At 43.3% G+C, this 72,089-nt stretch overlaps 3 protein-coding genes across 7 annotated transcripts; all 3 read right to left on the bottom strand.

Annotated features, from left to right (window-relative positions):
* Positions 1–21,993: 21,993 nt before the first annotated feature.
* Positions 21,994–56,496, bottom strand: LOC120030062 (nuclear protein localization protein 4 homolog). Of its 3 annotated transcripts, XM_038975380.1 has the most exons (16): positions 56,332–56,496; positions 55,172–55,252; positions 52,511–52,620; positions 52,093–52,323; positions 46,898–46,946; positions 46,697–46,791; positions 46,393–46,516; positions 45,482–45,661; positions 43,760–43,846; positions 40,929–41,127; positions 38,523–38,683; positions 31,432–31,503; positions 30,482–30,574; positions 30,069–30,185; positions 24,912–25,014; positions 21,994–24,464 (listed from the first exon to the last, which is right to left on the bottom strand). In XM_038975380.1, exons 1-16 carry the CDS (start codon positions 56,344–56,346, stop codon positions 24,301–24,303), a joined length of 1,881 nt encoding a protein of 626 aa, XP_038831308.1. In that variant the 5' UTR covers positions 56,347–56,496; the 3' UTR covers positions 21,994–24,300. The 3 variants fall into 3 exon arrangements, with proteins under 3 accessions (XP_038831308.1, XP_038831309.1, XP_038831310.1); XM_038975381.1 differs by lacking the exon at positions 43,760–43,846; XM_038975382.1 differs by lacking the exons at positions 21,994–24,464; positions 24,912–25,014; positions 30,069–30,185; ... (2 more) ...; positions 38,523–38,683; positions 40,929–41,127 and adding an exon at positions 43,046–43,599.
* Positions 56,497–60,074: 3,578 nt separating this feature from the next.
* On the bottom strand, positions 60,075–64,580 carry LOC120029482 (retinal rod rhodopsin-sensitive cGMP 3',5'-cyclic phosphodiesterase subunit gamma). Of its 3 annotated transcripts, XM_038974722.1 has the most exons (5): positions 64,512–64,580; positions 62,405–62,657; positions 60,604–60,831; positions 60,452–60,492; positions 60,075–60,327 (listed from the first exon to the last, which is right to left on the bottom strand). In XM_038974722.1, the coding sequence occupies exons 3-5, from the start codon at positions 60,747–60,749 to the stop codon at positions 60,251–60,253; spliced, it is 264 nt and encodes an 87-aa protein (XP_038830650.1). In that variant the 5' UTR covers positions 60,750–60,831; positions 62,405–62,657; positions 64,512–64,580; the 3' UTR covers positions 60,075–60,250. The 3 variants fall into 3 exon arrangements, with proteins under 3 accessions (XP_038830650.1, XP_038830649.1, XP_038830651.1); XM_038974721.1 differs by lacking the exon at positions 64,512–64,580 and having other exon boundaries at positions 62,405–64,327; XM_038974723.1 differs by lacking the exons at positions 62,405–62,657; positions 64,512–64,580 and having other exon boundaries at positions 60,604–61,077.
* Positions 64,581–66,070: 1,490 nt separating this feature from the next.
* Positions 66,071–69,629, bottom strand: LOC120029859 (oxidoreductase-like domain-containing protein 1). The gene is made up of 2 exons (XM_038975167.1): positions 69,436–69,629; positions 66,071–67,311 (listed from the first exon to the last, which is right to left on the bottom strand). The coding sequence occupies exons 1-2, from the start codon at positions 69,484–69,486 to the stop codon at positions 66,898–66,900; spliced, it is 465 nt and encodes a 154-aa protein (XP_038831095.1). The 5' UTR covers positions 69,487–69,629; the 3' UTR covers positions 66,071–66,897.
* Positions 69,630–72,089: the final 2,460 nt, after the last annotated feature.

The raw sequence follows: 72,089 nt of genomic DNA, 5'->3' as shown, positions 1-72,089 counted from the left end.
GCCATTTTTTAGCTGTTCAGGAGTCGTCTCCTTTCGGATTGCACTCAATTAGTATTTGGTAGCATTGCCTTTAAATTGTTTAACTTGGGTCAAACGTTTCAGGTAGCCTTCCACAAGCTTCCCATCGTTATGTTTGGAGGAAAAGGGGGATGCTTGCAAGCCGAAGAACACCATCCCAACCGTGAAGGACGGGGGTGGCAGCATCATGTTGCGGGGGTGCTTTGCTGCAGGAGGGAGTGGTGCACTTCACAAAATAGATGGCATCATGAGGAAAGAGAAGTGTGGCTATATTGAAGCAACATCTCAAGACATCAGTCAGGAAGTTAAAGCTTGCTCGCAAATGGGTCTTCCAAATGGACAATAACCCCAAGCATACTTCCAAAGTTGTGGCAAAATGGCTTAAGGACAACAAAGTCAATGTATTGGAGTGGCCATCACAATCCTATCGAAAACAATTTAAAGGCAATGCTTCTAAATACTAATTGAGTGTATGTAAACTTCTGACCAACTGAGAATGTGATGAAAGAAATGAAAGCTGAAATAAATAAATCATTCTCTCTACTATTATTCTGACATTTTACATTCTTAAAATAAAGTGGTGATCCTAACTGACCTAAGACAGGGATTTTTTACTAGGATCAAATGTCAGGAATTGTTAAAAACTGAGTTTAAATGTATTTGGCTAAGGTGTATGTAAACTTCCGACTTCAACTGTACATACAGTTTAGCCACTCCAGTCTCCCTGCACATTGTAGCTATGGTACTGGCACTGACCCTGTACTACATGGAAGGGAAATAGCTAAGGTTTTACACTGGCTGTATCCTTTGCATGTCACAAATAATCTTTGAAACAGTATGTACAGTACTACAGCCAGGTAAATAAGGTGGAAATGTAGCTACGATGACTAACAATACATTGTTTGTTCGTGTTAAGAATCTTGATCTTCTTGGATGACAGCTTTGACAAAAGAAAGAACGATGGATTAGACGGTACATGATGCGTGACCAATGCTGATAAATACATATTTTAAATTCCTCTGAGAAATTAAACCAGAAGATTATCATGAGGCTGTAGCCTACCTTGCTACTAACTTAACAACCCCTCCCTCTCTGGAGCATATTTAAGATTTAGCTATGCTATCAAAAGAAAATGGACAGTAAAGCTCCAACGTTGTCAAAACAAAGTTTATTTGTCACGTGCGCCGAATACAACAGGTACATAATACTTACTTACAGGCTCTAACCAATAGTGTGAGAAAAAAAAAGGTGTGTGTGTGTGTGTGTGTGTGTGTGTGTAAGTAAAGAAATAAAACAACAGTAAAAAGACTTTGTCGCTACAAGGACACATCAAAATTGTGCACACCTGATTAATCGTCTAGCAACTAATATAAAAATATATCAAATTGTATGTGCATTGCACCTTTAACAAATGCTTTTTTCCCTTCTAAATACAGCATGCTTAAGACTCTGCCCTAATTTCACAATAGCCCTCCATGGGTGATAGTGACAAGAGAAAGCTTTACTCAGTAGCTAGCATGCAAAAGACATAGGTAGACTAAGGGCCACGGCCGGGATACAAGCTGAAAAACAATAATTATGTACAATTCCTAACACCTCGTCATTAACTAGATTCGAACATTGTCTTGTTTTAGGGGAACATTTTTAAATGTTTAATTCAAAAATTAAAAAAAAAAGATATCCAAAGAACTAGTATTTAATGGAATGTTCAGATCAAATTAAAGCCTAGTTTCAGATTAAATTCCAGAAGTCACTTAGGAATCGAATTGATCTCTCAGCACACACATAACAACTGGTAAGTTTAGATTTACTGAAAGCAGAGTTTCAATGCACAAATATTGTTAAAAAGATGTACTTAAAAGTTCCATCTAATTGAAGTGACTTTTAACAATGCTTGTTATGCATCTTGTTAACGTTCAACCAAGGACATCACCTTGACATGCAATACCTCACTGAACCGGATATACAGCTACCCTGGATAACTGACTGATGATCGATGACGACTGTGTGAATATGACTGTATGTTTTTGACTCACCACATGAAAACATTCTTGTCTTTAATGCCAGGGTTACACGATCAGGTTGTGCATTGACACAAGAATTTGTGCACTGCTTATAAACACAAGTCTTAAATGCAAAGTTTCACCTTTCCTCGCACCGGAAAATGCTGAGTGCCTAGCATGATTCAGGAGGGGAAGACTAAGCAGCAATCACTCCCAATCATTCTACACCTCTACCAGCCAAGGACCCAGGGTTCTGGTCTGGAAGCATGCTTTCGACTGGACTCAGAGGACAACTTCGGTATTACAGTTTATCTCAAATCTGGCCCAGAAAGACAATTCTCATTGACGGCGAGAAGTCACATTTGAAAATTCCAAATAAGAGACTTTCGTTATCACTTTTGTCCCCAAAACTACCCATTGAATGATTCAAGTAATTGTCTTTCGAGACTGATGTTTTTGCCGAGTTTGACATCACCACATCACCGGCACCAGGAGATAATTTATTGGTGTAAATGGGGAAGTGGAAAGTATTGTCTCTTATGGTCATATGAACAGAGTTGTGTATAGCATAAACCAGAGCTGTTCAAAACACTTCTGTTTTTTGTTTCTACCCGGCAGTTATTAGCACTCAAACGGTGTCCCAGGTTTGAGTCCCTGATTACATGGCAAACCAGAAGGGTTTTGGCCCTACATGACCGACATTGAACAGCCCTGGCCTAAACAAATTAATTGGACAATGATGTAGCAGTAACTATCAAGCTACATATGTAACAGTATTACTTCCTTGTCCAAACCTGGGCTCGAACCAAGCACCCGTTGAACACATCGACAACAGTCACCCACGGATCATCATTACCTAGCTCTCCACAAAAGTGGGAAGGGAAACAACTAATTCAAATGTCTCAGATCGAGTGACGTCACCGATTGAAACACTACTAGCTTGCATCGCAAACTAGCCAGCCATTTCACCGTGGTTACACATAGGCTAGTTAGTTAGCATTGCAAATGTTTAGGTTTAAGTTCTGACAGGCAGCTCATAGCTACGATGGGGTCCGAAATTATTGACATCCTTGAAAAAGATCAGCAAAAATTACTGTATAAAATAAACAATTCAAGTACTGAGTTATATGATATGCAAACATAAAATGGAAAATTAAATTATTTTATAATACAATTGCTCAGAGAAAGAGATTTTGTTTGATAAGGGCCAAAATAAGGGCCAAAATAAGGGCCAAAATCATTGACACCCCTGTTTTCAATATCTTTCAATACCTCACCTTGAGAGGATAATGGCACTAAGCCTTTTTCAAAAATGTTTTATGAGATTGGAGAACACATTGGGAGGGATCTTAGACCCTTCCTCCATACAGAATTTTTCCAGATCATTGATCTCCTTCGTCTGCACTCACGGACTCGTCAATTCAAACGGATTTCAATGGGTTTCAAGTCCGGAGACTGAGAGCCATTGCAACATGTAGATTTTGTGGCCATAAACCATTTCATTTCTTTGTGTATTTTGATCTGTGATGATTGATTTGATGTGCTTGGGGTTATTGTCTTGCTGAAAGATCCACTTGCGGCCGAGTTTCAGCCTCATGGCAGAGCCAACCAGGTTTCAGCCTCATGGCCCGAGCCAACCAGGTTTCAGCCTCATGGCAGAGCCAACCAGGTTTCAGCCTCATGGCCGAGCCAACCAGGTTTCAGCCTCATGGCAAAGTCAACCAGGTTTCAGCCTCATGGCAGAGCCAACCAGGTTTCAGCCTCATGGCAGAGCCAACCAGGTTTCAGCCTCATGGCAGAGTCAACCAGGTTTCAGCCTCATGGCAGAGTCAACCAGGTTTCAGCCTCATGGCAGAGTCAACCAGGTTTCAGCCTCATGGCAGAGCCAACCAGGTTTCAGCCTCATGGCAGAGTCAACCAGGTTTCAGCCTCATGGCAGAGCCAATCAGGTTTCAGCCTCATGGCAGAGCCAACCAGGTTTCAGCCTCATGGCAGAGCCAACCAGGTTTCAGCCTCATGGCCGAGCCAATCAGGTTTCAGCCTCATGGCCGAGCCAACCAGGTTTCAGCCTCATGGCAGAGCAAACCAGGTTTCAGCCTCATGGCAGAGCCAACCAGGTTTCAGCCTCATGGCAGAGCCAACCAGGTTTCAGCCTCATGGCAGAGTCAACCAGGTTTCAGCCTCATGGCAGAGCCAACCAGGTTTCAGCCTCATGGCAGAGCCAACCAGGTTTCAGCCTCATGGCAGAGCCAACCAGGTTTCAGCCTCATGGCAGAGCCAACCAGGTTTCAGCCTCATGGCAGAGCCAACCAGGTTTCAGCCTCATGGCAGAGCCAATCAGGTTTCAGCCTCATGGCAGAGCCAACCAGGTTTCAGCCTCATGGCAGAGCCAACCAGGTTTCAGCCTCATGGCAGAGCCAACCAGGTTTCAGCCTCATGGCCGAGCCAATCAGGTTTCAGCCTCATGGCCGAGCCAACCAGGTTTCAGCCTCATGGCAGAGCAAACCAGGTTTCAGCCTCATGGCAGAGCCAACCAGGTTTCAGCCTCATGGCAGAGCCAACCAGGTTTCAGCCTCATGGCAGAGTCAACCAGGTTTCAGCCTCATGGCAGAGCCAACCAGGTTTCAGCCTCATGGCAGAGCCAACCAGGTTTCAGCCTCATGGCAGAGCCAACCAGGTTTCAGCCTCATGGCAGAGCCAACCAGGTTTCAGCCTCATGGCAGAGCCAACCAGGTTTCAGCCTCATGGCAGATCCAACCAGGTTTCAGCCTCATGGCAGAGTCAACCAGGTGCAGCATAGTTGCTTGGCTTTGGAACATTCTCAGTACATTTAAGGAATCTGACAAAAATATATATTTTCTTGGTATTTCATTACTTTAAACATAGGCAGAAAAAGGGACATTCATTATGAACCTCAGAGACTGTGTGTGGGATAACAGCAAGGTTGCGTTTAGCACTGCTTGTTCCCTTGACTATGCTACCACCATTTAAATCTCGTATAGGAGGAGTGTCAAACACATTCCATGGAGGGCCAAGTGTTTGCAGGTTTCTGTTTTTATTTTTCCACTAAGCCTTGGCAACCAGGTGTGGGGAGTTCCTTACTGATTAGTGACCGTCATTCATCAATCAAATACAAGGAAGGAGCAAAAAGCTGGAGCTACTCGGCCCTCCGTTGTCTGTGTTTGACACCTGTGGCCTATACTTTATATGTATTATACAGTTGCAAAATAAATTCATTAAGCAACGCAGGTAGTGTGAACAATTCAAAGCATGAGAATATATTTTGTTTCATTGGTATGCAGCCCTACCTGTTTCTTATCATTTGTTCAGGGAACGTGAATGTGAAACTATCTGACTTGACGTTAGGTATTTACTCAGCGTTACCTCCATCACAGCTTCTTCATGTGACAGAAGTCACCCGGAGATGAGATGATTTAATGCCATGTTGAAAGATTGTCACCGTCAAAGGTTTCCATCCAACCATTTTTATGCAATAGAAAGAAATCACAACGGGTGTAAAGTAAACACCAATTTGTCTGTAAACTGTATGCACAAAAGACATGTGACAAGGGTGGCTCATTTTTTTGTTGGTGAAATAAATTATGAGACAAATGGTTATAAATACTTTTTGGTGAATAGCCTCCCACTCCTAGTCTATGACATGGTGATGCACACCCTTGTGGGGTTATTCAGACAAGTGGAACAACTTCTAAGCTTTGATTAAGCAATCATAAACCTAATATTTACACATAAGCCCTGCGTAAAAATACAGTGCATTGGGAAAATATTCAGACCCCTTGACATTTACAAATGTTGTTACGTTACAGCTTTATTCTAAAATGGATTAAATATAACAAATTCCTCATCAATCTACACACAATACCCCATAATGACATCACAATACCCCATAATGACATCACAATACCTCATAATGACATCACAATACCCCATAATGACATCCCAATACCCCATAATGACAAAGCAAAAACAGGCTTTTAGAAATGTTTGGAAATGTATTATAAATAAAAAACAGAAATACCTTATTTACATAAGTATTCAGACCCTTTGCTATAAGACTCACAAATGAGCTCAGGTGCATCCTGTATCTATTGACCAACCTTGAGCTGTTTCTACAACTTGTTTGGAGTCCACCTGTGGTAAATTTAATTGATTGGACATGATTTGGAAAGGCACACACCTGTCTATATAAGGTACCACAGTTGACAGTGCATGTCAGAGCAAATACCAAGCCATGAGTTTGAAGGAATTGTCCGTAAAGCTCTGAGACAGGATTGTGTTGAGGCACAGATCTGGGGAAGGTTACCAAAACATTTCTGCAGCATTGAAGGTGCCCAAGATCACAGTGGCCTCCATCATTCTTAAATGGAAGAAATGTGGAACCACCAAGACTCTCCCTAGAGCAGGCCGCACGGCCAAACTGAGCAATCGGGGGAGAAGGGCCTTGGTCAGGGAAGTGACCAAGAACCTAACGGTCACTTTGACAGAGCTCCAGAGGTCCTCTGTGGAGATGGGAGAACCTACAAGAAGGACAACCATCTCTGTAGCACTCCACCGTTCAGGCCTTTACGGCCAGACTGAAGCCACTCCTCAGTAAAAGGCACATGACAGCCCGCTTGGATTTTGCCAAAAGGCACCTAAAGGACTCTCAGACCATGAAACCAATATTGAACTCTTTGGCCTGAATGCCAAGCATCACGTCTGGAGGAAACCTGACACTATCCCTACGGTGAAGCATGGGGGTGGCAGCATCATGCTGTGGGGATGTTTTTCAGCGGCAGGGACTGGGAGACTAGTCAGGATCGAGGGAAAGATGAACGGAGCAAAGTACAGAGAGATCTTTGATGAAAACCTGCTCCAGAGCGCTTAGGACCTCAGACTGGAGAGAAGGTTTACCTTCCAACAGGACAAGCACACAGACAAGACAACGCAGGAGTGGCTTCACGACAAGTTTCTGAATGTTCTTGAGAGGCCCAGCCAGACCCGGACTTGAACCTGATCAATCATCTCTGGAGAGACCTGAAATATCTATGCATCAACGCTCCCCATCCAACTTGACAGAGCTTGAGAGGATCTGCAAAGAAGAATGGGAGAAACTCCCCAAATACAGGTGTGCCAAGCTTGTAGCGTCATACCAAAGAAGACACTGCCAAAGCTGCTTCCACAAAGTACTGAGTAAAGTGTCTGAATACTTACGTAAATGTGATATTTCATAATTGTTTTTGCTAACAAGACAATGTGAGAGAAATTGGTGTGTAGAGTATGTATACTGTAAATGTGTGTGTGTAGAGTATGTATACTGTAAATGTGTGTGTGTGGAGTATGTATACTGTAAATTTGTGTGTGTGGAGTATGTATACTGTAAATGTGTGTGTGTAGAGTATGTATACTGTAAATGTGTGTGTGTGGAGTATGTATACTGTAAATGTGTGTGTGTGGAGTATGTATACTGTAAATGTGTGTGTGTGGAGTATGTATACTGTAAATGTCTGTGTAGTATGTATACTGTAAGGCGCCTATACATCTATTGCAGCAGGAGTTTAGGTAGCACAGAGTGGACGTCAGGAATGTTGTCAGTCAGGAAGGGAGTGAGCTCTCTGGTCCTGTACACATTCCCTACATTAACTCTACAAAATGACATGTTCACTTTAATATGTGAATTGGCTCCAGCCACTACACTGTGGCCACGGTACCACTCAAAATGGCTTCCCATCTCCTCCAGTGCACTCACCCTGTGCAGAGATGTGTATGGAGAAGAGCAGCTCTACGATGCCCTTCTCTTGGGCTCTCCCCGTCAGACAGGCAGAAGTAGGACACCACCTCTCTGGGGCTCTCCCTGTCAGACAGGCAGAAGAGGGACACTACCTCTCTGGGACTCTCCCCGTCAGAAGCAGGACACCACCTTTCTGGGACTCTCCACGTCAGAAAGGCAGAAGAGGGACACTACCTCTCTGGGACTCTCCCCATCAGACAGGCAGAAGAGGGACACCACCTCTCTGGGACTCTCCCCGTCAGACAGGCAGAAGAGGGACACTACCTCTCTGGGACTCTCCCCGTCAGACAGGCAGAAGCAGGACACCACCTCTCTGGGACTCTCCCCGTCAGACAGGCAGAAGAGGGACACTACCTCTCTGGGACTCTCCCCGTCAGACAGGCAGAAGCAGGACACCACCTCTCTGGGACTCTCCACGTCAGACAGGCAGAAGAGGGACACTACCTCTCTGGGACTCTCCCCGTCAGACAGGCAGAAGCAGGACACCACCTTTCTGGGACTCTCCCCATCAGACAGGCAGAAGAGGGACACCACCTTTCTGGGACTCTCCCCGTCAGACAGGAAGAAGAGGGACACCACCTTTCTGGGACTCTCCCCGTCAGACAGGCAGAAGCGGGACACCACCTTTCTGGGACTCTTCCCGTCAGACAGGCAGAAGCGGGACACCACCTTTCTGGGACTCTTCCCGTCAGACAGGCAGAAGCGGGACACCACCTTTCTGGGACTCTCCCCGTCAGACAGGCAGAAGAGGGACACCACCTTTCTGGGACTCTCCCCGTCAGACAGGCAGAAGAGGGACACCACCTTTCTGGGACTCTTCCCGTCAGACAGGCAGAAGAGGGACACCACCTTTCTGGGACTCTCCCCGTCAGACAGGCAGAGGAGGGACACCACCTTTCTGGGACTCTCCCCGTCAGACAGGCAGAAGAGGGACACCACCTTTCTGGGACTCTCCCCGTCAGACAGGCAGAAGAGGGACACCACCTTTCTGGGACTCTTCCCGTCAGACAGGCAGAAGAGGGACACCACCTTTCTGGGACTCTCCCCGTCAGACAGGCAGAGGAGGGACACCACCTTTCTGGGACTCTCCCCGTCAGACAGGCAGAAGAGGGACACTACCTCTCTGGGGCTCTCCCCGTCAGACAGGCAGAAGAGGGACACCACCTTTCTGGGACTCTCCCCGTCAGACAGGCAGAGGAGGGACACCACCTTTCTGGGACTCTCCCCGTCAGACAGGCAGAAGAGGGACACCACCTTTCTGGGACTCTCCCCGTCAGACAGGCAGAAGAGGGACACTACCTCTCTGGGGCTCTCCCCGTCAGACAGGCAGAAGAGGGACACCACCTTTCTGGGACTCTCCCCGTCAGACAGGCAGAGGAGGGACACCACCTTTCTGGGACTCTTCCCGTCAGACAGGCAGAAGAGGGACACCACCTTTCTGGGACTCTCCCCGTCAGACAGGCAGAGGAGGGACACCACCTTTCTGGGACTCTCCCCGTCAGACAGGCAGAAGAGGGACACTACCTCTCTGGGGCTCTCCCCGTCAGACAGGCAGAAGAGGGACACTACCTCTCTGGGGCTCTCCCCGTCAGACAGGCAGAAGAGGGACACTACCTCTCTGGGGCTCTCCCCGTCAGACAGGCAGAAGAGGGACACTACCTCTCTGGGACTCTCCCCGTCAGACAGGCAGAAGAGGGACACTACCTCTCTGGGGCTCTCCCCGTCAGACAGGCAGAAGAGGGACACTACCTCTCTGGGGCTCTCCCCGTCAGACAGGCAGAAGAGGGACACCACCTCTAGGAAGAAGGAGTTACATCAGCCTCGCCCTGATCTCTGCATGCTGCTGCAGAGCTGCCCTGAGAGAGGCTATAACAGATAGAGGGGTACGTAACAGCACAGGAGTCAACGCATTTACTGAATGCTGTTTTTTTTAAATTGACGTAACTGATGACACAAGCTAACTGTAAATCAGAAATTTCAATAATCTATCACAATCATAATAACCTTTACATCAATTCATATAAAGTTAGTGCTGTGTGAAGAGGTAAAGACAAACTTCAGCTTCAGAGCAAAGATCACTGAAGTAGAATGGCGCATGTCGAAGGACGTTTCTGAACTCATCTGATGGTGTGAGACACAGACCGGTTGGAAATCTGGCTGCAGCTCTTCCCTGACAATTAGGACAGTACTGCCTGTCTGAAGGCTGCTCTGCAGGCAGGACAGACAGAAGACGTGTCCACAGGGCAGGCCGGATGGCTCTTCAGTCTCTGATAGGCACACTGGGCAATGAATGACAAACATGGATGGCCGAAAGTATCAGTAAAAATAAATAATCTAACTACGCCTCGATACACTGTGGCAAATGTAAAGTTTCCTAGTTTAAAAAAACAGTATCAGTATGTGAAGCTGAAATCACTAAAGATATTAGTTGAATAAAAAAGCCAAGCACGACCATATGATGTAGAATTGAGAGTCTTAACCATAGGTCTCTGTTGATGACACAGATCAGCTGATGCAGGAAAATCCTACATCAGCTGAGAGGAAGAAATACATGGAAAAGCTGCAAAGTGATCCATCATTGTAGTCCAACATGTTGAATAGGCCTTGCATAGCGGTCTTTAAACATGACATTGTTTGAGCCCAAGCCGCTCACTTACGTTTTAGGCAACGTTGCAGTGTTTCAGAGCCAGCTCCTCCAGCCTCCTCTGATTACACCTCGAACATCACCTGCTGGATGAATGATGTTACTACAAGTAGACCTGTAGGACAGAAGAAGTTGAAATCAAATCACATTTTATTTTATTAGTCACATGCGCCAAATACAACAGGTGTAGACCTTACAGTGAAATGCTTACTTATGAGCCCCCAACCAACAATGCAATTTCAAAAAGTACAGACAGGAATAAGAGATAAAAGTAACAAGTAATTAAAGAGCAGCAGTTAAACAACAATAGCGAGACTATATACAGGGAGGTACCAGTACAGAGTCAATGTGGAGACTATATACAGGGAGGTACCGGTACAGAGTCAATGTGGAGACTATATACAGGGGGGTACCAGTACAGAGTCAATGTGGAGACTATATACAGGGAGGTACCGGTACAGAGTCAATGTGCAGGGGCACCGGTTATTTAAAGTAGCATGTAGTTAGAGTTATTGAAGTGACTATGCATAGAAGACAACAACAGAGAGTAGCAACGGTGTAAAGAGGGGGAGGGGCAATGCAAATAGTCTGGGTAGCCATGCTGATTTATACTATGGGTGTGTTCGTAAATTTAATCTGGAGTGCCAGAGCATGCTCTGGGCGTTGTAAACTCAGAGCGTTGTCAGATTGTCCGTTTGTAAATTCAGAGCGATTCGCTCTCGGGGGGTTCAGAGCGCACAGTGGACTCTCTGGCCGAGGAGTAGGGTTGATCCCAGCGTTCTGACCCAACAACAGCAGTCAAACACCCAAGTTTACTGGCTAACGCTGGCTAGCTTGCTAGCTACTTCCAGACACAAATGAGAGAACAGCTCACTCTGACCATTTTACTCCCCCTAGCAGAGCTGGTTAGGCTGTTTTCATGTTATCCAGAGCGTTGGTGACTAACTGTGCTGCTGGCAAAACAATTTCATTATGCTTTTTTGCCAACGTTTACTGACACCGGCCATATTCAACGGGTGTTGAGCGTTAGTACATTTGTCAGTTATTCTGCGCTCTGGCACACTCAGACGAGAGCGCTCTGAAATCGGAGTAGATAGTCAGAGCGAATTTACCAGCTACGTCAGCTACGTCTATCAACAGTTGTAGCAGTGACATCATAAACATTCTATTGAAATAGTTACTTGCATAGTGGAGTCTTTTGTTAAGACATGTAGCTAGCTAGCTAAACAATGAACCATAATCCCAACTCATGACGTTACTACCCTGCATGAATCTGCAGGTAGCTAACCTACCAGGTTCAATGTTATCTAGCTAACATTAGGCTATAACTAGCAAAGCAAATGGCTCTGAGATACGAATAATATTACTACACAGATCATACACGTAACGTTAGCTAGCTAGCTAACAGAAAGCTTACAGTACACTTTAAAGGCACAGTCAACTTAGTGTATGTAAACTTCTGACCCACCGGAAATGTGATACAGTGAATTATAAATTAAATAATCTCTGTAAACAATTGTTGGAAAAATGACCTGTGTCATGCACAAAGTAGATGTCCTAACCGACTTGCCAAAACTATAGTTTGTTAACAAGAAATTTGTGGAGTGGTTGAAAAACACATTTTAATGACTCCAACCTAAGTGTGTGTAAACTTCCGACCTCAACTGTATATCACCGGGACCCGGGACCCGCTTGGGTTTCCAAAAATATTTTTTAGGCAATAGATGAAATAATGTAAACAAAATAAATTCCACAATTTATTCTATTACAGACACCTTAATGCATACTCATTAAATAAATGTGAGTTTAACATAAAAACTGGAAAAAAATACAAATATTTTCCTTAAAGTATAATTTTCTTAGATTACTAATGTCACTGGCCCCACTACAACAACAAAATACTTGTATAATATGTAATTTTGTCCTTGAAACATTTAATTGAAATAGTGTAGAATTCCATTCATTCCTATGGAGGACTGCTCCTACTGGGGAGAGCCAATATGGCCGACCTGTGGCTTCAAAGCCTCTCAATGGCCCAATACATAGCGTCAACAATCCAAGGTGTATATACATAATTGGTAACAACAAAGTGAGAATGAAGCAGTCAGTTATCAGGGGAAGTGACTCATGTTCCAACAGAGGCCTTTTCAAAATAAAAATCTCTCAATGAATCTGCTAACTCGTTTTCCTAAATAAAAGTCTTGTGGTGGGGGGGGAAATATTGTTCATATGCAGTAATAACTGATGATATGCCAATAATTAGATAAACATCACATGACAAATAATTATATTGTAAAATATCAAACCCTCAATCAAATCCTCACAGGGAACCTTAATGGAAAATCACAAAAATGTGGCATAGTCATTGGACACACTGTGGCGCCACCTATCGACAACAAGGTTATCAGATTCTTCCACAGGTTCACATTCTCACAAAACATTGTGTAAAACATTTGGAATAGCAAAACAATATTTACAACTAGTCTTCCACAATATGTGTTTTGAAATAAAATGTGATTTGAGTCCATTGAAGGAAAGGGGAGAGCAATACATATACATAATACAATACACATGTATGTTGCTTTTACAACTAATTGAGGGACGTGCAGTGTATTTCTAGTCGTGAGTGCTTAGAGGGAATGATATCGTCATTTTCACCACTGAGTTTTAGATGGAGACAGTATGGATGGTTGCGGACACAGTCCAACCGCTTAGACCTGGGCACCATTAGCAGGTATCTTGACTCTCCGGACCACCACCAGGTTCCTGCGTCCCTGTGGTCTAGTACCGGTGCCGGTACTGGTTCCCTCTCCGGTTCGGGTCGGTGTGGTGTTCAGGTTCTCTTCCTCTGGTGTGAGTGGGCGGGGCTCTGCTCTCCTCTGGGAGGGGCTTCTTCCTGCCCTCATGTCATCCACAAAGCTCTCGATGCCCTCAAACTTGGTGGTCAGCTCCCCCAGACGCTCCTTCAGAGTATTAAACTCCTTGTAGAGATCTCCTAGGGCATCTGATAGAGGAGGGATCCTGGTGGAGGAAAGGATGGTGAAGGAGAAAAGTACAGTCCATTACAGTGCAAAAACAAGCTACATATTATAATAAAGTCTTCTTGGGATCTAACTAAAGCTAAAAGGTATAAAGTAATTGGCATTGTAACACAGTGAAATATCTTCTTTTTCTATGTATCCAATCATACACTATGTTAAAATGTCTGATCTCACCAATTAAATTCTCAAATCTAACTTAAACCAACTAAAACACATCTGAACAGGATATACCCACCTCCCGTAGTCAGGCAGCACAGAGCTGTGGTCGTTGAGGAGAAGCTCTACGACTTGGTTCATGATAGCAAACTTCCAGTTGTCCAACACCAGGGTGAGGTTGACACAGCCTCTAGTGTTCACCTTCTCTGCTGCAGTGGCATGAACAAAAGAAGGGGGGGGGGATCATTTAGTGAAAGTTTTGTTGATAGTGTTTGGCATCACAAGCTGTACTTCTACTTGTAACACCAGCCCTATGCTGATTTCTGTCAACCTGGTCAAGTCTAAAGAACACCTCAGGAATGCAAGAGCAAATCATGACTGAGGATGATTCCCAGTGATGTAGTGGATGGTAAACGCAAGTAAATGTTTTTACATTTTAGAAGACACTCTTATCCAGAGCGACTTAAGAGTAGTGAGTGCATACATTTTCATATTTGTTTGTACTGGTGCCCTGAGGGAATCAATCCACAACCCTGGCTTTGCAAGTGCCATGCTCTACCAACTAAGCCACACACACACACACAACTGCAAAGTAAATGCAGTTTATGTACTTAAAAAAAAATGTTGAACAAGGGTTCACCCACCTTTGGCTGAAAAATGAATTGAAAGTATAGGGAGCGTTACTTTATTCACCGTGAACCTACATAAACATGTACTTTGTGAATAAATGTGAGTCTGAAATGAAAACAGCCCAGGGCAGCTACCCACCCTCCGTTCTGTAGTCCCATTCTGAGGTCTGTTCACTTCTCTTCCTCGCTGCACACAGAGCCGCCAGGCACAGCAAAGCCACCGCAGTCCTCATCCTTAAGTCAGGACAAATACATTATACTTAAGCAATAAGGCACGAGGGGGTGTGGTATATGGCCAATATACCATGGCTAAGGGCTTAGCTTAGGCACGGACGCATCGCGGAGTGCCTGGACACAGCCCTTAGCCGTGGTATATTGGCCATATATCACAAACCCCCGAGGTGCCTTATTGCTATCATAAACTGGTTACCAACGTAATTAAAGCAGTAAAAATAAATGTTTTGTCATACCCGTGGTATATGGTCTGTCAGCCAATCAGAATTCTTGGCTGGAGCCATGCTGTTTATACTAAACATTATACCTGAAGTCACATGATATAATCATAGCAGTTTGATTTGCTCTGCAGACATCCATTCTATTATAAGGAATTTCTAATAACCTGATTATTTTCTCAGTGTTGCTCACCAATTACTTTTTCACTGTGTTTGCTGAGAATACATGTGGTGGTAAACATAAGTAGGCATACGAACCTGCTCTCACTCAAAAGCTCCTGAATAGTCCGTCTGTGTGTTTGATAATCCCACCGTAGTGCAACGGTGTAGAGTGCCGACAGAGGGACCTGCTGATATACAGTCACTATGACATCACACCGAGGTTTCTCCAAGAGAAGGGTGTGTCCTCCATGTCTCCACCCACTAAGAAAAAAAACTTGCACAGGCACCCATGTTATTATTTTTCATTGTCCATTGCTCATAACAGAGCAGCAGGTAGCCTAGTGGTTAGGAGCGTTGGGCTAGTAACCGGCAGGTAGCCTAGTGGTTAGGAGCGTTGGGCTAGTAACCAGCAGGTAGCCTAGTGGTTAGGAGCGTTGGGCTGGTTCAAATACCCAAGCCGACAAAGTAAAACGATCCCTCAAACAATCTGTCCTTGGGCAAAGCACGTAACCCTAATTTGCTCCAGGTTGGGTTCCATGCATAGTAGAAACAGCTGCTAGTGCTTTCAGACAGTATTCATACCCCTTAATGTATTTCACTTATTCACAGCCTGAATTCAAACTTGATTTAAAAACATCCTCACCCATCTCTCTATACACAATACCCCATAATGACAAAGTGAACACATGTTTTTAGACATTTTCACAAATGTATTGAAACTTAAATAGAAATCTCTCATTTACATAAGTATTCACACCCCTTTGCTATGACACTCCAAATTGAGCTCAGGTGCATCTTTTGATCATCCTTGAGATGTCACTGCAACTTGATTGAAGTCAACATGTGGCCAATTCAATTGTTTAGACATGATTTAGAAAGAAACACACCTTTCAATAAAAAGGTACAACAGTTGAAAGAGAAGAAATTATACCATGAAGTCCAAGGAAGTGTCCGTAGATCTCTGAGATAGAACTGTGATGAGGCATATATCTGGGGAAGGGAATAAAACACTTTCTAGAGCACAATGGTCTCCATCATTGGGAAATGGTAAAAAAAAAACAACAGAAAGCCTAGAGCTGGCCACCAAACTGATCAACCGGGCAAGAAGGACCTTGGTCAGGGAGGTGACCAAGAACCCAATGACCACTCTGACAGAACTACAGAGTTCCATGGCTGAGATGGGAGAACCTGCCAGAAGGACAACAGTCTCTACAGCACTTCACCAATCTGAGCTTTATCAAATAAAATTTGATTTGTCACATGCGCCAAAAACAACAGGTATAGATAGATCTTACTGCTTACTTACAAGTCCTTAACCAACAATGCTTTAAGAAGTAAAAAAAAAGAAAAATAAATATATATAAATAAATAAAAGTGTTAAGTAAAAAAGACAAAAGTAATAAATAATTCAATAGCAGCAGTAAAATAACAAGTGGGGTACCGGTACAGAGTCAATGTGCGGGGGTACCGGTTAGTCGAGGTAATTGGGTAATATGTACATTTAGGTAGAGTTAAAGTGACTAGGCATAGATTATAAACAGAGAGTAGCAGCAGCGTAAAAAAAGGCGTCTGGATAGCCATTTGATTAGATGTTCAGGAGTCTTTTGTCTAGGGGGTAGAAGCTGTTAAGGAGCCTCTTGGACCTGGACTTGGCGCTCCGGTACCGCTTGCCGTGCGGTAGCAGAGAGAACAGTCTATGGCTACGGTGGCTGGAGTATGACCATTTTTAGGGCCTTCCTCTGACACCGCCTGGTATAGACGTCCTGGATGGCAGGAAGCTTGGCCCCAGTGATGTACTGGGCCGTACGCACTACCCTCTGTAGTGCCTTGCGGTCGGAGGCCGAGCAGTTGCCATATCAGGCAGTGATGCAACCAGTCAGGATGCTCTCGATGGTGCAGATGTAGAACCTTTTGAGGATCTGAGGACCCATGCCAAATCTTTTCAGTCTCCTGTAGGGGAATAGGTTTTGTTATGCCCTCCACACGACTCTTGGTGTGCTTGGACCATGTTAGTTTGTTGGTGATGTGGACACCAAGGAACTTGAAGCTCTCAACCTGCTCCTGCTCGGTCCTCCTTTTCCTGTAGTCCACAATCATCTCCTTTGTCTTGATCCCGTTGAGGGAGAGGTAATTGTCCTGGCACCACACGGCCAGGTCTCTGACCTCCCTACAGGCTGTCTCATCGTTGTTGGTGATCAGGCCTACCACTGTTGTGTCATCGGCAAACTTGATGATGGTGTTGGAGTCATGCCTGGCCATGCAGTCATGAGTGAACAGTGAGTACAGGAGGGGGCTGAGCAAGCACACCTGAGGGGCCCCCGTGTTGAGGATCAGCATGGCGGATGTGTTGTTCCCTACCCTTGCCCCCCCAGGTGGTATCAGGAAGTCCAGGATCCAGTTTTAGAGGGAAACTGCAAAGTGGAGTGAGTCTAGGGTTTCTGGGATAATGGTGTTGATGTGAGCCATGACCAGCCTTTCAAAGCACTTCATGGCTACAGACGTGAGTGCTACGGGTCAGTAGTCGTTTAGGCAGATTACCTTAGTGTTCTTGGGCACAGGGACTATGTTGGTCTGCTTGAAACATGTTGGTATTAAAGACTCAGTCAGGGACAGGTTGAAAATGTCAGTGAAGACACTTGCCAGTTGGTCAGCACATGCTCGTTGTACACGTCCTGGTAATCCGTCTGGGCCTGCGGCCTTGTGAATGTTGACCTGTTTAAAAGGTCTTACTCACATCGGCTACGGAGAGCATGATCACACAGTAGTCCGGAATAGCTGGTACTCTCACGCATGTTTCAGTGTTACTTGCCTCGAAGCGCGCATATAAGTAATTTAGCTTGTCTGGTAGATTCGTGTCACTGGGCAGTTCGCGGCTGTCCTTCCCTTTGCAGTCTAATACTTTGCAAGCCCTGCCACATCCGACGAGTGTCAGAGACGGTGCAGTACGATTCAATCTTAGTCCTGTATTGACGCTTTGCCTGTTTGATGGTTTGTCGGAGGGTATAGCGGGATTTCTTATAAGCTTCCGGGTTAGAGTCGCGCTCCTTGAAAGCGGCAGCTCTAGCCTTTAGCTCAGTGCGGATGTTGCCTCTAATCCATGGCTTCTGGTTGGGTTATGTACTTATTGATGAAGCCAGTGACCGATGTGGTGTGCTCCTCAATGCCGCTGGAAGAATCCCGGAACATAATTCCAGCCTTTTCTAGCAAAACAGTTCTGTAGCTTAACATCTGCTTCATCTGACCACTTTCTTATTGACCGAGTCACTGGTGCTTCCCGCTTTAGTTTTTGCTTGTAAGCAGGAATCAGGATAGAATTATGGTCAGATTTGCCAAATGGAAGGCGAGGGAGAGCTTTGTACACGTCTCTGTGTGTGGAGTAAAGGTAGGCTAGGGTTTTTTCCCCCTCTGGTTGCACATTTAACATGCCGGCAGAGATTAGGTAGAACGGATGAGTTTTCCTGCATTAAAGTCCCCAGCCACTAGGAGCGCCGACCTCTGGATGAGCATTTTCCTGTTTGCTTATGGCCTTATACAGCTCATTGAGTGCGGTCTTAGTGCCAGCATCGGTTTGTGGTGGTATGTAGACAGCTACGAAAAATATAGATGTAAACTCTTGGTAAATACTGTGGTCTAGAGCTTATCATGAGATGCTCTACCTCAGATGAGCAAAACCTTGAGACTCCCTTAGATTTCGTGCACCAGCTGTTGTTTACAAATATACATAGGCCGCCGCCCCTTGTCTTACCAGAAGCCGCTGTTCTATCCTGCCGAAAAAGCTTAAAACCCGCCAGCTGCATGTTAATCATGTCATCGTTCAGCCACAACTCGGTGAAAAATAAGATATTACAGTTTTTAATGTCCCATTGGTAGGATATGTGCTCGTAGTTCGTCTATTGTATTATTGATTGATTGTACGTTGGTTAATAGGACCGATGGTAAAAAGTAGATTACCCTCTCGGCGACGGATCCTTACAAGGTACCCGGACCATCGTCCACGATAACTCCTGCTTTTCCTCCAGCGAATGATAGGGATCAGGGCCCTGTCAGGCGTCCGAAGTAAATCCTTCCCGTCCGACTCGTTGAAGAAGAATTCCTCCAGTACAGGGTGAGAAATCGCTGCCCTGATATCAAGAAGCTATTTTCAGTCATAAGACACGGTGACAGAAATATTATGTACAAAATAAGTTACAAATAACGCGAAAATAAACATACACAATAAGGTTAGGGGATCGTAAAACAGCAGCCATCTCCTTCGGCGCCATCATTCAATTGTCTTCATGGGAGAATAGCCATATGGAAGCTACTCCTGGGAAAAAGGCACATGACAGCACGCCTGGAGTCGCAAAAAGGCACGTGATGGACTCAGAGCATAGGGCCTCCCGAGTGGCGCAGTGGTCTAAGGCACTGCACCGCAGTTCTAGCTGTGCCCCTAGAGATTCTGGGTTTGAGCTCAGGCTCTGGCGCAGCCGGCCGTGACACCGATGGGGCGGCGCACAATTGGCCCAGCGTCGTCTGGGTTAGGGGAGGGTTTAGCCGGCAGGGATGTCCTTATCCTGTCGCACTCTAGCAACTCCTGTGGCGGGCCGGGCGCATGCACGCTGACACGGTCGCCAGGTGCACAGTGTTTCCTCTGACACATTGTTGCGGCTGGCTTCCGGGTTGTGGACTTTGTGTCAAGAAGCAGTGCAGCTTGGTTGGGTTGTGTTTAGGTGGACGCACGGCTCTTGACCTTCGCCTCTCCCGAGTCCGTATGGGAGTTGCAGCGATGAGACATGACTAACTACCAATTGGATCCCACGAAATTGGGGTGAAAAAAGGTCTAAAAAAAAGATTGAGACAAAAATGTAACTCTTTGGCCTGAACGTAAAGCGCCAAGTCTGAAGAAAAGCAGGCACAACTTATCACCAGTCTAACACCATGCGGCAGGGACTGGTAACAACGAATGGAGCTAAACACAAACAAATCCTTGATAATAACCTGCTTCAGATGACCTTCAGAGTGCAAATGACCTTAAACTGGGGAAAATACTTATGTTCCAACAGGACAATGACCCCAAGCATGCAGCCAAAGCTACACTGTAATTGTTTCATAACAAGAACGTAAAAGTCCTTGAGTGGCTTTGCCAAAGACCATACTTGAAAATTGCTGTTCACTGCTGCTCCCCATCTAATTTAAGAGATTGAGAAAATCTGCAAAGAACAATGGGAGAAAATCCCCAAATCCAGATGGGTATGTCTATCAGCTTTGCACAAGACAACTCAATGCTGTAAATCGCCGCCAAAAGGTACTTCTACAAAGTATTGACTCGGGTGTAAATACTTAGGTAAATTATTTCTGTATTCCATTTTGAATACATTTGCCAAAATTTCTAAACAGGTTTTCACTTTGTCATTATGGGGTTTCGTGTGTAGATGGGTGAGAGAGACCAGTGAATCCATTTAGAATTCAGGCTGTAACAACACAATGTGGAATATGTCAAGTGGTGTGAATACTTTCTCTAGGTACTGTAAAATGACCTTTTAACTAGTGTTAAAAATAGTGATAACTAATCAGATATGCTAGCATCAAAGTTACAGGGTCTGGTCAAGCGCACGGAGAAAAAAAGACTCAAATCAGATAAATAAGAGCTCCAAGAAGCCACCAAAAATAAATGAAGGGAAATATTTTGTGGTGTTGGTGCTGCTTTCAAAAAGGACCCGGTGGTTGAAAATTCAGAGTACACATGCAATTTGCGTTTACATTTAGCAGACGCTCTTATCCAGAGGGACTTACAGGAGCTATTAGGGTTAAGTGCCTCGCTCAAGGGCACAGAGATTTTTCACCTAGTCAGCTTGGGGATTTGAACCAGCAACCTTTCAGTTACTGGCCCAACGCTCCTAGCCGCCAGGTTACCTGCTGTTTACTAGCCCAACGCTCCTAACCGCTAGGTTACCTGCTGGTTACTAGCCCAACGCTCCTAACCGCTAGGTTACCTGCTGGTTACTAGCCCAACGCTCCTAACCGCTAGGTTACCTGCTGGTTACTAGCCCAACGCTCCTAACCGCTAGGTTACCTGCTGGTTACTAGCCCAACGCTCCTAACCGCTAGGTTACCTGCTGGTTACTAGCCCAACGCTCCTAACCGCTAGGTTACCTGCTGGTTACTAGCCCAACGCTCCTAACCGCTAGGTTACCTGCTGGTTACTAGCCCAACGCTCCTAACCGCTAGGTTACCTGCTGGTTACTAGCCCAACGCTCCTAACCGCTAGGTTACCTGCTGGTTACTAGCCCAACGCTCCTAACCGCTAGGTTACCTGCTGGTTACTAGCCCAACGCTCCTAACCGCTAGGTTACCTGCTGGTTACTAGCCCAACGCTCCTAACCGCTAGGTTACCTGCTGGTTACTAGCCCAACGCTCCTAACCGCTAGGTTACCTGCTGGTTACTAGCCCAACGCTCCTAACCGCTAGGTTACCTGCTGGTTACTAGCCCAACGCTCCTAACCGCTAGGTTACCTGCTGGTTACTAGCCCAACGCTCCTAACCGCTAGGTTACCTGCTGGTTACTAGCCCAACGCTCCTAACCGCTAGGTTACCTGCTGGTTACTAGCCCAACGCTCCTAACCGCTAGGTTACCTGCTGGTTACTAGCCCAACGCTCCTAACCGCTAGGTTACCTGCTGGTTACTAGCCCAACGCTCCTAACCGCTAGGTTACCTGCTGGTTACTAGCCCAACGCTCCTAACCGCTAGGTTACCTGCTGGTTACTAGCCCAACGCTCCTAACCGCTAGGTTACCTGCTGGTTACTAGCCCAACGCTCCTAACCGCTAGGTTACCTGCTGGTTACTAGCCCAACGCTCCTAACCGCTAGGTTACGTGCTGGTTACTAGCCCAACGCTCCTAACTGCCAGGTTACCTGCTGGTTACTAGCCCAACGCTCCTAACCGCTAGGTTACCTGCTGGTTACTAGCCCAACGCTCCTAACCGCCAGGTTACCTGCTGGTTACTAGCCCAACGCTCCTAACCGCTAGGTTACCTGCCGCAGATGGAGGCCCGACTTTAACCACTCCGTTAAGAGGACAAAAATCAGCCTAAAAGGTACAAAAAAACAAACACGGTGCTTCATTGATAGGAATTGTTTATTGTTTTACTGGTATTTCTGATATTAAATTAAAATTCAGGTCTACAGCATCATACAACTTTCTTTCAGGGTCCAATTCTTCAGCTCAGAGTGGGACGTTTTATGTAGCTCTGGTCCAGGGTGTTACGTGTGGCTGAAATTCAGCATCAACAAGCCGCACTCGTAACTCCCTGGACCAGAGCTGGGACTTATTTTATGCATTTTAAGATCATCGTTCTCAACAACTCACACAGGGGGAAGTGGATAGAAATGGGCAAAATAACCTTCAACCATTCTCAAATTAAATCTACAAAATAAAAACTACTTTTTCAATGGAACTTACTCCTGAGCGCTTACAAAAAAAAGCTAATCTGGGATAAAAAAAAGCATAATTTGAAACCCATGACCCCACCTCTCCATTCAACTGACAAGGATCAATCAGCCCCAAAATGGAGGAAAACCTCAAGTGACGACAGGCTCAACCGCTTGGACATGCGCTCGCTACAACTCTCCAGGAAATACTTGAATGCTGGAAAAAAGTTGAGGTATCTGTTAGACTAAATCTGACTGCTACAGTGTCAAATTAGGGAGCAAAAATCTAACAACAAAAACCTATTCAAACCAAATACTTCATTGAATGCCATCAAAATAGCAGTGTCAAGTTTTGGGCACTTTATAAGAATATAAAGCTGAATTAATTGAATCAGCGTTCTGTGTGAAATAACACAGACACCTCCCCTGTGCTGACCAAGAGATACTGTGGGGAATAGGTACTTGTTCATGCTAACCACTAACCCATTCATATTCTCAGACATTAAATGGTGTACCTAGATCATTGTAATCTGTATCTAAAAAGGGGACATGAGAAGAGAAAACATTCCCTACTGAATTGATTGTGCTGTGGACATCAGTTATTTGACGTCAAATAATTACTGTTGGAATGAGTTCAGTTTTACAGCTTTTAGTGTGGAGAGAAAATATTGGTTCTCCGTAACAGAAGCAAACACACCCTGAGCTCTTTAACCTTGCCTGGCCACCATCTTTCCCAGTTCCTTCACAATCCCTCTTTTCCCCCCTCCCCGTTTCCCTTGCCATCTTTCTTCCTCTCTCCATCCCAGGTGCACAGCACATTGGCCTGCTAAAAGGCATAGACCATTAAGGCACCTTTCTCTCTCCGCTATGTTGACCTGTGACCTATAGTGTCTTTGAAGGCAGAGTGATGGAGATCCATAGGGACCGTCGGAGGAATAAAAAGCATTCCATACTCTCTGGCCCCTCTGGATGGGCGCCAGTTGAAAGAGGAGAACAGATGCAAGACTGGGAAGGAGAGAAAGAGAGAGATGCAGTGATGGTAGCTAACCCAGTAAGCAAGCATCTCAATAGCTACCAACAAAACAAACATGGCGTACTATAAGCTTCAACTGGAGCTTCAAAACTTTATCAAAGTTAACAAATAACCCAAAATCGAATGGTTTCATTAATGCTAGGACCATCACTCCTGAGGGCAGGGCATCAACTTAGGGGAAGTGCCTGAGCAACCGAGAACACATCACTCCTGCAATAGAAAACACTCAAATAAAGCAGCTAGGTTTATGCTAGTGCCTGATCGTTTAATTGAATAACTCTGTGAAGAGGTTTGGGCCAATCAAGAGATCTTCTGGATAGACCGTTAGTGTCTGATAACTCTTGGAGAAATGAGAAACACAGACCCGATAGATACTGTAGCTACAAATCAGGAAAACAAAAATGCTTAATGTGCAATTAAATAAACAGCAATCAATCCTTCCTCAAGTAATGTATATTATTTACACAGACTTTCCAGAATAAGTCGCGAGAGCGAAAGGGGGCACTGGTCGGTGTGAGTGAGATATAACTTAAAATGATTGAGTCTTTCCTTTGCTGTTGTCCTGAAGTACAGCAACATTTATTGGCGCCAGGTCATGGAGGAACATAAGGAACCATGGGGAGGAAGAGGGACGAAGCCTTGTTGCCAGAGTGCTTTCAGCTAAACATGTCCCAGACAGTCTCAGTCAGGGGCCACGGCAGAGAGCGCGTGAGAGAGATGAGAGCACAGTCATTATTTGTTAAATCATTTGATTTGGTGTAAACAAATGCCATCGTTTTGCGCTTGTCAACCCCATAGCAGTCTGAGATTGGATGGACAGGGGGGCCAAGGGCCAAGAGGAGACATCCAATCACGCAGCTGTTTGCAGTATCCAATCCCGGTGCGAAGTCGTTGGTGGATAAGGGAAGCGGGTGGGTAGAGGGGTTAGGGAAACATGGCAGGGGGCCAGGGTAGGGATGGGGTTTAACCCCTCGGCAGGCTGCACATCTCGCAGAGCTCTGTGCCGGGCTGGTTCATAAAGGTGCAGTGGAGGCAGGACCACATCGCTGAGGAGGATGCTGGGGTAGAGGGGCCCCCACCCATGGCCCCGTACTCCTGAGGGGCCGATGACTGCCCACCCACCGTGCCTGGGGAGAGGAGGGAGAGAGGGGTCAGGGACATGAGTGGCGGTGACTCTTACCAGGAAGGACTTTTCAGACTTCCTTTTTATATGTAGGGATGATACATGAAATGAGCTCCAACCAAATGTATCTTTGTGGTCAATAAAGTTCTACTGAATTGAATGCAAGACAAGTTTAACTCAATCACTTTAAAATCAGATCCAAAATCAAATCAAAATGTATTGGTCACATACACATATTTAGCAGGTTATTGTGGGTGTAGTGAAATGCTTGTGTTCCTATCTCCAACAGTGCAGTAATATCTAACAAAACACAACAATATACACTAATCTAAAAGTGAAATAATGGAATTAAGAAACAAATAACAATCCATTACTCTTCAACAGTGACAGAAATGTAATAATTTCCACTAAGGCATGTCAGTGCCCTACCTGGACGGCCAGCGGTACTTACTGCACAACTGCTCGATAGTGGCCCACTGCTCAGACTTCTTCCAGGTCTGAGCCAGCTCCTCGTCTTTAGTCTTCACAGCGTCCAACAGCAGACCAATGCTGTCCTGGGAACAGATAATTAGAACATATTTGGGTAAAAATACATTACGTAACTCTTTTCTGGCCACGCCAAGATAACCCCAATCAAATGCAGGGAAACATCGTGATTTTTAACGATTGTTAACGATAGATGACATCAATCAAGGATTTAGAGCCAAGCTGCCATGAACAAAGAGATTGAGGGGGGGGGGGGGGGGGGGGGGGGGCGTACTGTTGACAAATACACAATCATTTCCACATTGAACAAAAACGTGGTGATAATCTGAACATTTTGTAGCGTGACAACAAAACAAAACACAGTGCTTGAAAATGTTTGGTTTGTGTGTGTGTGCGCGCACAATACGGTTGAGCGATGTCTGGAAGGAAACATCGTTCCATCTTCCTGTACAGTATTCACACCCTGAGACATTGTTGTTTTACGGTTTGGATTTTAAATGGATTAAATTGAGATTGTGTCACTGGCCTACACACAATACCCCATAATGTCAAAGTGGAATTAAAAATATAAAGCTTAAAATGTTTTGAGTCAATAATTATTCAACCCCTTTGTTATGTCAAGCCTAAATAAGATCAGGCGTAAAAATGTGCTTAACAAGTCACATAAATTGCATGGACTCACTATGTAATAGTGTGACATTTTTCAATGACTACCTCAATCGCTGTACCCCACACATACAGATAAAGGTAAGGTCCCTCAGTCGAGCAGTGAATTTCAAAACACAGATTCAACCACAAAAGACCAGGGAGGTTTTCCAATGCCTCACAAGTAAGGACACCTATTGGTAGATGGGTAAAAAGAGTGAATATCCCTTTGAGCATGGTGACGTTATTACTTACACTTTGGGTGCTGTATGAATAAACCAAGTCACTACAAAGATACAGGCGTCCTTCCTAACTCAGTTGCCAGAAAGGAAGGAAACAGTTCTGGGATTTCACCATGAGGCCAATGGTGACTTTAAAAGTCACAGAGTTTAATGGCTGAGATAGGAGAAAACTGAGGATGGATCAACATTGTAGTTGCTCCACAATACTAACTTAAATGAAAGTGAAAAGGACGCCTGCACAGAAAATAAATATTCCAAAACATGCATCCTGTTTGCAATAAGGCACTAAAGTAAAATGTGCCAAAGAAATTAAATTTATGTCCTGAATACAAAGCATAATGTTTGGGGGAAAAAATCCAAGAAAACATCACTGAGTAACACTTCATATGTTCAAGCATGGTGGTGGCTGCATCATGTTATGGGTATGCTTCTCATCGGCAAGGACAAGGGAGTTTTTTGGGGGATAAAAATAAACGGAACAGAGCTAAGCAAATCCTAATGGAAAACCTGGTTCAGTCTGCTTTCCAACAGACACTGGGTGACAAATTCACCTTTTAGCAGGACAATAACCTAAAACACAAGGTCAAATATACACTGGAGTTGCTTTCCAAGATGACATTGAGTGGCCTAGATACAGTTGACTTAAATCTACACTGAACAAAAAATATAAAACGCAACATGTAAAGTGTTGGTCCGATGTTTCATGAGCTGAAATAAAAGATCCAAGAAATGTTCAATAAGCACAAAAAAGCTTATTTCTTTAAAATGTTGTGCACAAATGTGTTTGCATCCCTGTTAGTGAGCATTTCTCCTTTGCCAAGATAATCCATCCACCTGACAGGTTTGTCATATCAAGAAGCTGATTAATTCTTTAGAGTCTAAGGCGTTTGGGGAGGGTGCTAAGCTAAGCTGACATAACTCAGTAAAATCATTGTTCCGTATAGTTAACCTATGACAAGACTTGAAAATGTCTGTAGCAATGATCAATAAAAAAAACTTGACAGAACTTGAATGTGCAAATATTGTACAATGCAGGTGTGCAAAGCTCTAAGAGACTTACCCAGAAAGACTCACAGCTCTAAGAGACTTACCCAGAAAGACTCACAGCTCTAAGAGACTTACCCAGAAAGACTCACAGCTCTAAGAGACTTACCCAGAAAGACTCACAGCTCTTAGAGAGACCTACCCAGAAAGACTCACAGCTCTAAGAGACCTACCCAGAAAGACTCACCAGATGTAATCGCTGCCCATAAAAAGTGCTAACATGTATCGACTCAAGGCTGACTCAATACATTTGCAAAAATGTTTAAAATGATCTTTTCACTTTGTCATCATGGGGTAATGTGTGTAGATGGGTGAGAAAAACTCTAATACATGTTTTATTAATGCTGTAACAACTAAAATGTGGTATAAGTCCAGTGGTATGAATACTTTCTGAAGGCAATATTAAATTAAATTTAACATGAATTTATGTGAGCGTTATAATAATATTATCACAAGCCAAAAGTAAATGTGAAATGCACTCTTAACTTCACTATGACAACAATGCACTTAGACTACATCACATCGATCTGGGCTTGCTAGAAGTAGCCACTAGCCAGCCAGCAGTCATGGGCGAAGCATTGCACCCTGGGAGTTAGAATGCACTCTGGGAATCGTAGTAGGCGGTGTAAAATCCATTGTATCTCACTGGTGTGTAGACTATTGCAATATAGAAGCTTTTCTGTGAACAAAGAGATTGTAAGGAAAAACTTCCTGACAAGTTAAGACATTAAATCATTTCCACATTGGACAAACGTGGTGATAATCTGAACCTTTTGCAGCGTGGCAACAAACCAAAACATTGTGCTTGAACGTATTTGGTTTGAGAGTGTGAGAGACTGAGTGTGTGCGCAATACGGTTGGGCGGTGTCTGGAATGACACATCGTTCCATCTTCCTGTACAAACATTAGTTTTGCCCGATATACCGAAACTTCAGTACTTTTCCAACTCAGAAGTGTGTGAAATGCACTCCTAACTTGCTATGACAGCAATATACACCGAACAAAAATATAAACGCAATCAAGTGTTGATGCTGTTTCATGAGCTGAAATGGATCCCAGGAATTTCCCCGAATGCACAAAAAGCTTGTTTACATCCCTGTTGGTGAGCATTTCTCCTTTGCCAAGATAACCCATCTACCTGACAGGTGTGGCATATCAAGAAGCTGATTAAACAGCATGATCATTACACAGGTGCACCTTGTGCTGGGGACAATAAAAGGCCACTAAAATGGGCAGTTGTCTCCCACGACATAATGCCACAGATGTCTCAAGTTGAGAGAGTGTGCAATTGGTATGCTGACCGCAGGAATGTCCACCAGAGCTGTTGCCAGATAATTTTATGTTCATTTCTCTACCATAAGCCCCCTGCAACATTGTTTCAGAGAAAATAGCAGATCGTCCAACCGGCCTCACAACCGCTGACCACGTTCAACCACGCCAGCCCAGGACCTCCACATCCAGCTTCTTCATCTGCGGGATCATCAGACCAGCCACCCGTACAGCTGGTGAAACTGTCAGAAACTGTCTCCGGGAAGCTCGTCGCCCTCAGCAGGGTTTTGACCTGACTGTAATTTAGCATTGTAAGTGACTTTAGTGGGCAAATGCTCACCTTAGATGGCCACTGGCACGCTGGAGAAGTGTGCTCTTCGCAGATGAATATCGGCTTCAACTGTACGGAGTAGATGTCGTGTGGACAAGCGGTTTTCTAATGCCAACGTTATGAACAGAGTGCCCCCATGGTGGCAGTGGAGTTATGGTATGGGCAGAATTAAGCTATGGACAACGAACACAACTGCATTTTATTGATGGCAATTTGAATGCACAGAGATACCGTGACGAGATCCTGAGACCCATTGTCGTGCCATTCACCCGCCCTCCATTCGTTCTTGTTTCAGCATGAGCCCCATGTCGCAAGGATCTGTACACAATTTCTGGAAGTTGAAAATGTCCCAGTTCTTCCATGGCCTGCATACTCACCAGACATGTCACCCATTGAGCATGCTTGGGATGCTCTGGATTGACATGTACGACAGCATGTTCCAGTTTCCGCCAATATCCAGCAACTTCACACAGCAATTGAACAAGAGTGGGACAGTATTCCACAGGCCACAATCAACAGACTGATCAACTCTATGCGAAAGAGATGTGTCGCGCTGCATGAGGCAAAAAGGTGGTCACACCAGATACTGACTGGTTTTCTGATGCTTGCCCCTACAAAAAAAAAGGTATCTGTGATACACATTCGTTTTTTGACGAGGTATCGTTTCCGTATCGAGTATCGCTTCCGAATAAAGTGACCCTAAACTTGTTATTGGTATTAAAGTCAAAATTCGGATATCGTGAAAACACTAATAAACATCGCTGACATACGATTGTCCAAATACCATTGTTTTCCCCCTCTGGAGGAGCATGTGTTGTGCATGGAAGGGTCAATTGGCGGGAAGAAAGCAATATAATGGATACATTGCTAATAATTTTTCCGTATCTAGTCTAGACTGCAGAAAGATGATCAAATAGGTAGGGCTGTGATTCTCTTGTCCATAAAAATACCCGGATATCACTTAGTATTTCCTTACCTTTTAAAAATGAATATTATAGACGTATCAAGTGTAGGCTATTGTTCCTACTCCAAAGAAATGACAACATCCATCCGGACCTTTGCCACCGAGGAAATGTGTGTGACCGAACCTTCTCAAATAGGCCTAATACATGAGTATAGGATAGGCTAAAATATTCTGTCAAAACCATGAGACTTATTTTCAACGTGTTCTTCCCCCCTCCACTCACGACTCTAGGTTATTTATGTACTTATTTGGTTCACACTAATTTCTTAAAATGTTGTAACTTGTAGGCCTATATTTAGGATTTGTACAGTTTGATAGGTAAAAGGCATATCCTAATAGGCCTATTCGTTTTTAACATTTGCCATTGTTCATTTGTTTCTAAGTGTTATAAATGATCCTTTTATTTTATCTGATTGTAGCACAATTTACTTTGCCTACACTTTGGTCAAGCAGAAACATAAGGTTTGTTTAAACTTCCTATTCCATTAGTATATTTTGCAATTGTTTTGTTCTCTCTTGTTGATAAACGTAATTGCAAATTCGCCCAACCCTAGTGTACAAGTCTGTATGTGAGTGAGTGAGAGTATGGGTGTGTGGGGATTGTGTGTGTGTCTGTACAGAACTTACTCTGAGAGGCATGACCTCATTGGTGACCAGGAAGAGGAGCAGGTGGAAGTCAGACACCATGTCCAGGAATACAGTAGAGGTGCACTGGGACAGGTACGTAGCTAAACTGTGGAAATCCTGTCACACACACACACACAGGAAGGGGAAAACATGGAATATGATCAAGAATAATAACTTCCTGTGACCCCCATAGCCCAGGGACTCTTAGGATGAATTGGCAGACAATCATGCGATCAGGTCAGATCGAAACAGAGAAATAATGGCTGTTGCCAAAGTAGGTTAAAAAAGTCAGAAAAACACTTTTCGGAGCCTTCTGTATGTAGGTCATTCTTTGACCACTGAAAGAAAACAAAATACAAAACCCCACCCATGAGAACAACCAATTTAGCTGTTGTGTGTGTGTCAATGTGTACCTGTGTCTCTCCCAGGATATCTCTGTTCTCTATGGGAAAGCGTGGTGTGGAGCTGAAGGTGTACTGGGGGTCCTTGGGGAAGGTGGTGGTTATCTGGATAGAGATGGAAAGAAGGAGTGAGAAACAAAGTTAACTGACTGGAACCTCTTGTCTTGGCCCTCCCCACCTCTCCTACTGAGCCCAGTTAAAACTTCTGTCCTGGCACCACAATGGTGGAACCAGCTTCTCCCTGCAGCTAGGACAGCCGAGTCCCTCTGCTCATTTTCCGAAAACATTTGAAACCATAACTCAAAGAATATCTTAAATGAATCCCATAGCGCAGTCTGCTAGTTAGAGAGGAGTTAACTGACTGGAAGACAGTTCCATCTTGGGAGTCCCTTTGACATCAGCGAGATGTAGAACCAAGACAACAGATGTCAGTTGAATATGAACACAGAGAGGACCACGAGACGACAACAGAGAAGACCACGAGACGACAACAGAGAGGAATACAAGAGAAGTAACAAAGTGCTCTCAGCTGGTGCCAGTAAATATTTGGCGAGTCCATCTAGTTCTTTATTTTCATTGGCTCATCATTGGACAAAACAACCCCATGATAGGTTAGAGTTATGGTGACGTGGATCTTTCTGTATGGCGTGGAGCTGCCCATATTTTACAACATTGTTGTGGAAGGAGAAGGACATCTTTACAGCGTCGGGCAAAGCTTCAGTTGATCAATTTAGTTGTTCGTAAAACACACATAGCAACTAGAAATGTGAAACACTTGCTAGTTAGATGGAGAATGTAAATGAACTAATATTAATGGACAGAAGCGTATTTCAGTTGACTGGCCCTGCTATGTATCCTAAACTTTAAAACCTGCCCTACCACTCCTCATGTCATTGGTTGATTCCCTTCTTTAACCCGCATAAAAAACAGCAATGTACACACCCACATTCTTTCATACTTACATCTATGATAAGGTACTCCACAGGAAGGGGTCGGGCTAAATATGTGATGTCATTGCCAAATTTATCTTTGTCCTGTTGAGGGGGATGAAGAAAAATGACAATCAATGGAGAGAAATAGGACAGCTGTAACTGTTCAATAGTTATTTGGCATTTTATTAGGATCCCCATTAGCTGTTTGTGGTCCACACAGTACATGAAACATGACATAATACAGAACATTAATAGACAAGGACAGAACTACATACAATGGCACATCAATACATACACAAAATATCTAGGTCAAATAGGGGAGAGACGTTGTGCTGCGAGGCGTTGCTTGGTGTTTTTTGAAACCAGGTTTGCTGTTCATTTGAGCAATAGGAGACGAAAGAGAGTTCCATGGCTCTATATAATACCTACTGCATCCTTGAATTTGTTTTGGATGAGGACAGTGAAAAGACCCCTGGTGGCATGTTTGGTGGGGTAAGTGTGTGCGTGTCAGAGCTGTGTGTAAGTTGACTACGCAAACCATTTGGAATTTAACATATTGTTTCTCATAAAAATAAGTGATACAGTCAGTCTCTCAACACTTAACCAAGAGAGACTGGCATGCATAGTATTTCAATTAGCCTTCTGATTACAATGAAGAGCAAGATGTGCCGCTCTGTTCTGGGCAGCTGCAGCTTAACTAGATCTTTCCCTGCACCACTTGACCACACGACTGGTAAGACAAAACTAGAACCTGCAGGACTTGCTTTTTGAAGTGTGGTGTCAAAAAAACAGAGCATCTCTTTATCATGGACAAACCTCTCCCCATCTTTACAACTATTGAATCTACAGTACCAGTCAAAAGTTTGGACACAGCGCCTCATTCCAGGGTTTATTTTTAATATTTTCTACATTTTAGAATAATAGTGAAGACATCAAAACTATGAAATAACGCATATGGAATCAGGTAGTCACCAAAAAAAGTGTTAAATATAAAATAGATGTTGATTTGTTTGAGATTCTTCAAAGTAGTCACCCTTTGCCTTGATGACAGCTTTGCACACTCTTAGCCTTCTCTCAACCAGCTTCACCTGGAATGCATTTCGATTAACAGGTGTGCATTGTTCAAAGTTAATTAGTGGAATTTTTTTCCTTCTTAATGCATTTGAGACAATCAGTTGTCTTGTGACAAGGTAGGGGTGGTATACAGAAGATGACCCTATTTGGTAAAAGTCCATATTAAGGCAAAAACAGCTCAAATAAGCAAACAGAAACGACAGTCCATCATTACTTTAAGACATGAAGGTCAGTCAATACAGAATATTTCAAGAACTTAATATTAAGTGCAGTTGCAAAAACCATCAAGCGCAATGATGAAGCTGGCTCTCATGAAGACCGCCACAGGAAAGGAAGACCCAAAGTTACCTCTGCTGTAGAGGACAAGTTCATTAGAGTTAACTGCACCTCAGATTGCAGCCTAAATAAATCCTTCAGAGTTCAAGTAACAGACACATCAACTGTTCAGAGGAGACTGTTAAATCAGGCCGTCATGGTCAAATTTCTGCAAAGAAATCACTACTAAAGGACACCAACAAGAAGAGACTTGCTTGGGCCAAGAAACACAAGCAATGGACATTAGACCGGTGGAAATCTGTCCTTTGGTCTGATGAGTCCAAATTTGAGATTTTTGGTTCCAACCGCCGTGTCTATGTGAGATGCAGAGTAGGTGAAAGGACGATCTGTGGTTCCCACCGTGAAGCATGGAGGTGGTGTGATGGTGTGTGTGTGGGTGCTTTGTTGGTGACACGGTCTGTGATTTATTGGTTTGCGCTTAGAGGGACAATCATTTGTTTTTCAACAGGACAATGCCCCAACACAACCCCAGGCTGTGTAAGGGCTATTTGACCAAAGAGAGTGATGGAGTGCTGCATCAGATGACGTGGCCTCCACAATCACTCGACCTCAACCCAATTGAGATGGTTTGGGAAGAGTTGGACCGGAGAGTGAATGAAAAGCAGCCAACAAGCGCTCAGCATGTGGGAACTACATCAAGACTGTTGGAAAAGCATTCCTCATGAAGCTGGTTGAGAGAATGCCAAGAGTGAAAACTGTCAAGGCATAGGGTGGCTTACTCTGAAGAAACTCAAATAACATATTTTGATTGGTTAACCCTTTTTTGGTTACTACATGATTCCATGTGTTATTTCATAGTTTTGATGTCTTCACTATTATCTTACAATGTAGAAAATAGTGAAAATAAAAACCCTTGAATGAGTAGGTGTGTACAAACTTGACTGGTACTGTATATGTTTTGACCATGACAGTTTACAATCTAAAGTAACGCCAAGTAATTTAGTCCCCTCAACTTGTTCAACAGCCACAACATTCATTACCAGATTCAGCTGAGGTCTAGAACTTAGGGAATGATTTGTACCCTAATACAATACTCTTAGTTTTAGAGATGTTCAGGACCAGTTTATTACTGGCCAACCATTCCAAAACTGACTGCAACTCCTTTGTTAAGGGTTTCAGTGACTTCATTATCTGTGGTTGCTGACACGTATATGGTTGAATCAGCATACGTGGACACACAGGGTTTGTTTAATACCAGTTGCAGGTCATTGATAAAAATAGTAAAGAGTAGAGGGCCAAGAGAGCTGCCGTGCGGTACACCACACCCTACATGTTTGACATTAGAGAAGCTTCCATTAAAGAAAAGTTATATTCGATTGATAGATCTGAAGCCACAATATGCCATTGGTTGAAAAGCCATAAAACATACGTTTTCAACAGGTTATGGTCAATAATATCGAAGGCGTCACTTAAATCTAACAGTACAGCTCCCACAACCTTCTAAATATCAATTTATTTCAACCAACTCAGTCATTTGTGTCAGTGCAGTACATGTTGAGTGCCCTTCTCTATAAGCATGCTGAAAGTCTGTTGTCAATTTGTTTACAGAGAAATAGCATTGTATTTGGTCAATAACAACAAAAATCCTACAGTTTTTTAAAGAGTTTCTAAAACTGTTTGAATTATGTCTGTGAGTATAACAGAACTCATATGGCATGAAATTACAGCGAGATATTGATGGGTTTTCACTTCCTACGGCTTCCACTAGATGTCAACAGTCAATAGAACTGTGTCTGATGACTCTAATGTGAAGGGGGGCCGAAGGAGACAGGAATTAGTCACCACTGCCACGAGCTGACCATGCTTTCACCATGCGCGTTCACATGAGGAGGACCTCCGTTCCACCTCTCATCTGAAGTCAATCTAATTCTCCGGTTGGAACGTTATTCAAGATGTATGTTAACAACATTCTAAAGATTGATTTAGTACATCGTTTGACATGTTTCTACTGACTGTTACGGTACTTTTGGACATTTCGTCACGTTATAGTGGATGCGCTTTGTGACTTTGGAATTGTTTACCAAACGCGCTAACCAAAGTAGCTAATTGGACATAAATAAATGGACATTATCGAACAAATCAAGCATTTATTGTGGACCTGGGATTCCTAGGACTGCATTCTGATGAAGTTCATCAAAGGTAAGGAAATATTTATCATGTATTTTCTGGTTTCTGTTGACTCCAAAACGGCAGCTAATTTTATTATATTTCTGAGCGCCGTCTCAGATTATTGCATGGGTTGCTTTTTCCGTAAAGTTTTTATTTTTTTTAATCTGACACAGCGGTTGCATTAAGGAGAGGTATATCTATAATTCCATGTGTATAACTTGTATTACCATCTACATTTATGATGAGTATTTCTGTTGAAACGATGTGGCTATGCAAAATCACTTGATGTTTTTGGAACGCCAATGTAAACTCAGATTTTTTGTTATAAATATGAACTTTATCAAACAAAACGTGCATGTATTGTGTAACATGAAGTCCTATGAGTGTTGTCTGATGAAGATAATCAAAGGTTAGTGATTAATTTTATCTCTATTTCTGCATTTTGTGACTGCTATATTTCGCTGGAAAAATGGCTGTGCTTATTGTGGTTTGGTGGTGACCTAACATAATTGTTTGTAGTGCTTTCGCTGAAAAGCATATTTGAAATCGGACACTTTGGTGGGATTAACAACAAGATTACCTTTAAAATGATATAAGACGTGTATGTTTGAGGAATTTTAATTATGAGATTTCTGTTGTTTGAATTTGGCGCCCTGCACTTTCACTGGCTGTTGTCATATCGATCCCGGTAGCGGGATGCAGCCATAAGAAGTTAACAGGTGAATGTTTATCAATAATTAGAAGAAGCAAATTCGTCAAGTGCAGCGTCTGGAAACTCCTTATGAATCACATCAGACTAACACACATAAGAGTCACAGCAGAATCTTTTGTATGATCTCTTACATATCATTTTAGGCCAAGCCTTTGGAACATTGGCTCTCCTAGATAGATCACTGCATCTAATAGGTACAAAAATAATCTTCTTCCTCTTGAGCAGACAGTTTGATGAATGAATATTCTGGTTCCCAAGAAAATATACCTCTCTGTTTACATCACATACACTATCAAGCATTTCACACATATTATTTAGATACTGACTGTTAGCACTTGGCCTATAGTAACACCTCATAATAAAGGCTTTAGATGTGCCAAATGAACCTGCAACCACAACACTTCAATAACACTTGACATAAGATCTTCTCTAAGCATTACAGGGATTTGGCTCTGAATATATACTGAACAAAAATATAAAATGCAACATGTTAAGTGTTAGTCCCATGTTTCATGAGCTGAAATAAAAAGGGACCAAGAAATGTCCCATACGCACCAAAAGCTTATTTCGCGCAAATTTGGTTCCATCCCTGTTAGTGAGCATTTCTCCTTTGCCAAGATAATCCATCCACCTGACAGGTGTGGCATATCAAGAAGCTGATTAAACAGTAGGATCATTACACAGGTGCACTTTGTCCTGGGGACAATAAAAGGCCACTAAAATGTGCAGTTGTCTCACACGACACAATGCCACAGTTGTCTCAAGTTGAGGGAGCGTACAATTGGCATGCTGATTGCAGGAATGTCTACCAGAACTGTTGTCAGAGAATTTAACCCATTTCTCTACCATAAGCTGCCTCCGTCATTTTAGAAAATGTCAGCACGTCCAACCGGCCTCAAATGCAGACCACGTGTAACAACGCCAGCCCAGGACCTCCACATCCGGCTTTTTCACCTGCGGGATCGTCTAAGACCATCCACCCAGCAGCTGAAGGAATTGAGAAGTATTTCTGTCTGTAATAAAGCCCTTTTGTGGTTTAAAACTCATTCTGATCGGCTGGGCCTTGCTCACCAGTGGGTGGGCTTAAGCCCTCCCAGGCCCACCCATGGCTGCTCCCCTGCCCAGTCATGTGAAATCCATAGATTAGGGCATAATGAATTTATTTCAATTGACTGATTTCCTTATATGAACTGTAACTCAGTAAAAATCATTGAAATTGTTGCGTCTATATTTTAGTTTGGGATATATAGCAACACCTCCCCCATAAGTATTCCTGTCTCTTTTAAATATGTTATATCCTGGTATTGCTACTGCTGTATCAAAAGGAATGATCGAAGTAAGTCTCAGAAAAGGTTAATATATTATTGTTGTTATCTGAAGTAATTGATTTCATGAACCTTATTTCTAAGGCTACATATATTAATATGGGCTGTTTTCAGCCCTTTCCTGGGTAGCCTCAGACAGAATATGGAAAACAACAAACAAAGCAAGAGGAAAAAAATAAAAAAATAATCAGCAGTCCATTAAATCAGTTGGTGCGCGGTTGAAGCTACAAACCCATAGGTTTGGCTCCCATCCCTTCCTGGCTTTTGGGAGGGAGTGTGAAAAAAATACAAATAAAATAGCACACTGCTCTTGCTAGTATCGCTGCTCTTTATTAAGCTTTACGTTTCGGCCTCAAGGCCGAGGGTGGACAATGAGGCTGACATAGCAGATGTAAGCAATGTCCCCACGCGCTCTGGCAATTTTCATGGCCGAGAGAAGTTATTTTCTCTTCTGGCGCACATTTTCAGGATAGTCCTCGTTGAGGAAGATGCACATTCCTCTCAAGTTCTTGACGCTTTCCAGAACAGCTACCTTGTCCTTGAACCTCAGGAACTTTACCTACTATTGGCCTGGGCCTGTCACCTGCTCCACCTCAAATCTTCCTGTGATCCATCTTCAATTTCTCAGAGATCATTTCCCTCACTTTGTCCTCATGTTGGTCTCATGTTGAGATCCTGCAATTCCATCCACAACCATGTTGTTCCGCCTTCATTGTCCCTCCAGATAATCAGATTTCGCCGTCATTGTTATCATGGATTCACATACAGGATGAGAGAGGTGCTTATGCCCTAGGCAGAGAGCGGATGAGAGAGGTGCTTATGCCCTAGGCAGAGAGCGGATGAGAGAGGTGCTTATGCCCTAGGCAGAGAGGATGAGGGAGGTGCTTATGCCCTAGACCAGGGGTTGGCAATTCCAGTCCTCGAGGGCCTGATTGGTGCCACAGGTCTGCCCCAGCTCCAGCTAACACACCTGACTCCAATAATCACCAAATCATGATCTTCAGTTTAGAATGCAATTAGTTTAATCAGCTGTGTTTGCTAGGGATGGGGGGAAAGTGTGACACGAATCAGGCCCTCGAGGACTGGAGATGCCCACCCCTGATCTAGACAGAGAGATTAAGAACTTTGGGTTGCATTCATTCTGTCATTCACATATTCTTGGAAAGATGTCTTGTCACATGCACAGACTGCTGCACTGTGATGTCACCGTGTCAATTTGTAAGTCGCTCTGGATAAGAGCGTCTGCTAAATGACTTAAATGTAAATGTAAAAATGTAAATGTTAGTTCTATAAAGCAGTAATCCAATTAGGTTTACCTCAGGTCCAAGCTAACACCATTTATTCACACAGAGTTCCCTTTAGGCTAACTCAATCTACTGGATGACATTTTAAAAAGCAACATTTGTTACTGCCATTTAAGCCTAAAAAAGAAACATGAGGAGCAGTAAAATGACTGAGTGGTGAGAGATTTTAGCGACCGTCTCCTTCTGAGTTTAGTGTGTCTCAGAATGCTGTACGAGAGCTGCAGACTTCCCCCAGCTCCCGTGTTTACCAAGTAACTGTACCTTGTAGAAGACGTCTGGTACGTACTGCTCCGTGCTGGACTCTTTAGCGTAGCCCAGCTCAGGGGCGTCTCGGCAGGGCAGTAGACACTCATCTCTGACCAGGGCCATGCACTGGTTAGACACCTGGTAACCCTCAAAGTGCACCTGGTTATCAGGACCACCTGCAGGGAGAGGGAGTGAGGCACACAGTCACCCTCACAGAACATCTGGAATATCACAAGACAGTAAGTCATCATCATCATCATCATGTAAGCATGATTGATCCGTTATACAATAGTGCAGGCCCAGGATAGCCACATTATATTCATAGAATCACGGCCATGGTTGTGCTGAAATTTACACATCTCATTAGTCCATGGGACAACATTTCATTCACACCCAAGTTCACATCCCAAACTTGAAGTGAGCCGTTAGGAGAATGCAGGCTAGAGGTTTGTTCTTATTACTCGTATACATTAACAAAATGGAGTCGGTCGGTGCAAACACTCGTCACTAAAGACCCAGGTTCGAGTCCCATAGGGCGGCGCACAACTGGCCCAGCATCGTCTGGGTTAGGGTTGGCGGGGTAGGCCGTCATTGTAGAATAAGAATTTGTTCTTAACTGACTTGCCTAGTTAAATACAAAAAGTAAAAAAAATGTAAAGTATTGTAACAACATGCTGCTTTACTATCCTCAATGCAAAGTCCACCATGTACAGTTGAAGTCAGAAGTTTACATACACCTTAGCCAAATACATTTAAACTCCGTTTCACAATTCCTGACATTTAATCCAAGTAAAAATTCCCCGTCTTAGGTCAGTTAGGGTCACCACTTTATTTTAAGAATGTGAAATGTCAGAATAATAGTAGAGAGAATGATTTATTTATTTCAGCTTTCATCACATTCTCAGTGGGTAAGAAGTTTACATACACTCAATTAGTATTTGGTAGCATTGCCCTTTAAATTGTTTAACTTGGGTCAAACGTTTCGGGTAGCCTTCCACAAGCTTCCCACAATAATTTGGGTGAATTTTGGCCCATTCCTCCTGACAGAGCTGGTGTAACTGAGTCAGGTTTGTAGGCCTCCTTGCTCGCACACGCTTTTTCAGTTCTGCCCACACATTTTCTATATGATTGAGGTCAGGGCTTTGTGATGGCCACTCCAATACCTTGACTTTGTTGTTCTTAAGCCATTTTCCACAACTTTGGAAGTATGCTTGGGGTTATTGTCCATTTGGAAGACCCATTTGCGAGCAAGCTTTAACTTCCTGACTGATGTCTTGAGATGTTGCTTCAATATAGCCACACTTCTTTCCTCATGATGCCATCTATTTTGTGAAGTGCACCACTCCCTCCTACAGCAAAGCAGCCCCACAACATGATGCTGCCACCCCCATGCTTCACGATTGGGATGGTGTTCTTCAGCTTGCAAGCCTCCCCCTTTTTCCTCCAAACATAACGATGGTCATTATGGCCAAACAGTTCTATTTTTGTTTCATCAGACCAGAGGACATTTCCCCAAAAAAGTACAATCTTTGTCCCCATGTGCAGTTGCAATCGGTAGTCTGGCTTTTTTAATGGCGATTTGGATAATGGCTTCTTTCTTGCTGAGCGGCCTTTCAGGTTATGTCGATATAGGACTCGTTTTACTGTGGATATAGATACTTTTGTACCTGTTTCCTCCAGCATCTTCACAAGGTCCTTTGCTGTTGTTCTGGGATTGATTTGCACTTTTCGCCCCAAAGTACGTTCATCTCTAGGAGACAGAACGCGTCTCCTTCCCGAGCGGTATGACAGCCGCGGGGTACTATTGTCTGTCCAGATGAACGTGGTACCTTCATGCGTTTGGAAATTGCTCCCAAGGATGAACCAGACTTGTGGAGGTCTGCACATTTCTTTCCTGAGGTCTTGGCTGATTTTTTTTCTTTTTCCCCATGATGTCAAGCAAAGAGGCACTGAGTTTGAAGGTAGGCCTTGAAATACATCCACAGGTACACCTCCAATTGACTCAAATTATGTCAGTTAGCCTATCAGAAGCTCCTAAAGCTATGACATCATTTTCTGGAATTTTCCAAGCTGTTTTAAAGGCACAGTCAACTTTGTGTATGTAAACTTCTAACCCACTGAAATTGTGATAGTGAATTATAAGTGAAATAAGCTGTCTATAAACAATTGTTGGAAAAATGACTTGTGTTATCCACAAAGTAGATGTCCTAACCGACTTGCCAAAACTATAGTTTGCTAACAAAAAATTTGTGGAGTGGTTGAAAAACGAGTTTTAATGACCTAAGTGTATGTAAACTTCCGACTTCAACTGTACCTAGTGCTTTAGAGTGAGTCAGACAACTAGGACACATCTACACCTGCTTCTGGTCTGGTAGGATTCTGTTGTAGAAGTCATTAGATGGCCTTGTTAGGTCCGTGTACCTGTGGCCACCACAGTGATAAACTTGGACCCAAAGTGTCCGTCGGGTGAGAGTCTGCAGGGGTTACACTGTTGGTTCTGGAAGTGTCCAGCCGTGATGCACTCCTCCGCACTTAGGAAGTACGAGTCCTTGTTCCTGGTGTATTTGACCGTGCCTATCCTGGTGTCCTCAGAGAGAAGGTCAGTGAAGATCCACCCCACCTTCAGTAGAGACCACATAGGGAAAACGATGGTCAGCAAAGTCAGGCTCACCACAGCTCATCAAACTCCACATTGTTGGACTAAGAATATATATTATACTTTTGTCGAGTAACCTACATTCATAACGTAATTCTCTGGTGTGGACAGCTATAGTAACAGTGCATTCAGGAAGTATTTAGACCCCTTGACTTTACCCCCATTTTGTTACAACCTTATTCTAAACTTGATTTAAAAAATTGTCCCGCCCCCCCCCCCTCCCCCCCTCAATCTACAGACAATACTCCATAACGACATATAAAATACAAAACAGAAATATTACATTTACATAAGTATTCAGACCCTTTACTCAGTACTTTGTTGAAGCACCTTTGGTAAGTACAGCCTCGAGTCTTCTTGGGTATGACACTAAAAGCTTGGCACGCCTGTACTTGGGGAGTTTCTCCCATTCTTTGCAGATCCTCTCAAGCTCTGTCAGGTTGGATGTGGAGCGTCTCTCCAGAGATGTTCGATCGGGTTGAAGTCCGGGCTCTGGCAGGGCCACTCAAGGACATTCAGAGACTTGTCCAAGGCCACTCCTGCGTTGTCTTGGCTGTGTGCTTAGTGTCGTTGTCCTGCTGGAAGGTGAACCTTCGCCCTAGTCTGAGGTCCTGCCCTGGAGCAGGTTTTCATCAAGGATCTCTGTACTTTGCTCGGTTCATCTTTTCCTCAATCCTGACTAGTCTCCCAGTCCCTGAAAAACATGCCCACAGCATGATGCTGCCACCACCACGCTTCACCGTAGGGATGTTGCCAGGTTTCCTTCCTCTATCTGGCCACTACCATAAAGTCCTGATTGGTGGAGTGCTGCAGAGATGGTTGCCCTTCTGGAAGGTTCTCCCATCTCTACAAACTCCGGAGCTATGTCAGTGACAATCGGGTTCTTGGTCACCTCCCTGACCAAGGTCCTTCTCTCACGATTGCTCAGTTTGGCCAGGCAGCTGTGTTATTGCGGAACTTCAATGCTGCAGAAATGTTATGGTAACCTTCCCCAGATCTGTGTCTCGACAGAATCCTGTCTCGGAGCTCTACGGACAACTCCTAAGACCACATGGCTTGGTTTTTGCTCTGGCATGCATCCAATCAAGTTGTAGAAACATCAAGGATGATCAATGGAAACAGGATGCACCGGAACTCAATTTTGACTCTCATAGAAAGGAGTCTGAATACTTATGTAAATAAGCTTTTACGGTTTTTCATTTTTAATAAATTAACAAACATTTCTAGAAACCTGTTTTTGCTTTGTCATTATGGGGGTATTGTGTATAGATTGATGAGGGAATAATGTTTTATCCCTTTTAGAATAACAAAATATATAAAATAACATGAAAAAGGGAAAGGGTCTGAAAACGTTCCGAATGCACTGTATGGACAGCAGCAAGAACACCGATTGGGTTTCTTTCTTAAAATCCATGATGGTTGCGTAAACTTTCTACACATTACATTCACTATGGCCTGAGGGCATATGGAAGCGGTTTAAAACCACTATCCTGTAAAGACTGAGGAATCTAGGGAATGCCCCATATTGATTAGTGCCTCAGTTGTCTATAATGATGGGCCAGTCAGACTGGACAGTAGCTGTCCTTAAATCAAATTTTATTTGTCACAGACATGGTTAGCATATGTTAATGCCAGTGTAGCGAAATGCTTGTGCTTCTGGTGACGACAGTGCAGTAATATCTAACAATTTCCCAACTACCTAATACACACAAATCTAAAGGGGTGGATGAGAATATGTACATATAAATATATTGATGAGTGATGGCCGAGTGGCATAGGTAAGGCGCAATAGATGGTATAAAATACAGTAAATACATATGAGTAATGTAAGATATGTACACATTATTAAAGTGGCATTTTTTAAAGTGACTAGTGATCCATTTGTTAAAGTGGCCAGTGACTGGGTATCCATGTAGGCAGCAGCCTCCGAGTTGGTGATTGTTGTTTAGCAGTCTGATGGCCTTGAGATAGATGTTCTCCTGCACCTGTTGCCCCTGAGTGAGGTGGGGTACGACCCAGATGTTCTCCTGCACCTGTTCCCCTGAGTGAGGTGGGGTACGACCCAGATGTTCTCCTGCACCTGTTCCCCTGAGTGAGGTGGGGTACGACCCAGATGTTCTCCTGCACCTGTTCCCCGAGTGACGGGGACACAACCCAGATGTTCTCCTGTACCTGTTCCCCGAGTGACGAGGGGTACGACCCAGATGTTCTCCTACACCTGTTCCCCCTGAGTGACTGGGGGGTACGACCCAGATGTTCTCCTACACCTGTACCCCCTGAGTGACGGGGAGACGACCCAGACGTTCTTCTATACCTGTTCCCCGTGAGTGACGGGGGAGACGACCCAGATGTTCTTCTATACCTGTTCCCCGTGAGTGAAGTGGGTACGACCCAGATGAAGGGTTGTACATGGAAAAGGATACTACCCCTCCAATGCTGTGATAAATACAAATGTGGCACTAAGTCAGCTGGACACATATTGAAGAGCACAATAGTTTAGAGATATGGAGGGTACTAGGCAATTTCAAAAACTGGATCAGGGAAAGGATATGGGAAGAAATAAAGTCCATAGTTGTTGCTAGTGGTGTCGTCTAACCTTGCGCAGGCCCAGTTTGGCTGCGATCTCCTCCACGGCTGCAGCTTTAGGGTCCTCTACCAGCTCAATACTGTTCTGGGTGGCGATCTGATGGACGGAGGAATTCACAAGAGCTCAAATTCAACCAACTAAATAAAACACATCTAGCTTAAAGTTGTTTCCAATAGCCTTAGAATGAATGAATATATATCACACACACGTTCAAAAGTGTGGGGTCAATTAAAAATGAGCTTTTCTTTCAAAAACAAGGACATTTTTGTCCATTTAAAATAACATCAAATTGATCAGAAATACAGTGTAGACATTGTTAATGTTGTAAATGACTATTGTAGCTGGAAACGGCTGATTTTTTAAAATGGAATATCTACATAGGCGTACAGAGGCCCATTATCAGCAACCATCACTCCTGTGTTCCAATGTCACGTTGTGTTAAGACTTTTAAAATTATACACTTGGATTAGCTAACTGATCATTAGAAAACCCTTTTGCAATTATGTTAGCACAACTGAAAACTGTTGTCCTGATTAAAGAAACAATACAACTGGCAATCTTTAGACTAGTTAAGTATCTAGAGAATCAGCAATTGTGGGTTCGATTACAGGCTCAAAATGGCCAGAAGCAAAGACCTTTCTTCTTAAAAGGCTATTCCATGCGAGAAATTGCCAAGAAACTGAAGATCTCATACAACGCTGTGTACTACTCCCTTCACAGAACAGCGCAAACTGGCTCTAACCAGAATAGAAAGAGTGGGAGACCCTGGTGCACAACTGAGCAAGAGGACAAGTACATTAGAGTGTCTAGTTTGAGAAACAGACGCCTCACAAGTCCTCAACCGGCAGCTTCATTAAATAGTACCCGCAAAACACCAATCTCAACATCAACAGTGAAGAGGAGACTCCGGGATGCTGGCCTTCTAGGCAGAGTTCCTCTGTCCAGTGTCTGTACTTTTGCCCATCTTAATCTTTTATTTTTATTGGCCAGTCTGAGATATGGCTTTTTCATTGCAATTCCGTCATAACCCCACCATAGGAGCACACTGTTCACAACTTTGACCGCTCGCCCACACAACGCCATACACGTGGTCAGCGGTTGTGAGGTCGATTGGACGAACTGCCGTTTTCTCTAAAACAATGTTGCAGGGGGCTTATGGTAGAAAAATTAATTTAATTATCTGGCAACAGTTCTGGTGGACATTCCTGCAGTAATCATGCCAATTGCACACTCCCCCAAACCTTCAGACATCTGTGGCATTGTGTTGTGTGACAAAACTGCACATTTTAGTGGCCTTTTATTGTACCCAGCACAAGGTGCACCTGTGTAATGATAATGCTGTTTAATCAGCTTTTTGATATGCCACACCTGTCAGGTGGATGTATTCTCTTGGCAAAGGAGAAATGCTCACTAACAGGGATGTAAACACATTTGTGCACAACATTTGAGACAATGAAGCTTTTTGTGTGTATGGAACATTTCTGGAATCTTTTATTTCAGCTCATGAAACATGGAACCAACAGTTTTACATGTTGCGTTTTGTATTTTTGTTCAGTATAGATACAATGATCTGATTACTTAAGTCTGTTATAAATACTGCTCCTGCAACAGCAGCACTTTGTCAATACCCATTGAAAATGAACCTACTGCCATCCTGTGGCTAATTAATCTTACTACATTTACAAATCACTAACAAACCATTGGACTGACTTCAGAGCGCAGAACACTCACCTGCGGGGGTTCGTAGATGGCAGCGACCTCAGCTCTGATGGCCAGAGGGATGTCTTTGTGCTCCGTGTACCTGCCGTACAGGTAGCCCATCCTCTGGCTGCCCGTCTTCCTCCAGAAGTCCAGGAAACGGTCTGCAATGGTGTGGTTCTCAAACATGATGTTGTCTATATGCCTGTATTTCTGTTGGCAGGGATGAGGGCAGGTTATTAAAATCAACATCTCCACAAGGAATGAGTAGAGGTTGAGAAACCTCTTGAGGTGCATTTCAATAGGTTACAGTGGATTCCTCTCCTCGTGTCCTTTTCTAAATCTGAACTGATGTGACAGAAGTGGACAGGTGAAAAAGTGAAAACAAAGCCTTGTAATGCACCAATCCACCATATTTCCTTGTTATCACCCATCCTGTGAGACGCCATGTCTAAATGAAGCCAAGAAGACAAGGAGCTACTCTAGAAAAGGGTGTGCCAAACTCGGTCCTACCCCACCCCCCTCTCTAGGTGCACATTTTGTTTTTTGCCCTAGCACTACACAGATCATTCAAATAATCAAAGCTCGATGAGTTGGTTATTTTAAAATCAGCTGTGTAGTGCTAGTGCAAAACAAATAAAACATTTAACATGCGCCCGGGGGGGGGGGGCAGGACCGAGTTTGGGACACAATGCTTTAGACTTCCCGAGATGGACCCTTGGCAGTAAAGAGGAGTATTGAGATGGACCCTTGGCAGTAAAGAGGAGTATTGAGATGGACCCTTGGCAGTAAAGAGGAGTATTGAGATGGACCCTTGGCAGTAAAGTGGAGTATTGAGATGGACCCTTGGCAGTAAAGTGGAGTATTGAGATGGACCCTTGGCAGTAAAGTGGAGTATTGAGATGGACCCTTGGCAGTAAAGTGGAGAGAGTTATAGGGTGTACTTGTCTATTGAGGGTGATGGCGCTTGGCTGGCACTTGGTGCAGATCCCCTCTGGCCAGGGAGGGTGGCCCTCGCAGCCCGACTTGATCTTACAGCTGATGTTCTCCAGGGCCACAAACTTCCCTCTGTAGAGGAAAATAAGATTTGAATAAAGACAAAGAGCTTGTGGATGTGGCCAATCCTCCTGCTAGAGAAGAGCAGAGTACACAGAGTGTATATTCTTTTGATGTTGTCATGACAAACATGTTGCCAAGACAATACAAACAGATCTGGAACCAGGCTACAGAAGGTCTGGTGCCACTCACTTATCAGCGCCTCCTGTCAGCTTGCGGATGTAGGCATGGAATGACATGTGTTTGACAGGTGGCTCTAGATGACTCAGGTACTCTTCGTCAAAAGGCTGGAAGATAGAAAATAATAAAAATTCACAGCAAAGTTGACACGTAAAACAAATTTAAAGCAAAACAGTCAATTGTTGGACGAATGGAGGAGGAAAGAGCACTTACCTCTAGGGGCACACAGTGCACGCACTTTCCCATCGATCCATGTCGACACCTGAAACAAGAACTGAATCAATACACTGACACAATTGAGTGGCTTAATACAATTACATAACTAGCTGGCAACAGTCTCTCTTATGCCTGTGGATCTGTTCCTATAGATTATGTATTTAATATCTTACAGCTGTGGATCTCTGCTCCTATAGATCTTTATGTATATAAATATCTTACAGCTGTGGGATCGATGCTCCTATAGATCTTTATGTATATAAATATCTTACAGCTGTGGATCTCTGCTCCTATAGATCTTTATGTATATAAATATCTTACAGCTGTAGGATCGATGCTCCTATAGATCTTTATGTATATAAATATCTTACAGCTGTGGATCTCTGCTCCTATAGATCTTTATGTATATAAATATCTTACAGCTGTGGATCTCTGCTCCTATAGATCTTTATGTATATAAATATCTTACAGCTGTAGGATCGATGCTCCTGTTATGGGTGTGAACGTTATGGGTGTGAACGTGGGTGTGAACATTTAAACTAAATTCATTCCTTAACATTAAGTAAAAAATGTATCTCCACAAAATTCAAATCACAATGCAGTTATGAATAACAAAACATCTGCAGATCATTAACATAAGAGAAAACCTTGAACAAATAACCCATCGCAGCCTTGCTAACGTTACAGCATAGCATGGCCGTCACCGCGGCCATGCTAACGTTACAGCACAGTCACCGCGGCCATGCTAACGTTACAGCACAGTCACCGCGGCCTTGCTAACGTTACAGCACAGTCACCGCGGCCTTGCTAACGTTACAGCACAGTCACCGCGGCCATGCTAACGTTACAGCACAGTCACCGCGGCCTTGCTAACGTTACAGCACAGTCACCGCGGCCTTGCTAACGTTACAGCACAGTCACCGCGGCCTTGCTAACGTTACAGCACAGTCACCGCGGCCATGCTAACGTTACAGCACAGTCACCGCAGCCATGCTAACGTTACAGCACAGCCACCGCGGCCTTGCTAAAGGTTACAGCACAGTCACCTCGGCTACATCTGCATTGCTTGCTCTTTGGGGTTTTAGACTGGGTTTCCGTATAAGCACTTCGTAACAACTGCTGGTGTAAAGAGCTTTATAAATACATTTGATTAATTAATTGATGCATCTTCACATTTTTGTCCACGGATATAAAGCGCAGTGTACGTCATCACTAACACCCGACTACAGAAATGATTGCAGTTGATATGCAGGCATTGTCAATGGCCTAGCTAATTTTCCCCCAACATCAGACACCCCCTAACGTCGGGCACTCTAGCGGTTGGAGGATTAACTCACCTCAACATTTAAAAGTGGACTGGAAAATAACGGTACGTTTTGCGATTAAAGACAACCTTCTAGCTAGCTGCCCACCTATTTTCATTGCAGTTTATGTAACGTAAGTTAGGTTGAGAGTTAACAACAAAAAAAATACATACATACATTATATATATATATATATATATATGTATGTATTTTTATTTTTTTTGTTAACTCATATATATATATATATATACACACACACACAAGTTTGGGGTCCATTAAAACATCAAATTGATCATAAATACAGTGTAGACATTGTTAATGTTGTAAATGACTATTGTAGCTGGAAACGGATTTTTTTAATGGATTATCTACATAGGCGTACAGAGGCCCACTATCAGCAACCATCACTCCTGTGTTCCAATGGCACATTGTGCTAGCTAATCAAAGTTCATAATTTTAAAAGGCTAGTTGATCATTAGAAAACCCCTTTGCAATTATGTTAGTACAGCTGAAAACTGTTGTCCTCATTCAAGAAGCAATACAACTGTCCTTATTTAGACTAATTGAGTATTTGTAACATCAGCATTTGTGGGTTTGATTACAGGCTCAAAATGGCCAGAAACAAAGAACTTAGAAAATGGCTCTAACCAGAATAGAAAGAGTGGGAGGCCCCGGTGCACAACTGAGCAAGAGTGCAAGTACATTGGAGTGTCTAGTTTGAGAAACAGACACCTCACAAGTCCTCAACTGGCAGCTTCATTAAATAGTACCCTGCAAAACACCAGTCTCAACGTCAACAGTGAAGAGGTGACTCCAGGATGCTGGCTTTCTGGGCAGAGTTGCAAAGAAAAAGCCATCTCAGACTGGCCAATAAAAAGAAAAGATTAAGATGGGCAAAAGTACAGACACTGGACAGAGGAACTCTGGCTATAAGGCCAGCATCCCAGAGTCGCCTCTTCACTGTTGACGTTGACTGGACAGAGGAACTCTGGCTATAAGGCCAGCATCCCAGAGTCGCCTCTTCACTGTTGACGTTGAGACTGGACAGAGGAACTCTGGCTATAAGGCCAGCATCCCAGAGTCGCCTCTTCACTGTTGACGTTGAGACTGGACAGAGGAACTCTGGCTATAAGGCCAGCATCCCAGAGTCGCCTCTTCACTGTTGACGTTGAGACTGGACAGAGGAACTCTGGCTATAAGGCCAGCATCCCAGAGTCGCCTCTTCACTGTTGACGTTGAGACTGGACAGAGGAACTCTGGCTATAAGGCCAGCATCCCAGAGTCGCCTCTTCACTGTTGACGTTGAGACTGGACAGAGGAACTCTGGCTATAAGGCCAGCATCCCAGAGTCGCCTCTTCACTGTTGACGTTGAGACTGGACAGAGGAACTCTGGCTATAAGGCCAGCATCCCAGAGTCGCCTCTTCACTGTTGACGTTGAGACTGGCGAGATCTATATTGACATCAAGTGTTTAAAAAGCATGTCAACTAAAATCCCTCTGCTTTTATCTTCTCCCACTACCATATTTGGTAATGAGTGGAAACGCCAGGCGGATACTTCACATTTATACAGCCGGTGAAATATCTGTCTCATTGTTCTAGCTGTGCCTACAGTTAACAGCATTAGACCTCTCAAATGCTTCCCTTTTTAACCAGTAAGCCTAAAATCCCAGATTTGGTGTGTTTTCTTTGTCCCTGTTTGATTAGTGAGCTTAAAAATAGATGGGCAGTCTTTTGTTAAAACATGAAGCCAAAGTAGGCCCCTAGGCGAATGAATAAGCAACTTGCCTTCTTCAAAACAATGTTATTGCTGCATATTTCAGTCTGGAACCTGGGGGAGTGTAACCTAATCTATTACTCCAAAACTGCAACTTGTGGTTGGAACACACTGTGTGTTCTCTACTTTAACCAACCAGTCCATTTTGAATGTGTGATCAAGCGGACTTTATTTGGCAAGGAATGTAGCTCTTCTACAGATTCTGTTAGTGTATCCCATCAGTCATTTCTGTAGGCCTAATGGGAGCTTGGATGTGTGTAGAAAGAGCGTCAGATTGAAGAGGAGTGAGAGACACGTAACGGAGGGAAAAGGAAAAATGTAAGGAGAATAACTGATCACATGGTTAGGTATCTTTTTTTGTTTTGAGTCCCTAAACCGCAATACACAAGTAACACTTGAGTCCAATGTGAATTAACAGTCGTCTTCGGGACAAAAATGTCACTCGCGCAAAGCAGATTCCAGATGCCTAATGCTACTATATATGACTGTGGTAGGCTTGGGCGAAATACCGCTTATACCGGGGCATTTTGAAATACCGACAGCCACTACTTTTAACTATAAGTATACCTAAATTATATCCAGCTCATGATAAGTGGCTAGATGTCAAGATCAAGATCTTCTTGGTTACAGCAGAGACCCCTATCCTGGATTTTTAAATTCCGGTTGCTTAAAATAGTTTTGTGCGTCAAATTGCACCTGCTATATTTTATATTCTTCAAAGTAGCCACCCTTGGCATTGACAGCTTTGCACACTCTTGGCATTCTCTTAACCAACTTCACCAGGAATGCTTTTCCAAAAGTCTTGAAGGAGTTCCCACAACAAGCAGCCACTTGTTGGCTGCTTTTCCTTCACTATGCGGTCCATAACATCCCAAACCATCTCAATTGGGTTGAGGTTGGATGACTGTGGAGGCCAGGTCATCTGATGCAGCACTCCATCACTCTCCTTCTTGGTCAAATAGCCCTTACACAGCCTGGAGTTATTTTGGGTCATTGTCCTGTTGAAAAACAAATGATAGCGCAAACCAGATGGAATGGAGTATCGCTGCAGAATGCTGTGGTATCCATGCTGGTTAAGTGTGACCTTGAATTCTAAATAAAAGCAAAGCCCCCCCCCCCCCCCCCCCCCCCCCCCACACAATCACTCCGCCTCCTCCATGCTTCACGGTGGGAACCACACATGCACAGTTCCACGGCAGTTGGAACCAAAAATATCAAATTTGGACTCATCAGACCAAAAGGACAGATTTCCACCGGTCTATTGTCCATTGGTCGTGTTTCTTGGCCCAAGCAAGTCTCCTTATTGGTGTCCTTTAGTGGTGTCTTTGCAGCAATTCAACCATGATGGCCTGATTCACACACTCCTCTGAACAGTTGATGTTGAGATGTGTCTGTTACTTGAACTCTGAAGCATTTATTTGGCCTGCAATTTCTGAGGCTGGTAACTCTAATGAACTGACCCTTTGCAGCAGAGTTAACTCTGGGCAACCCTTATGAGAGCCAGTGTCATCATAACGCTTGATGTGATGGTTTTTGCAACTGCACTTGAAGAAACTTTCAAAGTTCTTGACGTTTTCCGGATTGACTGACCTTCATGTTTTAAAGTAATGATGGACTGTTCTTGCCATAATATGGAGACTTGGTCTTTTACCAAATAGGGCCATCTTCTGTATACCACCCCTACCGTGTCACAACACAACCGATTAGCTCATAACGCATTATTAAGGAAAGAAATTCCACAAATTAACAAGGGACACCTGTTAATTGAAATGCATTCCAGGTGACTACCTCATGAAGCTGGTTGAGAGAATACCAAAGTATCCAAAGCTGTCATCAAGGCAAAGGGTGGCAACTTTGAAGAATCTCAAATATATTTTGATTTGTTTAACACTTTTTGGTTACTACATGATTCCATATGTGTTATTTCATAGTTGTGACGTCTTCACTATAATTCTACAATGTAGAAAATATTAAAAATAAAGAAAAACCCTGGAATGAGTAGGTGTGTTCAAACTTGTGACTGGTATTGTATATAAATCTTACAGCTGTGGATCACTGTTCCTCTAGATCTTTACTTAAATACAACATACAGGAAGTATATAAAGCTCTTACAGCTGTGGATCTTTATTCCTGTAGATCTTTCCCTCCTGCTTGGCCAGGTACTGGTCGATCTCGTCCTCGGAGATGTGGGGCGCCGAGTGGGAGCGTGACATCATGGACGATGAAGAAGAGGACGAATGGGAGGTAGAGGGTAGTGATGACGAGTGAGGCGTGGCCACGTCCATGGTCTCTCCTGCCGGTCCCGGGGAGCCCGAGGGGTACAGGTAGAGCATGTCTCCATGTCTAGAGGGAGGGAAGAATTAGACATTAAATTCACCCACACACAATGAGCATAATGACAATCCAAGGTAAAATGTTGAAGTGACGATATTGATGACAACATGTGTAGCTAGCTAAATGGAGCAGTCTAACGACTAGTGATCCATGTAATAGGTCTAATAGTAACAACTCAATGTTGCTCCTAACTCACTTGATCTTCAGCAGGCTGAGGGTCTTATTCTGGGACTGGATCTCGTCAGTTTTGTTACGGTTCAGGAAGATGGTGAAGCCGTTGGAGGGGAAGCCAAACTCTTTGCCCACCTGACAGTAGAAACAGAGTAATGACGATTAGTCATGTCTCGCTTGCCAGACTCATGGCACGGCTGTGGGAAGAGACTAGGTAAAGAGACTAGATAACAATGAGCTTTAGTTGAGGGTTAAGTAGGGCCACTTGTCTCCTGGAGCATGGTACATCATGACTGTAGTATAAAGTAAAGTGTCTAATTGTCTATTAAAAGCCCATGAAATAAGAAAAAAAGGGAAAACAAAGATTGCAAGAAATCTGGTTGTGAAGATCGCTCATGTCTCGCTAATCCTTCTATCATCTGTGTGTTTAACAAAGAGTGTTCACTCCACTTATTTTAACTACCCATTAAACTGTCAAAGTGGATTACCAAACAACAGGCTGACAGAGATGAAAGTAAGACTGTCAGAGTTGCCTGGTCTACGGTCATTATCGCAGAGACATCCAAGATCTAATGAGTTCTCTGAGCACTTCCGCCGAGCCTAAGTGAGCTTTCTTGCATTTAATCAAATCCATAATGCTTTAGTGGTGCAAAGAAAGTCAACTCTGTTGTACTGTAGGTCACATCTCACCAACAAAGGATAAGTCATAATTCCAAGAGATCAGCAGGTAAAACATTAATGACTGAGGATGTCCATGTTGTCAAACTGGAAGGTTAAAGCAAAGGTGTCACTAAGCAGGTTTCAATCCAACTTTATTTGAGTAAAGTACACACACATGCGTATGTGGACACTTCAAAATGAGTGGTTCAGCTATTTCAGCCCCACACATCGCCATAGACAAACATTGGCAGTAGAATGGCCTTAGAGAAGTGCTCAGTGAATTGGTGGAGGAATCCTGGTCTGGGGCTGTTTTCCATGGTTCAGGCTAGGCCCCTTAGTTCTAGCGAAGGGAAATCTTAATGCTACAGCATACAATGACATTCTAAACGATTCTGTGCTTCCAACTTTGTGGCAACAGTTTGTGGCAATTCCACAAATTAACTTTTAAGAAGGCACACTGGTTAATTGAAATGCATTCCAGGTGACTACCTCATGAAGCTGGTTAAGAGAATGCCAAGCGTGTACATATCTGTCAAGGCAAAGGGTGGCTACTTTGAAGAATCTCAAATATATTTTGATTTGTTTAACCCTTTTTTGGTTAATACATGATTCCATATGTGTTAATTCATAGTTTTGACGTCTTCACTATTATTATACAATGTAGAAAATAGTAAAAATAAAGAAAAACCCTTTAATGAGTAGGTGTGTCAACTTTTGACCGGTTGTGTGCGTGTGTGTATATATATACACACACATTTCCTGATCTTTCTTATACATCTCTCAGATGTAGAGGACAGACACTTCAGAACCAACTTCCTTTAGATTTGTTTGGGGGGGGGGGGGGGGGGCTATCTGTTGTTCCATGTAGTGAATATGTTATTCAATGCACTAATAGCAGAAAAGCCCCCCCCCAAAAAAAAATATCTGAAAAATATCAAACAAAAGATACCTCGAGTGGTCTTAAAATTCTAAATCAAATAGCAAAATGATCCTTGGTATAACCTTCTCAAACAATTTCATATAGCTTCCTAGACCCACGCCCTCCCCACCCAGCTTAGACTCTTATGGGTTAATGAATGCCTCTGAGCTCTTCATGCAACTCTCCATTTCCATCTCTCCCCATCACTGACTGAGTGACTGTACATCTGAGGACAGGGAATAAAAAAAATACCCTCATTGATCTGCCACACATTTATTTTTTAAACTCAAGACATGCATTTTTAATAGGGAACTGCCGCAGGCAACCCTTCTCCACGGTGACCGAACAGCCGGCCACTCCTGATTCAGCCATTGATGTGGAAACTTGACTCCCACTTAAGATTTCCTACCCAATACTGTCTCGCAGTCGCTGAGGTCCATTTGTGCCCAAGGCGTTGCCCATATTTCACTGTCATTATCTAAATGCTGCTAAGCCACAGTTAGACATTCATATCCATTTCATCCAAACACAATCTGGCTAGATGAAGAGGATTTGGAATGGAAAACCCTTACTGGAAGGTAGCTAGGTACTCACAAGGGGTTTTATCCTGGCAGGATAGCAAGCAGCTGCTGTGGTGAATCTATTGATAGCACGCTGTTTAAAAACATTGCATTGCACACCATTCTCTCTCCACATAACTCACAGCTTTCCCTACACACACACAGGGCTCTGCTGAGCCATGCATCGGATCCATCAACAGTGGATCCCATTAACTGCACAGGCAAGGGGGGGGGGGGGTAAACACTGCAGAAACACCTTCGCTTTCCTGCAGAGCTGCCTGCTTCATACATAAATTAACAGAGGTTGAGCACAGGCTAGGCACAGGGAGATAAAGATTTATAAAATGTCCACCTTCTGATGCTAGCTGCCCAATAGCACAGTTGGAAAGAATGTGCTATGAATATGACAACAGAATGACAGAAAGAACTACAAGTTTCCCATGTGTTTGTGGGAAGTATTGTTTGCTGTACTCGGCCCAACCATATAGCCTAGAGTACCACTGAGAGTACATGTTTGTCTTCATATCATGCATCCATACTTTAATACCTTATTGAGGAAAGCGGCTGCTGTCTCCTTCTTGGTGGCAGGGATCTTCTTCATCCCGTTCGGGGACTGAACCCTGATGATCTGCAAATTAGGAAAAACATTACATTCTCCACACCATAATATAGTATGTTGTTTCCTTGAATTTAGATTGCTTTGCCAAACCAAATACATCCATTGGGGAAACCATATTGGTCATGACTCATTAGCAAATTTGATGAACCATGAGCTGGTTAACTGCAACCCACTGAAAACTTAACACTGCTGTAGCTAGTTAGATTGTTCTGCTAGAGTCTCTTTCAGTGTCAGGACCATGACAGTGCATAAATGTGGGTGGAGGGTCGTTGACACCATTGTCGTTCATCTTTATCATGACACATAGGGTCATAATTCACAAGCAATAACGTGGTTGTGATATTAAATTAACAGTAGCTAGTTTAGTTAGGAAATGTAAATGACATGAGCAGCTGATATCATGCCATGGGCCGGCTAAAATACCAGTGACTGATTTTCAGGCCATTGGCTAACTTAGTTCGATTGTTTTACCTCGAATGAGCAAAGATAACAACACTAGCTAAAGTTAGCTAGCCGATATTGTGGCTAACTAATGTTTGCTAGTCAATTTTTCTGCCACAAGTTGAATACAAGTTATGAACACTGACTAGCTTTTATTTTTCTAAAGTTAGTTAACTGTTGCTTGTTTCTTGCAAAAAAACTAGAGGCCAAGGTTATGTTGATAAAACCAGTTCGCTTGCTAACCACAGGTACTGTATGTAGCTAACTAGCTAGTTAACAAAGTCAACAATGTCCCCTTTCTCAAAGTGAACGTCCACGCATTTTTTAAATCCAATAACGTTACAAAGATAACGTTAAGTTAACAATATACTATGTACTTGATTATTAAATAAGATAGTTTAACTATAACGACCGTACATACGGACACATTTTAATTCAAACATTTCTGACCAGCTAAGCTTGCTAACAGTGAGTTAGCAGTTATCTAGGCCTTGTCATTCTAGTACTGATGCTAGCAAGTGGCTAAATCTGCTGCCTCATCACTCCGATAATCAGACTTCGGTAACGTTAGCTAGCGAAGTTAGCTACCTAGCCGGCTAATAATCCACAATATTTTGTCAATAACTACAATGTGTTGTCACACTTACAATATTTTCTGCCATGATGTTCGGGTTTGTGCTCCCGATGTATTTCGCTGTGCAACAAAATAGAACAATGTCAGAGATTAAAAATTGACTGACTGGACAGTCAACGAAACTCCACTCCACAATTCAAACACTGGGCGTTACACGCTAACAAGTCCGTACCCTAGTGTCCCTCCTCAGCAATTGCCCGAGTGAAACAATCAATATAAAATAATTCCGCCACTTTATTTTACCAGGTTATTACGCCCTCGATAAAGTAACCACATTTAATTGAAATTAAGGGAAACAAAAAATACCAGTCATTTGTTGGCTGTTGACGAGCCCTACACTTTTTGTAGGAGCCATTTCGGTCTGCTTTACTGTGCTCGTTAGAGAAAAGAGGAAGCGTGAAAGGGATGTCACTACTGACAAAAAGTCATAATTTTGGCTAAAACCCGCCTATTTCTACAATGTATCTTTTTAAAATCAGATTTTAAATCTAACCCTGAACTTTAACGTAATCACACTGCTAACATTATGTCAAATGAAATGTTATTGGTCACATACACGTTTAGCAGATGTTGTTGCGAAATGCTTGTGTTTCTCGCTCCAACAGTGCAGCAATATCTAACAAGTAATATCTAACACTTTCACAACAATACACACAAATTGAAAGTAAATGAATGGAGTTAAGAATATATCAATATTTGGACAAGCAATGTCAGCGCGGCATAGACTAAAAATAAAGTAGAATAGAATATAATACAGTATATACATGAGATGAGTAGTGCAAAGTATGTAAACATTATTAAAGTGACTAGTGATCCAATAATTAAAGTGGCCAGTGATTTCAAGTCTATGTATATAGGGCAGCAGCCTCTAAGGTGCTAGTGATGGCTATTTAACAGTCTGATGGCCTTGAAATAGAAGCTGTTTTTCAGTCTCTCTGTCCCAGCTTCGATGCACCTGTACTGACCTCGCCTTCTGGATGATTTTTCTTTTATTTAACTAGGCAAGTCAGTTAAGAATAAATTCTTATTTACAATGATGGCCTACCCCGGCCAAACCTGGATGACGCTGGGCCAATAGTGTGCTGCCCTGTGGGACTCCCAATCACGGCCGGATGTGATGCAGCCTGGATTCGAACCAGGTACTGCAGTGACGCCTCTTGCACTAATATGATAGCAGGGTGAACAGGCAGTGGCTCGGGTGGTTGTTGTCAGAAGAGGACTGGCCACCCCTCATAGTCTGGTTCCTCTCTAGGTTTCTTCCTAGGTTCTGACCTTTCTAGGGAGATTTTCCTAGCCACCATGCTTCTACACCTGCATTGCTTGCTGTTTGAGGTTTTAGGTTGGGTTTCTGTACAGCACTTTGAGATATCAGCTGATGTAAGAAGGGCTTTATAAATATATTTGATTTGTCCTTGATTATCTTTTTGGCATTTTTACCCACTACGAATGACTGATATTATGAGATGATGCAGAGATAATGAAGAGGAAAGATTGTCTTCTACATGAGTACACAACTACAAACTGCAGCGCACAACTACAAACTGCAGTGAACATAATGAAAAGACGAGCATGCAGCATAAACACAATACACACAGGACACAACGCCAACATGCGATGGACAAAGTAAAAGACAGAGAACATGCAATCATATAATACCTACATCTATGAATGATATATGCTATTAAAATGGAACTGGCCATACGGGTACATTGATCTCTGGAAATATGATTCAATGAAACATACAATTGAAATTGATAAGAAACTACAATGAAACAAAATAAAACTAAATTATGGTAAGCGTGATAATGAAAAGAATGAGATGAATGAAATAGAGATCACATGCCCAACTATATAATATGTCAAAGAGACGTCAACATGAGCATTGGGGAAGATGAAAAACCTAGAAAAAAGAAGCGCAACAACACGAGACATCACCAACTACTACTGCCCAATCACAGCATGGTAGATTATCAGGTGACAATCACATTTGGAATCGAGTTTGACATCTGAGATTTGTGGGTAATCTGTGCAGTGGCTGTCAGCGCTATCTACATCCATTGTAGTAATGTTGCACACACATTAATCTCCAATCCATGTCAGTGGGGGCTGGTGAGATGAGCTATAGGAAGATGGGCTCATTGTAAATGAATGGAATGGTATCAACCACATCAAACATATGGAAACCACATTTTCGACTCTGTTTCATTTATTCCATTCCAGGCATGACAATGAGCCCGTCCTCCTACAGCTCATCCCACCAGCCTCCACTGCCCCATGTATATCATGCTGCTTGAGGTAAAACTAAAGGCAGCAAAAGTCAAAAATTCCCAATGACAAGGTGTTTTTTCCAAGCCATTAAACAAGCTTCTATCCCTGAGAATACTTAGTTAGAATATATAGTACCAGTCAAAAGTTTGGACACAGCTACTCCTTTATGGGTTTTTCTTTATTTTTACTATTTTCTACATTGAATAATAATATTGAAGACATCAAAAATATGAAATAACACATATGGAATCATGTAGTAACCAAAAAAGTGTCACACAAATCAAAATGTATTTTATATTTGAGATTCTTCAAAATAGCCACCCTTTGCCTTGATGACAGCTTTGCACTCTCTTGTTATTTCATAGTTTTGATGTCTTCCCTATTATTCTACAATGTAGAAAATAGTAAAAAATTAAGAAAAACCCTGGAATGAGTAAGTGTGTCCAAACTTTTGACTGGTTACTGTACATGTCATATAATAAAGATAGTCATAAATCCATTATATTATAAAAAAAAAAATAGAAAATCAGTATAATAAAAGGAGAAGTAAAGAGTATGCCAGTGTTAAACAGGATAGAACGTTAGAATCATGCTTCTGTTAAAGTGTGTGTGTGTGTGTGTGTGTGTGTGTGTGTGTGTGTGTGTGTGTGTGTGTGTGTGTGTGTGTGTGTGCGTGCGTGCGTGCGTGCGTGCGTGTGTGCGTGCCTGCGTGCGTGCGTAACACTAATGGATAGGTGAGGGAGGGGAAAAAGGGAGTGGGATGATGAGGATCATGTAGCTTCATCCACATTGTCCCAGGGACAGATTCCAGATTCCAGCTCAGCAATGACCAGCAGCTGTCTCATCTCTACAGGAGTCACGTTTTACATGTGTAATATTCGGCATAGATGGGCAGGCGTCTATGATGACAGCAGAGGTGCCGAGGCACATGAAATGAGAACCCACCCATTTCACGAGTATGTCACTTGTTTGTCAACTCAAGGTTGAGGCTGCTTTGCTTTCGTACGTGTCGTTTGTTGTGTTCCGTGTAAAGGAGAGGATAGAAGAAGAGAAGCACGTGGCGATGGTGGAGGAGAGAAGGGCAAAATGGCTGCCGGTTGCTGCGATAGACAGCGATACCAGAACAGAGTCCTAATCATGAGCAGACATTTTGTATGATGTGAACTTTGGCTGCAGAAACAAAACAAGAAACCAGTGAAAGATGGATACACTCTTAGAAAAAAAGGGTTCCAAAAGGGTTCTTTAGCAGTCCCCATAGGAGAAACCTTTTTGGTTCCAGCTAGAACCCTTTTTGGTTCCAGGCAGAAGTAGAACACTTTTGGGTTCCATGTGGAATACTCTATGGAAAGGGTTCTACATGAAACCCAAAAGGGTTCTACCTGGAATTAAAAGGGTTTTACCTAGTAGCAAAAAGGGATCTACAAAGGGTTCTACAGCGGGGACAGCAGAAGAACCCTTTTAGGTTATAGATAAGAGTGTAGACGGTTCTTTTTCTGTAAAGCTTTCTTTATTATTATTATTTTTTTGCAGACAATTCTTTGCTTTAGTTTATGTTTGATAGTTCTAGTCAAACGCAGTGAGAGTGCTCGAGGCACATGCATGGTTTGAAGTAGATGGAGGTGGATGCAGAGGACTGTGGGATGGATGGTGAAGGTCTGGATGACTTAGATGATACCATATTTGGCCAGCTCGCTAAGCTCCAGGTGGTTGAAGGCCTCCCAGGGGCAGATTACTGTGATGTCTGCAGAGGAAACACACGTTACGTTCAGTAAAAGTCAGTAGGCCAAGCAAACCCTACAATATGGCTTTCTACAGGTTTTAGGGAAGGCACAGGTAGAGTAGATAAACAGTAATAATGCACGTACCAGTGCCTAAGCCCTCCATTCCAGGGATATCATCGCCAAAGCTGTAGAGGAAACAGGGATCATTTATTTACCATCAGACCTCATAAAAATGTCATTATGCACTTGTCGAATGGCTGTTTGAGACTAAGAAACCCAATGAAAGTGGCCCTTACCCCTGAATTCCCTTCTTTGGGGGCTTGCTCTTGAACTGGCGAGTCTGCCTCTGCTTGAATTTAGGGGGTCCCTTGCGTGGTGTTGCAGGGCCTCCAGTGACACGGGTGGCAGACTTGATCTCCAACTTGGGGACCTCGAGATTCATGGTTATTAGTTAGCTGGTTGGTGTGTGCAGCTGGTTATGTGTTCAATCCCTCTCTGAAGTAAAGTTGATGAAATCTCATCAACTGGGGAAATGAGAGAGAAACAGATTGTATTACACCCACATTTCATGATAGAACTCACATTGTCATAGCTTGGTGTTTTATCAATTCGGTATTTACTGTTTGGAGTTGAGATAAGAAATTCAGTATTGACCGTTTGGAGTATCGACTGGCTGCATCACCTCTTGGTATGGCAACTGTATGGCATCCGACCACAAGGTGCTACAGAGGGTAGTGCGTACGGCCCAGTACATCACTGGGGCCGAGCTCCCTGACATCCAGGACCTCTATACCAGGAGGTGTCAGAGGAAGGCCCTAAAAATTGTCAAAGACTCCAGCCACCCAAGTCACAGTCTTTTCTCTCTGCTACCGCACAGCAAACAGTACCGAAGCGCCAAGTCTGGGACCAGAAGGCTCCTGAACAGTTTCTATCCCAAAGCAATAAGACTGCTAAACAGTTAATTAAACGGCTACCTGGACTTTCTGCATTTCACCCCCTACCTACATGTACATATTACCTCAATCAATCACACCAACTGCTTCATACCCCAGTACACTGACTCAGTACCGGTACTCCTTGTTTATAGCCTGTCAAAAGCATGTCTATAGCCTCGTTATTGTTATTGTATTGTGTTACTATGTTATTTTGATCTATTTGTTAATTTTCTTACTTTTTAATTGCATCGTAAGTAAGCATTTCACCGTAATAATAAAATAGAATTAAAAGACAAGTCCCTGGCCCTTAACTTTGTCTGACATATAGACCTCATTCTTATCCCCTTACTGATCGTATTGCGCTTGTAATTTAATGTCCGATGAATGTCTAGCTCGAATAACTAATGACCCAATTTCATCATGTAATCCCCAGTTCACGTAAATAAGCACCCGCCCTCCCTCCCTTTCCCACCACATCCTCCTTCCTCATTTCAAGCCAGTGGCCAGCCATCTACACTTGGGCTAATCTTATTAGTACAAGGACAACACGGAGAATATGCTGAGCAGCCAGAAAGGGTCTAAAAGGACCAATCCTATTATCTACCCCTCATACAATGGTGTTCCAAAAGCTAACAAGGCTCTAGAATGTTTCTTACTGGGATCAACTGTACATTATGTTTAACTCAACAGGAGGTCACTTTCAATGCACAATGATGCATTGAGCAGCAGTTGAGAAAATGAAATATGAAAATCAGCCATATTTCCATTCTCATTGACTGATGTACAGTACAAAATACAAGAATGTTCAGAAATGTGATTGTTTTGGGTCTGTCTAATTTAAACTGCTACGTTTATCAGGAACATTTCAAACAGTAAACAGATCTCAAACTGAAAAATGTATCCACACTACAAAGTCATAAAGCAGTTCTCTCTAAATCCATTCAAGAAACTCCCAATATCAATATAACCGCTCAAAACTCTCTCCCTTCACACATTCCCTCTTCAAGTGCCAACTATTCAGCAAGTAGTATATTTTCTTACTACTTGAAAAACTGCTCTCCCCTCCTCTCTTTTCTACGAGGTTCAACAGTACAGTTACAAAAATCCATCACGTCTCTGTCATCATGGGCTATGTGTCTGAATGGATGGTGGGTGTACTCACCTGCTGCTTGGGTGAAGGCTAGCCAGAGGAGCGGGCGTGGGCGCTGAGCGCAGCTCTCTATAGCAGATGTGTGGATCTCTATGCTAGGTTGGCTCTGAGGGCCAGGCTGGGCTGACCGGACTTCTTATATTCCTCATGACCCCTCTGCAGATTAGGAATGTCCCGCCTCCCATCACTGACCCCTTGTTATCGCGGCTCTAGCCTGAGCTGGGGTTCAGTGGGTGGGGGTCAGGGGGCGGGAGTCAGGGGGACCCTTGTGAAGGGGCGGGGAGCAGAAGAGGGGGTGAAGGGAGATGGATGGAAGTTAATTAGAGCGCTAAGGCAGCAATAACTTGAATGCATTTAGTGTTGATTGTATTCTAGCATGTTTTCCATACATGAAATCCAAGATGACACCTTCAATGGTCTTTTATCTAGTCTTCAAAATCCTTCAAACTAAATGGAGACATAATAAGGGATACCACATTGCATGGAGGTGTGGATTAATCAACTGGATGAATGATGTCATCGTGGCACCCAGAACCAAATCAGTTCCTGGATTTAATGAGAAAACTGTCACGAGAGATTATGAATTATGTAGCTAATAATACATTATTGACTTGGATGGTAATGAAGATTCTCCATATGTCCAAAACCTTCCAGTCATATCCCTACTGACCAGAACCTTCCAGTCCTATACCTACTGACCAGAACCTTCCAGTCCTAGCCCTACTGACCAGAACCTTCCAGTCCTATACCTACTGACCAGAACCTTCCAGTCCTATACCTACTGACCAGAACCTTCCAGTCCTATACCTACTGACCAGAACCTTCCAGTCCTAGCCCTGCTGACCAGAACCTTCCAGTCTTATACCTACTGACCAGAACCTTCCAGTCTTATACCTACTGACCAGAACCTTCCAGTCCTAGCCCTACTGACCAGAACCTTCCAGTCCTATACCTACTGACCAGAACCTTCCAGTCTTATACCTACTGACCAGAACCTTCCAGTCTTATCCCTACTGACCAGAACCTTCCAGTCTTATACCTACTGACCAGAACCTTCCAGTCCTATACCTACTGACCAGAACCTTCCAGTCTTATACCTACTGACCAGAACCTTCCAGTCTTATCCCTACTGACCAGAACCTTCCAGTCTTATACCTACTGACCAGAACCTTCCAGTCCTAGCCCTGCTGACCAGAACCTTCCAGTCTTATACCTACTGACCAGAACCTTCCAGTCGTATCCCTACTGACCAGAACCTTCCAGTCTTATACCTACTGACCAGAACCTTCCAGTCTTATACCTACTGACCAGAACCTTCCAGTCCTAGCCCTACTGACCAGAACCTTCCAGTCCTATACCTACTGACCAGAACCTTCCAGTCCTATCCCTACTGACCAGAACCTTCCAGTCATATCCCTACTGACCAGAACCTTCCAGTCCTATACCTACTGACCAGAACCTTCCAGTCTTATACCTACTGACCAGAACCTTCCAGTCTTATCCCTACTGACCAGAACCTTCCAGTCTTATACCTACTGACCAGAACCTTCCAGTCCTAGCCCTGCTGACCAGAACCTTCCAGTCTTATACCTACTGACCAGAACCTTCCAGTCGTATCCCTACTGACCAGAACCTTCCAGTCTTATACCTACTGACCAGAACCTTCCAGTCTTATACCTACTGACCAGAACCTTCCAGTCCTAGCCCTACTGACCAGAACCTTCCAGTCCTATCCCTACTGACCAGAACCTTCCAGTCATATCCCTACTGACCAGAACCTTCCAGTCTTATACCTACTGACCAGAACCTTCCAGTCCTATACCTACTGACCAGAACCTTCCGGTCCTATACCTACTGACCAGAACCTTCCAGTCCTATACCTACTAACCAGAACCTTCCAGTCTTATCCCTACTGACCAGAACCTTCCAGTCCTAGCCCTACTGACCAGCCCTCCCACCTTTTACGTAACCCTCTCTCCATCCATCTGGCCTGGCCAAGGGGTGTCACCAAAGCCTCAATGCCCATCCCTCAGGAGTATCTCAGATTTACTGATCTATTACTCAACGCACCAAATAGGCTAATCCTCTACGGTGAGTGTCTTCATGGTAGGCTACTCACCAGATTACTCACTTGTACCTCACTCTAAAGACACTCCATATGCTCTCGGATGGTTGCTCACTTGACTGCCTGCAGCCCCCCTCCCTCACTCTGAAGAACAGAAAACAATTACTCTGACTGGAGTTGGGGATTATAGTGGCTGGCTCTGGTTCTCTGGTTAATTAATTACATTGGGTAAACCCACAGTGAGGCCGGGATTATTTCACCTCAGTAGTTATTGGCCAATCGGTTTTCAATTTTGCTCATCATCTACATGCATTAGCTTTTAAATGAATGACAGACCAAATAGACTGCATGTGGCTCTGCATCAATACCATGTCAGCATGTGATATTCATCAGAGCCCAAGAATAGTAGGCCTATGGCATTGACTATTGTTCTTTCTGACCTGAGATATTTAGTTTCATGTTGTCCGTAGCACATTCCATGTATTGTACTACAATCCTATTTTTGAAGTGAATACCATTACTGTAAAATAAATACAATAGACTAGATGAATATTACATGGGGTGGCTAACCATTATGTTTGCTAGACAAGGCATAGGTTAAGTGACATAAGACATGGATACATAATGATTTCAGAGTGTATAGCATTGTAAACTCCCAGGTATCGATCTCACCAAACACCACTGAGTTGACTTCATTCATCTGAGCTGTAGTCAATCAGTAGTTGTCCAGCAGTGTAGAGTGCTGCCACGTTCACAACTGTAAAATCAGAAATCTCTGGTTTCCGACTTCAGTGCGATTAAGACAACTGGAAACTCTTAACAAAAACAAGCTCCGACTGGGAAAAATTGTTTTGAAAGAGTCATCCAAGTCGGAAACTGGCATCTTTCTAAAGCTTTTTCTGAGAACGGTTATTGTTTGATCTGGGTTATTTGGGGGGGATTATATTATACCCATTATATTCTTTAGGGTGATCAAGCCAGTTGGCTATGATGTCTCCCGGGTGGCGCAGTGGTCTAGGGCACTGCATCGCAGTCTCTGGGTAGACCCAGAGTCTCTGGGTTCGCGCCCAGGCTGGGCTGGGTTCGCGCCCAGGCTCTGTCGCAGCCGGCCGCAACCGGGAGGTCCGTGGGGCGACGCACAATTGGCATTGCGTCGTCCGGGTTAGGGAGGGTTTGGCCGGTAGGGATATCCTTGTCTCAGTATGTAAAATGTAATAAAATGTAAGTAAGTCGCTCTGGATAAGAGCGTCTGCTAAATGACTAAAAATGTTAAAAAAAATGTAAAATGTCATGGAAAAAATGAAAGATTATGCTGGTTGTAATGTTGTTTACTGCCAAGTGCCCATGTCGCAATGCTACATGTCATAATGCTACGGCACAATGCCACGTGTCATAATGCCCTTACTGCCAAGAGCCCATGTCACAATGCTACATGTCATAATGCCCTTACTGCCAAGAGCCAATGTCATAATGCTACGTCACAGTGCCACATGTCATAATGCCTCTTACTGCCAAGTGTCCATGTCACAATGCTACAAGTCATAATGCTACATCACAATGCCCCTTCCCGCTAAGTGCCCATGTCACAATGCCACATGTCACAATGCTACATGTCCCCAATGCCCCTTTCCTGTGCATTTATTCTCACATGGAAACAAAACGTGAATGTCAGAGGTGTCAAAAAGTATTTGTTATTCAACAGATGATAACTCTGTACTATTGAACTAGACCACCCTACAGTGGTCAATATCATATCAGAGTCAAAATGGTCAAAGAAAATGAGAGTTCATTCAGTCACACAAGTACAAGATTGATTTCAAAACAAATGTTGTCCATCATCAACCTACACTTACAATTTATATTTAAATAATAATTAACAACAACTCATCCACCACCAACTGAAATAAAATAAAATCAATCCATACACCTAAAAATGTTTAAATCCATCAAACATAACTGTGCGTATTCTATTTCAAGTGTCAGGGAAACTTATTTTTCAGCTTCATTTGTCACAGCATAGCAGAAAGTAACACACTGTCAGACGGCATAAATAAATTAAACATCAAATGTATTGTGATTATGTGAACATTTAAACCATTAGGCCTACAATTATTGAACGCCTCAACAAAGTAGGCTTCTACGGCACTAGGCTATATTTATGCATGAATTAAATTATAAATCATACATGATATACACATGTAAAATACTATAGATTAGGTTAGAATATCCAATATTATGCGATGACAAAAACTAGTTGAAATGTCCATGACTAAGTGAAATGACAGTTTGATAGACACGTACGATAAACTGCATACCAGTATTCAAATCTGAGGGAGTGGTTTTAAAGTGCATACAGTGTCAAAAGGCCCTCAATGTCCCCATTCCCTCTCTGCACAGACACACAAACACACACACACACACACACACAAAAAAAAAGAGTCTACTTCTTCTTCATCATCATCCTGATCTCCATCTTCAGGAAGGCTTTCAGGTTCTCATCTGATACGTTCTCCTCAATAGCAGCCAGGGCACTCTCTTTCCCAAACTCTCCGTTACGGTAGTACTCTAGGAGCTGCTCTGCGTGTTCAATCCACACACAGTTATGGCAACCGCTCATACAACAGTGGGTGGGGGTGAGTGGAGGGCCAACGGCCTTGGCAGGAGGGGGGTCAGAGCTACAGTGGCCAGAGCTAGACTCAGGGCTACTGTCTGTGGTGGCTGAGGTATTCAGAGTAGGAGTGGTTGATCCAACTTCAGTTGTGACTCTACGGATAGTTCCTAGTCTGAGGTAAGGTTTTACCCACGGCAGTTGAAACTGTTGAGAGATCCGCCCTCCCAGGTACAGGACACACAGCTGGTAGAAATACAAAACATATTGCCTCATTTCATCACCATCATGTGATAATGAAAGAGAAGGGTGAGAGAGAAACTGGATGGTGTGGTAGGTAGCTAGCTAGCTAGTTAAAAAAATGTACTGTTAAGGAGTGTAGGCTTGGGGAATGAGAACTAGTAGCTAGCTATCCCTTGATCATGACTTTCAGTTCCTTTATATTACATATAAGAGTCATTGGATGAAGGCCTCTTCTGTATGGGGGAGATTTCTTATGAGCCCCGACACTCGGTCTGAACATAAACACCCATCACGGTTTTGGAAGCATAAGGAACTTATCTTTCATATCAGCAAGAAATAAATGTACAAAAAAGTGAAATGTTAAATTGATACACACCTTTATAGGGTTAGTGTTGTCACATGGCCATACCTCCATGTTACAGTGAGTTCACGGAAAACAGACAGAAGACAGTTGACTACCTGTGCTAATTACCTGTGCTAAACCTCAACCTTCCTCTCTCACAAGTGACATTTCTGATCCCCAGCTACATGGGCACCCCTACAATTAACACATTCCACTACTTTCCCCAATACTACACATCCCTTTGTCTCATGCCCTTATGCACATTTCTCACACCTTGGACCCTCTCTCCTACCCACTGCTGCCACATGCCCATAAGCTTGACACCTGTAACATCGTAATGTATTCGGCTCTTACAGGATAACTTATATATCCTAACTTCACTCTGCCGGGCAAAGACTCAACTTCAAAACTCAAAAGAACAGACGACTCTTCCGTTTCCCCACTGTCTGCGTCGCATCAAACGATGAGTATCACATACACCGGGAAAATTTGCCCTCAGCTGGTCAACATTTATATCTACTGCTACCCCAGTTATCACTCCTTTCATTGGTGCCCTTTTCTTGAGAACAAAACAGTTCACTTTTCTTGCCCCCATTTACTTCGAGCGCATTCTTCCTCTGCCCAACTGAAGCAAACGATTATCACTAGACCACTTTTAGTTACCCTCCCTGATTCCACATGACACTCGTTTTTCACCCACCTTGAAACCACAAATGGATCAGCCAAAAGGCAAGAGTTCACTATTTCAATAAATTTCACTCCTACTGTCACAGACTCTTCTTCATCCTGATCCTCGGTGCATACCTTGGTCTCCGATAACTTTACTGTGCATACCTTGGTCTCCGATAACTTTACCGCACCTACCACCTCCGATGCTTCACCCTCATTCACTTCCATTTCTCCTCCTGTGTCTTCAGCTCACTCTGCTTACACTTTATACCATTCTTCTTTGACAAACCATCTCCCCCCCCCCCCCACCACCATTTTTATCCGACTCAAGCTCACCCTCTTCTTCCCTCACTCTCTTAGACCTCTTCTCCCTCTCTGTTTTCCAAGTACACGTCTCCTTATTTATACTGTCGCTCCATCCCTGACACCCATATTGTACTTGCTTTATCTAGGGACTCCATTTCCCCCTTCGGGAGCTATGCTCATCTGCCTCTTATTTTGATGTGATATGAAAGTAGAGGATTTATGTTTCTAGAACCGTATCGCAATCGAGAATCAACATGCGTTTAGATGGAGTATTTGGCTGTTTTGGCTTCCAGAGTCAATTCGCCCGTAAACAGAACACGTAGCCAATGTCCGTGGACTATAAGGAGTAATGGTATGTACCTTTAGTCCAATATTGGACAAAACAGCCAAATAGTCCATCTAAACGTGAATCGATTCGCAATTGCGTTACGGTTCTAGAAACACAAGTCCTCTACTTTCATATCACATCAAAATAATTTCATAAATACAAAATGCACACTTACTCTACACCTTTTTAACCAGTTTTAGCAGTATTTTTCAGTAACAACACATCTTCCGTTTACAGGTGTTAGGAGATACAGATAGCTGATTAGCACAAGTAGTCATCGGTTTTCCGTAAACAAACGCTGTAACATGGAGATATAGTCGTGTGGGGAACACTAACCCGGTTAACGGTCTGTATCAATTTAAAATCAATCAATTTAACACAACTATCCCTTACAGAAGACGCCTTCGTCGAATGACTAATGTATAACGATAATGGTACTGAGAATCATGACCAAGGGACAACGCTTCTGTTGATAACCAACCTTCTGTAAAGACAACGATGATCCCATGATATTTCCTCTCAAACGAAACATTTTTCTGATGTATATGTTGCTACATATCTGAAGACTTAATTTCCTATGTAGAGTACAATCCACAAATCTATTTCCCCCCAAGTGTTTCAGCTACTTGGCTAACTAGCTCGCATGCTAGCCGTGAAATTCCGCCATGTTGGAATGAACTATGACCGTCAGTGACTGTAAGCAAGGTTGCTGATTGGCTGAAAGGAAACATAGTGCGGTTTGATGTTCATGACTGCATTGTCAACTTGTGTCCAGCAGATGTCATTAAAGCATATCATTCAGTTAAAACGTCCCTCAGTGTCTGATTTTGTCAAGAAAAACGGAGCAAACGAATGTACAGCATAATGGTACATTTATAAACAACGGATATTTCAACAGATTTGTATTGAAGATGTTAGATACATTTTGATATGCCCTGCTGGCTGTAGGCTACATCAATACATTTGTACTTCCAACAAAAAAGAGACTCGTGCTTCATCACTACTACATCAAGCTGAGGATGGATGGAGGGTGTGAGTATTACCCGATGGACGTCTTGTTGCCAAGGACTACCTGCTTAGAGAGTTGAAGAGCTATGCATCTGCTCTGTCAGGATTCTCTCATTAGTGCATGAGAAAAGAGTCTAACACATTTCGCCATGACATCATTTGATTCCACTTTTGAGTGTTAGATTAAAATAATTAGAACATCATATTATAGGGGAGCTCTATGGTTTAGCTTTGTAAAACGAGTTTCAGTTCGAGTCATATATAATGCTTTATGTAGAGGGCTATCCCTTTGAGCAAAAGCCGTTGAAAATATGTATTTCTGAGTAAAATACATATTTTTCTGTCTCGTGCTCACTGGGATGTTGTTATTCAAGTATTACATTTTGTAGCAGCACACCAACAAGTCTCCTCTGTTCTAAAGTATGCCAACAAACTAATATCCTGATGCCAGCCCTTCACTGATTCACTTCCTTGCAATTACTCACACCTCCAAAAGAAAATACTTTCCTTTGACTGCGTTACAATGGTTGGCAAACATATGCAGCACAATTGTACATCTTGTCCAGGGGTCTGTTGGCATTAGAATACTAGCCTACCTCTGTGTGTGACCGTGACTCATGGAAGTCAATATTACACCAACAGGATTCTCTCTCACTGTATAGCCAGTCTAAATACTACAATACGTTCAGGTATTTCTCCATACAGCCTAACCTACTACAGCATATAGTAACAACCTGAATTATAAAAAAAAATAAAAAATTCACCTTTATTTAACCAGGTAGGCTAGTTGAGAACAAGTTCTCATTTGCAACTGCGACCAGGCCAAGATAAAGCAAAGCAGTTTGACACATACTGTACAACAACACAGAGTTACACATGAAATAAACAAACATACAGTCAATAATACAGTAGAAAAGGTCTATATACAGCATGTGCAAATGAGGTAGGATAAGGGAGGTAAGGCAATAAATAGGCCATGGTGGCGAAGTAATTACAATATAGCAATTAAACACTGGAATGGTAGATGTGCAGAAGATGAATGTGCAAGTAGAGATACTGGGGTGCAAAGGAGCAAGATAAATAAATAAATACAGTATGGGGATGAGGTAGATAGATGGGCTATTTACAGATGGGCTATGTACAGGTACAGTGATCTGTGAGCTGCTCTGACAGTTGGTGCTTAAAGCTAGTGAAGGAGATATGAGTCTTCAGCTTCAGTGATCTTTGCAGTTCGTTCCAGTCATTGGCAGCAGAGAACTGGAAGGAAAGGCGGCCAAAGGAGGAATTGGCTTTGGGGATAACCAGTGAGATATACCTGCTGGAGAGCGTGCTACGGGTGGGTGCTGCTATGGTGACCAGTGAGCTGAGATAAGGATGGTTGGCAAACATAAGCACATTTGTGCCACACGCCGAGAGGTCTGTAGACCGGTATTACCTCTGTGTGACATGACTGAAGTAAATATTTTCAGGGTCTCTGCACAAAAGTGATATGTCTGTTATTTCTTCATAGTGTCTGTAGCCTTCTATGCTTGCTGAAATAATCTCAAGACTCTTCGTTACTCATAGGTTGCATCCCAAATGTCATATGGGCCCAGGTCAAGAGTATTGCATTATGTGACCCTGCCATAGGAAGTAGGGGTCCTGGGGGTGCTGCAACACCCCCTACAAAATCAGATTAAAAAAACATTTATATTCAATAAATGTAAAAATATTGAAAAAAAATATTTTTTCACAAAAGTAGTGAACAGGGCCTTTACTAGTCCTGTATTAATGGCCATTGTGGACATAGACATTTGTCCAGCCCCCTGTTGGAGAAAAAAAATCACAGCTCCCACACTCCCAAACTACTTCCCCAGGCTATGGGCAGGGGGAATTTGTCATGATTTCGGGGCATGTTGTCACGTGAAACTTATTGAAGCCTCTGACCCTGAATGTCCATTGCATGGGACTGAAGGCTCACATTTAAGTAATGTTAAAACTCTCTCTCTCTCTCTCTCTCTCTCTCTCTCTCTCTCTCTCTCTCTCTCTCTCTCTCTCTCTCTCTCTCTCTCTCTCTCTCTCTCTCTCTCTCTCTCTCTCTCTCTCTCTCTCTCTCTCTCTCTCACTCACTCACTTGTTCTCACTCAA

This window comes from Salvelinus namaycush, chromosome 35, assembly GCF_016432855.1.
Source record: "Salvelinus namaycush isolate Seneca chromosome 35, SaNama_1.0, whole genome shotgun sequence".
In the NCBI taxonomy this organism is placed as follows: Eukaryota; Metazoa; Chordata; class Actinopteri; order Salmoniformes; family Salmonidae; genus Salvelinus; species Salvelinus namaycush.
The sequence above is the reverse complement of the archived record's forward strand: the minus strand, read 5'-3'. Positions and strand labels throughout refer to the sequence as shown.

Bases quoted from the DNA above. Each gene is read 5' to 3' on its own strand.
- LOC120030062 (XM_038975380.1), bottom strand. The intron at 46,792-46,897 runs GTAAGTGCTCTT...TCTATCTTCCAG, and splicing joins TGCACTGTGTGCCCCTAGAG to CCTTTTGACGAAGAGTACCT. The intron at 41,128-43,759 runs GTTAGACGACAC...TCTCTACTGAAG, and splicing joins CCAAACTGGGCCTGCGCAAG to GTGGGGTGGATCTTCACTGA.
- LOC120029482 (XM_038974722.1), bottom strand. From the start codon at position 60,749: ATGAATCTCGAGGTCCCCAAGTTGGAGATCAAGTCTGCCACCCGTGTC. The intron at 60,493-60,603 runs GTAAGGGCCACT...TTTCCTCTACAG, and splicing joins CCAAAGAAGGGAATTCAGGG to CTTTGGCGATGATATCCCTG. The intron at 60,328-60,451 runs GTACGTGCATTA...TTTCCTCTGCAG, and splicing joins AATGGAGGGCTTAGGCACTG to ACATCACAGTAATCTGCCCC.
- LOC120029859 (XM_038975167.1), bottom strand. From the start codon at position 69,486: ATGTTTCGTTTGAGAGGAAATATCATGGGATCATCGTTGTCTTTACAG. The intron at 67,312-69,435 runs GTTGGTTATCAA...TATTTCTACCAG, and splicing joins CATCGTTGTCTTTACAGAAG to CTGTGTGTCCTGTACCTGGG.